General features: G+C 41.7%; 1 protein-coding gene across 1 annotated transcript; it reads right to left on the reverse strand.

The window, feature by feature from the left end:
• On the reverse strand, positions 14133-40417 carry LOC102174010 (putative zinc finger protein 724). Its single transcript, XM_018063220.1, is given in 5 exon segments — positions 14133-14426; positions 14429-15951; positions 21924-22016; positions 22513-22639; positions 40219-40417. Coding segments are annotated over 5 exon segments (2043 nt in total). The 5' UTR covers positions 40234-40417; the 3' UTR covers positions 14133-14141.

Raw genomic sequence — 60528 nt, forward strand, 5'->3', positions numbered from 1 at the left:
TGTCAGAGTTGGACTGTGAAGAAGGCTGAGCGCTGAAGAATTGATGCTTCTGAACTGTGGTGTTAGAGAAGACTCTTGAGAGTCCCTTGGACTGCAAGGAGATCCAACCAGCCCATTCTGAAGGAGATCAGCCCTGGGATTTCTTTGGAAGGAATGATGCTAAAGCTGAAACTCCAGTACTTTGACCATGTCATGCAAAGAGTTGACTCACTGGAAAAGTCTTTGATTATGGGAGGGATTGGGGGCAGGAGGAGAAGGGGACGACAGAGGATGAGATGGCTGGATGGCATCACGGACTCGATGGACATGATCTGAGTGAACTCCAGGAGTTGGTGCTGGACAGGGAGGCCTGGCATGCTGCGATTCATGGGGTCGCAAAGAGTCGCACATGACTGAGCGACTGAACTGAACTGAACTAACTATATGGACCTTTTTTAGTAATGTTTCTGCTTTGTAATACACTGTCTAGGTTTAACAAAGTTTTTCTTCCAAGGAGCTAGTATCTTTTAATTTCATGACTGCAGTCACCACTTTCAGTGATTCTGTAGCTGAAGAAAAGAAACTCTCTCACTGATTCCATTGTTTTGCCATCTATTTTCCATGAAAAGATGGGATCAGAGGCCACGGTCTTACTTTTTTAAATGATGAGTTTTCAGTCAGCTTTTCCACTCTCCTCTTTCACTTTCATTAACAGTCTCTTTAGTTTGTCTTCACTTTCTGCCATAATGGTGGTGTCATCTGCATATCTAAGCTTATTGATATTTCTCCTGGAAATTTTGAATCCAGCTTGTGCTGGCAACAAACATTTTGACAAACAGTAGGTGCCTAATAGTTCTTTAATCCACTTCTCCCCACCACTGTTTTTATTTGAGCATATACTATTTGGCTATTTGAATATAAAAATTATAAATGATACTGACATAAAACTAATCAGACATATAGGATAAAGGCAGGAGAAGCTGATAACAAACAAGATAACTTTAATAATGCAGCAGTACTTAAGAACTGGGTCTTTAAAAATATGGTGAGAACCTAGGGAAGTCTACCAATGCTGTGTAGAGGCCTAACTGCAAGGAAATCTAAAAGAGAGTCAATATATATATATACAAGACTGATTCTCTTTGATGTACAGCAGGACAACACTGTAAAACAGTTATATTCCAATAAGAACTTTTTAAAAAGATATCTTCATATAATATAAAAATCTTAACAGTGAGAAACAACAATTAAAAATATGATGGAGAACATTCTAGGATCTCTGAGAATTTATTTGAAAACTTTTTGAGTTTCTGAGATAAACTCTGAAAGTCACAAGTTTTACTTGGAGGATGTAGTGATATAAAGACTTCAGTGACTACAAATTCAAAACAATTCAAACTCAAAACAAACATGGATATTTCAAATGTAAGTCTCAGCTATATCTAAGAGAGCTAACATAATTTTGAATATAAAAAACAAAAAAGCCTAAATAGAGGGAACCTGCCAAATTACAGATGAAGCTATCACTGTATAGACTAGTTGAAATGTTAAATTAAATGAAGCACAATAGCTACAAGGTAGCCAAAGAAGCCAAAGAAGTCTCACCTAAAGAGAGACTTGGACATTATTTTGAACAATAAAAGAGTAGGATGAAACACAACATAATATTTTGTAATTATGCAACAGGTGAGTTATTCCAAAGCAACATCAAAAATCAGAGGGGAAAAAGTATCACAGGGCATAAAGGAAATATTTAGGCTTCACCGTTGGGTATTAAGGAATTTAGGGACATGCCTGATGGTCCAGTGGGTAGAAATCTGCCTGTCAATGCAGGGGACACAGGTTCCATCCCTGGTCAGGGAAGATCCCACAAGCTTCGGAGCAACTAAGCTAGTGTGCCACAACTACTGAAGCCCACATGTTCCAAGCCTGCCAGTTATTAATACAACTGAACACATGCCTTAGGGACAGAGCTCCACAACAAGATAGTAGCTCCTCCTAATCACAACAGAGAAAGCCCAAGTGCATCAGCAAAATCCCAATATAGCCAAAACTAAATAAATACTAAAATTTAAGGAGAAAAGGAGAATTTAACAGGCTTTGGTCAACAGGTTCTGGAAGTTAGCTTTTAATCTTGGAATTTTTTTCATTCTTGGAATTTCCTTAGTGACTGCAGTGGCTTTATTACTCTCTGTATGCCCTGATAATTTATGCTAATAAGATGACTTATGTTGGTCCCTAGTTTCATAAGGGAATGACTCAGGTTGTGAGGCTGGCCATTTCACAAAGTCCAATGAAGTGACTAGAGGTATGGGGCTTTGAGCCAGGTGGGCTTATTAGCCCAACTTCTAAGGAGTAGAGAATGCTGGAGATGTTATCAACCATGCCTATGTAGCTAAACCCCAATAAAAACTCGGGACTTGAAAGCTTGAGCGAGCTTCTTTGGCTGGCAATACTCTGTTTTCTGTCACACCGATATGCCAGGAGGGCAATGGGTCCCTTCAGATGATGACTATGGGTCAGTTCAAACAAACCCGTTCAGAAGTTAAGGAGCTTATCAAGTCCAAAAAAAGAGCATTTCAGGAAAGAGAGACAGAACAGCAAACAAAAGGACTATGCCTCTTCCCTCGGAAGGAGTCATTTCTGACTCCTTGCTTTCCTCTCTCTGGGCTTCCTTCTCAGGTAAGATTAGGCTTGGGAAGTGTTGAAAATAGGCAGTTAAAAACTTAGAAAAACACACCGAGGTCCCTGACCCACACAGAGGGAGGATCTCAACAGGCACAAAACACAATGCTCTACCGCCACTGACACAGCAGGGATTCTGGAACACAGAATTGAGCAAGGCGTTTTTAGTTTTATTGTTTCTTCAGAACTCGCAGCCCTTCCTGTCAAAACCACACGTTCTAGGCTGACCCTCCCATTTAAAACATAGGGGAGACTCTGACCAAACTCCGCACAGAATAGAGCCTCCTTCACCTCTTCGTGGATCAGGGACCTAGGGGTTGGGCAATGCAGGACTTTAAACAGCGGTCTCTATAAGTTAGAAAGTAGAACTGCCAGAGAAGGACATGGTCTCAAGATCAATATTAACAGGAAGCGGACGTGGGCCCCAGGGACCCCGCACCTAAGCTAAAGGACTTCAGAACTCACAGCGATGCGAGGACACACTGGAGACGCGAAATGGGGACGGTAGTTTGAACGTCCACAGAGACCCCCGAAACCCACGTGTGAAGGACAACAGGCTGTGGGACTACGAAATCCGGGTTTTAAACAAACAAACTGAACAGAACTCTCTGTCGCTCATTTAAACTCAATTCCAGGTCTGCAGGATACTGCGCCCCTGCGGGCGGAAGATCCGGAAGATCCGTTACAAAGGAAGGTGAATGCGGTACACAGCGGCCATCGAGAGGGTTGGACGAGGCCGGAAGGGCAGGTAGGTGGGGGTGGGGCCGTGGGGGCAGAGTCTTGCCTCCCCTTACCCCAGCCCCTGTCAGTTTTGGGTCTGTTTGTCCTTCTGTCCAGCCTGTGCTTCCTTTCTCTGCCTGTTAATGCCTTTAAATCTCGTTGGTTTCCTCTGGAGCAGAGCTGCTTCCTGCCTGTTCTAAGTGTTTCACACAACTTAAGGCAAAAGAGAAGAATTTTGAGAGCTGACTCTATGGGAAGCCGAGATGTTTTCAGCAAGTTGGAAAACAGGGAAAATGGAAAAGCCCTTTGTGTGAGTGTGTGAAGACGGGTGTCTCCACAATGACGAAAAGTAGAATGTAATCAATTAGAAGGAATTCATAGGGCCTGGACTCCATCGTAGACCTGTTCATGCTGATCATGCTCGGCCACCTTTCCAATGGACTCTAAACTCTGTGTTTAGTGCCTATGAAAACAACAACAGAAGGATAAGACCCCCCTCCAAACAGGGGAACCTTGAAGATCATATCTAGGTTACACATGGCCTAAGACAAAACATACACTAATCACCCCTTCCTACAGACAGTCCATCAATTTTTCTGTATCTATCAGAGTGTAACCTAGAGCTTATTGATTATTGACTAACTGTTTGACTGTTTGAGCACATAGCACCTGAATGATGGGGTTATTGTGACTGTATTTTCCTTGGTTTATGTAAGTCTCAAAGAATTTGGGGTGGTGGGTTCGGATACGTGCACATGGGGTATAAAAGATTTTCACAAATGCTGGTCAGGGTCCTTGGCTAAGAGGAGACTCTGCCCTGGGCCCGCTGGTATAATAAACTGCAGTTCACTATCTGCATTGTCCTTCTGAGTGAGTTTGTTTCCCAGAACGTGTGGCTACAACAATCACTTCAGCAGTAGCAGCAACAACAATTAACAGAGGCGTATGGATGTCAGAGTTGGACTATAAAGAAAGCTGAGCACTGAAGAATTGATGCCTTTCAACTGTGGTGTTGGAGAAGACTCTTGAGAGTCCCTTGGACTGCAAGGAGATCCAACCAGTCCATCCTAAAGGAAATCAGTCTTGGGTGTTCTTTGGAAGGACTGATGGTGAAGCTGAAACTCCAATACTTTGGCCACCTGATGCGAAGAGCTGACTCATTGGAAAAGACCCTGAGGCTGGGAAAGATTGAGGGCAGGAGAAGGGGATGACAGAGGATGCGATGGTTGAATGGCATCACCAACTTGATGGACATGGGTTTGGGTGGACTTCGGGAGTTGGTGATGGCCAGGGAGGCCTGGCGTGCTGCTGTTCGTGGGGTCGCAAAAAGTCGGACACAACTCAGCGACTGAACTTAACTGAACTGAATCTGTGTATCAACAGATTCTAGCAGGAGTAACGGTATGCCATTTCTGTGGTTATGTTATAAACAACAGTGTGGGTTCTGGTCTCCCTCTTTCTTCCTGGACTCACTTCCTAAGACAAAAGCCAGCTGCTCTGTTGTAAGCAGGTCTCCAGTTACAATTACTGAGGTTTCCTCCCAACGGATCATCTGAATGATTCAGTTCAGTTCAGTCCAGTCGCTCAGTCGTCTCTGACTCTTTGGTACCCAATGGACTGCAGCATGCCAGGCCTCCCTGTTCATCACCTATTCCTGGAGTTTACTCAAACTCATGTCCATTGAGTCAGTGATGCCATCCAACGAATTCATCCTCTGTTGTCCCCTTCTGCTCCTGTCTTCAACCTTTCCCAGTATCAGAGTCTTTTCCAATGTCACTTCTTTGCATCAGGTGGTCAAAGTATTGGAGTTTCAACTTCGGCATCAGTCCTTACAGTGAACACCCAGGACTGATTTCCTTTAGAATGGATTGGTGGGATCTCCTTACAGTCCAAGGGACTCTCAGAGTCTCCTCCAACACCACAGTTAAAAAGAATCAATTCTTCAGTGTTCAACTTCCTTTATAGTCCAACTCTCACATCCAGACATGACTACTGGACAAACCATACCTTTGACTACATGGACCTTTGTTGGCAAAGTAATCTTTCTGCTTTTTGATATGCTGTGTAGGTTGGTCATAACTTTTCTTTCAGGAATAAGCATCTTTAATTACATGGCTGCAGTCACCATCTGCAGTGAGTTTGGAACACGAAAAAATAAAGTCTGTCACTCTTTCCATTGTTTCCCGTACAAAAAAGATCTTCACGAACCAGATAATCATGATGATGTGATCACTAATCTAGAGCCAGACATCCTGGAATGTGAAGTCAAGTGGGCCTTAGAAAGCATCACTACGAACAAAGCTAGTGGAGGTGATGGAATTCCAGTGGAGCTATTTGAAATCCTGAAAGATGATGCTGTGAAAGTGCTGCACTCAATATGCCAGCAAATTTGGAAAACTCAGCAGTGGCCACAGGACTGGAAAAGGTCAGTTTTCCTTCCAATCCCAAAGAAAGGCAATGCCAAAGAATGCTCGAACTACCACACAATTGCACTCATCTCACATGCTAGTAAAGTCATGCTCAAAATTCTCCAAGCCAGCCTTCAGCAATACGTGAACCGTGAACTTCCTGATGTTCAAGCTGGTATTAGAAAAGGCAGAGGAACCAGAGATCAAATTGCCAACATCCGCTGGATCATGGAAAAAGCAAGAGAGTTCCAGAAAAACATCTATTTCTGCTTTATTGACTATGCCAAAGCCTTTGACTGTGTGGATCACAATCAACTGTGGAGAATTCTGAAAGAGATGGGAATACCAGACCGCCTGACCTGCCTTTTGAGAAATCTGTATGCAGGTCAGGAAGCAACAGTTAGAACTGGACATGGAACAACAGACTGGTTCCAAATAGGAAAAGGAGTAAGTCAAGGCTGTATATTGTCACCCTGCTTATTTAACTGCTATGCAGAGTACATCATGAGAAACGCTGGACTGGAAGAAACACTAGCTGGAATCAAGACTGCTGGGAGAAATATCAATAACCTCAGACATGCAGATGACACCACCCTTATGGCAGAAAGTGAAGAGGAACTAAAAAGCCTCTTGATGAAGGTGAAAGAGGAGAGTGAAAAAGCTGGCTTAAAGCTCAACATTCAGAAAACGAAGATCATGGCATCCGCTGCCATCACTTCATGGGAAATAGACGGGGAAACAGTGGAAACAGTGTCAGACTTTATTTTGGGGGGCTCTAAAATGACTGCAGATGGTGACTGCAGCCATGAAATTAAAAGACGCTTACTCCTTGGAAGAAAAGTTATGACCAACCTAGATAGCATATTCAAAAGCAGGGACATTACTTTGCCGACTAAGGTCCATCTAGTCAAGGCTATGGTTTTTCCTGTGGTCATGTATGGATGTGAGAGTTGGACTGTGAAGAAGGCTGAGGGCCGAAGAATTGATGCTTTTGAACTGTGGTGTTGGAGAAGACTCTTGAGAGTCCCTTGGACTGCAAGGAGATCAACCCTGGGATTTCTTTGGAGGGAATGATGCTGAAGCTGAAACTCCAGTACTTTGGCCACCTCATGCAAAGAGTTGACTCATTGGAAAAGACTGTGATGCTGGGAGGGATTGGGGGCAGTAGGAGTAGGGGACGACTGAGGATGGCATGGCTGGATGGCATCACAGACTCAATGGACGTGAGTCTGAGTGAACTCCAGGAGTTGGTGCTGGACAGGGAGGCCTGGCGTGCTGCGATTCATGGGGTCGCAAAGAGTCGGCCACAACTGAGCGACTGAACTGAACTGATTTGCCATGAAGTTTTGGGACCAGATGCCATGATCTTAGTTTTCTGAATGCTGAGATTTAAGCCAACTTTTTCACTCTCCTCTTTCACTTTCATCAAGAGGCTTTTTAGCTCTTCTTTGCTTTCTGCCCTAAGGGTCGTGACATCTGTATGTCTGAGATTATTGGTATTTCTCACAGCAATCTTGATTCCAGCTTGTGTTTCATACAATCCAGCATTTCTCATGATGTACTCTGCATATGAGTTAAATAAACAGGGTGACCCATGCTTAAGCTGGGGCCAAGAGCAGTGCCAATAATAGGATCACACAAGAGCTTGCTGGAGAATGAAAGTTGACACACAGAGTATACCTCGAGGTGAACATTCTGAGAGGAGCAATACTCAGTGGCTTCTCTCCCAGTGGGTGTGCCCCAATCCCACCAGCCTCCCACCACAGATCAGAAATACAGCTAAGAAACAGATCCGGGGCTCTATTCCACCAACCAGGGAGCAGACATCACCACAGAGAGGGCAGTGAAAACCACAGAGAAATGGGGAAGTTCCCCTCAATATTCAGGGCAGGCACTGGTCATAGTAACACAATCAAAGCCCTGATCAAGGGGATAAGGGCACAAACCTCTGGACCAACCTCACCCACCAAGTTGCAGACACCAGAAGGAAGACTAACTAGATTCCTGTAGCCTTCAAAATAGAGATCACAGACAGAAAACTTGATAAAATGAGATGGCAAAGAAATAGGTTATATATAGAGAAGCAACATCAAACCCTACAAGAACCAGTAAATGAAGAGGAGATAGGCAATCTAACGACGACCTCTTGCTTGTAGTCATCTTAAGTGGAGATACTAGACGTTTTCACAAATCCTAGGCGCCTGATAATTCTTTAATCCACTTCTTTTCACACATTTTTCTGAGAATGTTCTATTAGATGTTTAAATCTTAAAATCATAAATGATAGTGACAGAAAACTAATCAGAAACTGAGGACACATAAGACAGTGTCTGAGGAAGTGAAGATAAACTTAAAGTTAAGTTCTTAAGAAATTAAATAAGAGTGCATTTAAAAAATATGGTTGAAACACAGGGAAATCTACTCATAGCTCTGTGGAGACCAAAGTGGGACGGAATTGAATAGAATGCAGAAGACTGGATATCTCTTCAAGAAAATTGATATACCAAGGAAGGGAACTTTTATACAAAGATGGGCACAATAAAGGACAGAAATGGTGTGGACCTAACAGAAGTGGAAAATATTAAGAAAAATGGGGAAGAATACACAGAAGAGATATACAAAAAAGATCTTAATGACTAACATAACCAGGATAGTGTGATGAGTCACCTAGAGACAGACATCCTGCAGCCTGAAGTCAAGTGGGCCATGGGAAGGAACACTATGAATAAAGCTAGTGGAGGTGATAGAATTCCAGTTGAGCTGTTTCAAGTCCTAAAAGATGATGTTGCTCAAGTGCTGCACTCAATATGTCAGCTAATTTGGAAAACTCAGCTGTAGCCACAGGACTGGGAAAAGTCCGTTTTCATTCCAATCCCAAAGAAAGGTAATGCCAAAGAATGATGAAACTACCGCACAATTGCACTCATTTCACATGCTACCAAAGTAAGGTTCAAAATTCTCCAAGCATGGATTCAACAGTATGTGAACCGAGAACTTCCAGATGTTCAAGCTGGATTTAGAAAAGGCAGAGGAACCAGAGATTAAGTTGCGAACATCCTTTGAATCATAGAAAAAGCAAGAGAGTTCCAGAAAAACATCCATTTATGCTTTATTGACTATGCCACAGCCTTTGATGGTGTGGATCAAAACAAAGTGTGGAAAATTCTTAATGAGATGGAAATACCAGACCACCTTACCCACCACGTTAGAAATCTGAATACCAATCAAGAAGAAACAGTACTGGAGATGGAATAGTGGACTAGTTCCAAATGGGGAAAGGAATATGTCAAGACTGCCTATTGTCACCCTGCTTACTTGACTTATATGCAGAATACAACATGCAGGAGACCTCGGTTCGGTCCCTGGGTTGGGAAGATCCCCTGCAGAAGGGAAGGGCTACCCACACGAGAATACACCAGTATTCTGGCCTAAAGAATTCCATGGATTATATAGTCCATAGGATCACAAAGAGTTGGTCAGAACTGAGTGACTTTCACTTTCACTTTGCATCATGTGAAATTCGGGCTTGAAGAAGCACAAACTGGAATCAAGACTGCAGGGAGAATTATTAATTTCAGCTATACGGATGACATGACCCTACTGGCAGAAAACAAAGAGGAACTGAAGAGTCTTTTGATGAAACTGAAAGAGAGGAGTGAAAATGTTGGCTTCAAACTCAGCATTTATAAAACTAAGATCATGGCATCTGGTCCCATCATTTCATGGCAAATAGATGGGAAAACAATCAAAACAGTGACAGACTTGATTTTCTTAGGCTCCAAAATCACTGCAGATGTTGACGTCAACCATGAAAGTAGAAAACACTTGCTCCTTGGAAGGAAAGCCATGAGCAATGTAGACAGCATAATAAAAAACAGAGACATTCCTTTGCAGACAAATGTCTGTCTAGTCAAAACTATGTTTATTCCAGTAGTCATGTACGGATGTGAGAGTTGAACCATAAAGAAGGCTGAGGGTCGAAGAATTGATGCTTTTGAACTGTGGTGTTGAAGACTCTTGAGAGTTTCTTAGACTGCAAGGAGATCACAGCACTCCATTTCTTTAGAAGAAAATCAATCCTGAATATTCGTTGGAAGGACTGATGCTGAAGTTGAAGCTCCAATACTTTGACCATCTGATGCAAAGAACTGATGCACTGGAAAACATCCTGATGCTGGGTAAGACTGAGGGCAGGAGGAGAAGGGGACGACAGAGGATGAGATGGTTGGATGGCATCACTGATGGACATGAGTTTGAGCAGGGTCTGGGAGTTGGTGATGGACAGGGAAGCCTGGCGTCCTGTAGTCCATGGGGTCCCAGAGTTGGACACGACTGAGTGACTGAACTGAACTGACTGATAGGTATAATTGATTCTCTTTGCGGTACAGTAGTACAAAATTGTAAAACAGCTAAATTCCAAATAGAACTTTTTAAACTGATTTCTTTACATGATCTAGAAATTGTTATAGCTTGAATCAACTATTAACAATATGGTGGAAAATGTGCTAAGCATTTATTCGTTTATTTTAAAATTCTATGAGGTAATCGAATATATTAAATATTTTAGGATTTTAGAATTGGAGCAAATACATTTAAGATATTTAATATGAGATCATATAAGGAAAAGAGAAACTTTGAAGTCAACCTGAAATGTGCATTCTTTCACTTTCAGAACGTTTTGCTTCCTGAAGTGAAAAAAGTATTTGAGTTTGAAATTTATTGAGAAGGTCTTATCTCTAGTTCCCAGTGGATAGGAAGTTATAAATCAGAAAACAAAAACCTCTCCCCAGTATTCCTAGAAATTTAGCAGTTTGTCTGCCACTTCACTCACACATTTTTGGCTAGAGGTACAAAGAAACTTTAAAAGGACTGTCATACAGTTATTCAAAATGGGCAGTTTTCCTAGGACCCCCCAAGAAATGGAAGAGCAACCAATGAATGCAGATTGTCACAACACAAGAGGAGACTTTTATTTCACACTGTGATGAAGGAAAGTAAACACCAGAGGTGAATTTATGAATGATTTAAGAGACAGAATAGGGTAGGTGATACATTTCTATGACAACAGTGGACACAAACCCAGGTTTTCCAAAATCATTTCCACTGAAGATGATCTTCCAAAACCATCTGATGAAGGGTGACTTCCTCACTGCTCCTTGGACCTCTCCTCTGAGTCATCTCCATCCATTCGTACCTACCTGGGTATATGGTTGTTGTTTCCCTTCTCCTTATATTCCTGGGATGTTTCGATTGCTCCAGAAAGGTGATCAGGTCCAGCTTAGAGCCCACAGGACCTGTTCATCAGAAAAAGGAATATTTGTGTTGTCAGAGATTCATCAGTGTCCAATCCAGTATGTATTCAGTTGAGACGAGAATGCAAGGGACAATGTTAAAGAGCCTGGAAAATGATTTCCCCAAATTCTTTATTCAAATCACCTATATAACACTAACAAATACATAACATCAGATCCTGAGATACTGATCAAGTACTATGAAGGCAAAGTAAGTGTGTAACTGTGAAATTAAGAACAGATGTGACTATTTAATAGTGGGGCCGTGAAAGGAGTCATCAGCAAATCCCATTTTTTCTGATGTTTCTTCCCCCAAACGAACATTCAGGAGTCCTGAGATCAAAGCCTCACACTCACCATACTTAAGACCTCACTGTAGGGGAGGATTTAAGGCAGGAATTTCTGAGAGAGGTATAAGCTAGGATCAGGCAGAGAAAACAGGAGTACTTGCAGTTCAGCTTTTATAATTTACCCTGAGTGAAGTGCCTCAGGCTCCCTACGCTGAGTGTGGGTTAATTCATTGAAACCAAGACAAGGATTCTGGTGAGCACTGGGAGGGTATTGAAAGGCTGCTGCTCAACCACAAGAGATGCCTGGATTCTTGGCCTCCTGAGGAAAAGAATTCAATCTGGGGCCAGATATGAGGCTTGATTGTCCAGAGCTTTTGTGTAATAAAGTTGTATTAACGTATAAGAGAGAGAGAAAGCTTCTGACATAGACATCAGAAAGGGACAGAAAGAGTGCCCCCTCGCTAGTGTTAGCAAAGGAGTTATACACATTTAATTAGTTATTCCAGCGAATCAAAAGAATGTCTGGAGGTTGTAAAGGCCTCACTAGACCCACTCCCATAATTTACATTTTAAGACAACAGGACTAGCCAGAAGGTTTTTTCCAAGAGACTGTCCTCAAGCATGATAATTTCTTACATAATCCTAAGGAATGTAGAGGGGAAAAAAAAAAAAAAAGTTTGTTCTTCCTCCTTGAGAATTCCAGACCCCTCTCTCCTTGGGGATCCCCGGACTTATCAACCTGCCTAGAAATAGACTCTCTCAGAGTGACTGAAGGGGGACCTATGAATAGACCCTGGGGTTCAGCGAGACTGCTGGTCTCAGGAAGGTGGTCACCTAGTGCAGGTGCTCACAGGACTGGCTGGTGTGAGCTCAGGGACCCGCAGGCTGCCTGCTCCCAGACAGGTGCTGAGGCAGCAACAGCATGGAGCAGTTCAGGGAAACTGTCTACAATACTCTGTATCATCTTTCTTATTAGAACCATCCCAGTGTCCAAGTAGTTACAAAATGGGAGAGGAGATACAACATAGAAATGATGGGATATATCTGAAGTTATGAGAAATTTAAAGCTAGTGAGTAAACTAATTTCCACATATGCCATCTCTATGGCATATCAAGGATATTTCTATTGAAACCTTACAGCCAGCTTCTGTCTTACTATAAATAGTTCATTGTGATCTCTTCACTATAACCTTAAATAAGGTGGGCGAGGTTACTGTTGGTGGTGGGTTAACATTTCATTCATTACAACCAACCGAAACAATAAAAGCCATTCACTTTTATTAATAACCAGGTATTAATTTTACATATAGTTGAAATAAAACCCCTTTTCAATCCACGGTATGATCCATGATTAAATACAGATCAAAAGTACTGAGAAAGATATTCATTTTTTGATATGACGTGAGATTTGTTTATTTTTACAGCTTATCATACAAAGCCTAGGAAGCACTTAGCAAGAATGGTATACAGTAATTCCAAGCCTTTTCCAGGAAGGGTTTCTAATACATTTCTAGGTTATCACTGTCTTTATTTCAACATTGTTAAGTAATAATCATGACGTGTTCATATTATAAAGACATTAATATTGCAGTGAACTGTCATTGTGTTCTTCTTACAAATCAAGGATATTACTGTTGAAACCATACAACCAACTTCTGTCTTATTTTACAACATGGAAAGATTAAATGATTACTTACACTTAATCTCATGGCAACCTCCAGATATTTCACATCAATGACAAACATTTAGATGGTCATTGTCCATTTTACATCATGGTATCCTTCATCTTCTAATGGAGAATAGACAGAAATGGTTGCAACACAATATAAAAAGGCTAATCTTTAATAAACCATCAAAAATCTATGTCTGGAAACACACTAGAAACAAAGCATAGTATGGATTATTTGAGTGCTGAATTACATTCACTTCAAATAATCTCAAATCACGTCATTATTAACAAGCATACATACATTTTTAAGAATTGTAACTTTCTAATCATCAACCTTCCTCTCACAATTCATGCCAATATATCCATTTTCTATGTGTTTCAACTATGGAGTCATCACTACAGTCATTCTCCTTCAGAGAAACTTCTGAAAACAAAGTTGATGAAATGCCTTCTAGTGAAAGCAGAGATATTATTTTGCCAACAAAGGTCCGTCTAGTCAAGGCTATGGTTTTTCCAGTGGTCATGAATGGATGTGAGAGTTGGACTGTGAAGAAAGCTGAGCGCTGAAGAATTGATGCTTCTGAACTGTGGTGCTGGAGAAGACTCTTGAGAGCCCCTTGGACTGCAAGGAGATCCAAACAGTCCATCCTAAAGGAGATCAGTCCTGGGTGTTCTTTGGAAGGACTGATGGTGAAACTGAAACTCCAGTACTTTGGCCACCTCATGTGAAGAGTCGACTCATTGGAAATGACCCTGATGCTGGGAGGGATTGGGCGCAGGAGGAGAAGGGGACGACAGAGGATGAGATGGTTGGATGGCATCACCAACTCGATGCACATGAGTCTGAGTGAATTCCGGGAGTTGGTGACGGACAGGGAGGCCTGGCGTGCTGTGATTCATGGGGTCGCAAAGAGTCGGACATGACTGAGCAACTGAACTGAACTGATGCAATCTCTGATATTTATTTTGATTTAACTTTTGATTAAATACCTTTCTACATATTTGTTACATTATTTCCATAGGTTTCTTATATAAACTCTTGTGTTTTTTGATGCATGTTTGGGGCAAACCTCTTCCATCACTTGTTCCATTACTAGGGTTAAGTGTGTGTTCTCAGATGTTTAGTGAGATTACTACTGTGACTAAAGGCTTTGCCACATTCTGTACATTTATAAGGTCTCTCTCCAGTATGAATTCGCTGATGCTGAGTGAGATGTGCGCACTGAATAAAGGCCTTGCTACATTCTTTACATTTATAAGGTCTCTCCCCAGAATGAATTCGCTGATGTGTAGTAAGAACTGAGTACTGATGAAAGGCTTTGTTACATTCTTTACATTTATAAGGCTTCTCTCCAGTATGAATTTGCTGATGTCGAGTAAGATTTGAGCACCGAATAAAAAGGCTTTGTCACATTCTTTACATTTATAAGGTCTCTCCCCAGAATGAATTCGCTGATGTCCAGTAAGAAGTGAGAGACGATGAAAGGCTTTGTTACATTCTTTACATTTATAAGGCTTCTCTCCGGTATGAATTCGCTGATGATAGGTTAGCTGTGAGTAACAGATAAAGGCTTTGCTACATTCTGTACGTCTATAAGGTCTCTCTCCAGTATGAATTTGCCGATGATAGGGGAGATGTGAGTAACGCATAAAGGTTTTGCTACATTGTATGCATTTATAAGGTTTCTCTCAAGTATGAATTCGCAGATGTTGAGTAAGATGTGAGTTGTAAGTAAAGGCTTTGCCACATTCTGTACATTTGAAAGGTCTCTCTCCAGTGTGAATTCTCTGATGTTCAGTAAGAAGTGAGTGAAGGTTAAACACTTTGCTACATTCTGTACATTTGAAAGGTTTCCTTCCTGTATGAATTTTGTTATGTCTACTTAGATGGCATGACTTACTAAACACTTTCCCACATATCTTACACTGGTTTTCTTTCTGTGGATTCTGAACAGTGTGCTGTTGAATAAGTTCTGAAGACTGATTAGAAACATGACCATATTCACTACAAATCCTCTCTTCAGGACAAGTAGTCTTATCTAGAGAAAAACCTGACATTTGATCAAAGGTATTTCTACATTTATTACGTTTAGAATCGTCTGAAGATTCGGGTCCCTGATGTTTCATAAGTTTTGCGTTTCCTTCAATGGTGTACCCAGTTTCATTGCCAGAATATCTTCTCACTCCACCATAAATACTCTTGTAATTATTGGAGCTGTAGTTGTTACTAAAGGTCTGACTCATTTTATTACACATAGAAAGTTGTTGTGTATTAACCATATCACAATATGTATTGAACAAGGATGGTTGGATTGTGTCTCTTCCATTATCATCAACATTGTACATCTTGGAATGGTGAGAAAATATCTGTTGGGGGAAGAAAAATGACCCCCTGCTCACGGATCCCTCAAATTGATTAGATTGTGAGTTTTCCCACTCATTGTTAAATTGTAGGTGTTCAGACATGCTTGAATGTATGTTTAGTCGAAGCCTTCGTTCAGAATTGTCTGAATGAGTATTTGCAGTAGAGACTAGATTACCTTCCAGATTTTCCATGTTTCCTTTTAGAGAACATGTATGTTTCAAAAAAGGATGGAAATCAGTTCTTAAACACTTACACTTCTCGGCAGATGTCGACGACTGAAGTTGATGTTTTTCCCAATTTGACTCACATTGCTCATTTCTCTTTCCAGTACTCTTAGCATAATGTGTAACTGTCTCCATTTCTTTATGTTCATATAAACATTCTCTCTGTCTTTCATATACCCTTGTATATTCCCAGTCTTTCATTAAATCTAAATTTCTGTGGTGAAATATTTGATATATTCCTAGGTTTGCTATTGGGAACACATATTCAAATACTTTCTGATTCTTTGGCATGAAATCCTGGGTGTCTTGTGGAGACATAGCTGAAAGATACCAATTAACAAGTAATTTTAACTGCTAGTTTTAGAAAATATCTTTAAACATTTAGAGAAAACTGATGACTATAGCTAGGATCAAGGATCAAGATACCAAGGTTTAGGCAGATTGTGGAGATCATCTCTCTCTCCACAAATGAATGAGAAATGGAACAATTCTCACAAGGCCCAGCTGATACTAGCAGAGGCCCATGGAAATCTGAAAGGACAAGAAAGATTCCTGCTTTGCAGGGTAGGACAAAAGAAAGAAGAAGGAAAAGGAGAGGAGAAAAGTGGGTTGAGGCCTGCGACCCTGCGGGGAGATGAAAATGAGGAGAGGTACCCATATCCTGGGAAGCCCCTCTCTGGGGGAGCTCAGTTTGGACAGAAGGAGAGCCTCATTCTCTGTGGGAAGAGAACACGGCAACCAGCGTGTGGCAGCAGGACAGAGTGAGACCTGCACACAGGGTACTGACCCCAGCCCTGCCCACCCAGCCTTAGAGGCATGTCCACCAATGAAGAAAAGAGCTGCGTGCTGAAATGCGGGGTTTGGAGAGCAGACCGAGGCAGATGACTGCAGTTGGCTGTGAGGAAACATCCTAAAGGGATGGGAGTAAGGGAGGAGCTTGGAAAACGCGATGTTTGTGGTGGAAGCCTGAACCACCAGAGAGCAGAGTGCCATTGGTGAGTGATGCCCAAAGAAGAAGCCCATTGCATGTCTTGTTACTTGTGCCCACTCCTGCTTGCCAAGGACTACGAACTCCACACACGTAGGTCTTTTGAGCCCCAGCCACAGCCTCCCCCATCGACGTCCTCCAAAATCAGCAGACTCCTGTGCTCTGGGGCAGCATCAGGAGCAGACACCTGTGAGCTGGCCACATGCACAGATGGAAACTGAAAGCACAGGTGAATCCCAGCAATAAAGAAGAAAAGCTGAAACCACTCCTTGCAGCAACACAAGCCACGGTCTTACACCCACAACCGGCTTTATAACCTCAGCCCCTACAGAGCATCTGAATCAACGACCAGGGCTCTCCCAGTCATGGCAGGTGGAGCTTTAGCAGCTGTGGACTTTGTGGGCTCCTACAAAAGGTGGCTGCCCCACAGCACCACAGCGGGTCCAGCCCCACGCTCAATGCAATCCCAGGACCTGACTTCACTGAATCTATGCTGGTGACCTTGTGAAAACAACATCTGAGAGACACTAGGGCCATGTGCCATCACACCCACAGTTAAGGTTCGCCAAGAGTAGTGCCAAAACTACATAACATGAGAGCTTGAAACACATGAGAGGGGACACCAGAGCACAACCTAAGGTGAACATTCCTAGAGGAGTAATACTCAGTGACTTTTCTCCCAGTGGGTGTGCTCTAATCCCACCTGCCTAACACCACAGATCAGAATCACAGCTAACATTCAGATCTGGAGGCTCTATTCCAGCACGTAGGGAGCAGGCACCACCAGAGAGAGGGCAATAACAACCACAGAACAATGGGGAAACAGCCCTGAATGTTCCGGGCAGGCTCTGGTCACAGTTAACAGCAATCAAACCACAGATCAAGAGAGGATAAGGGCACAAACCTCTAGTCCAATGTCACCCACCAAGGTGCAGACACCAGAAGGAGGACGAACTAGGTTCCTGCACCCTTCAAAACAGAGAGCACAAACAGAACGCTGGACAAATGAGATAGCGAAGAAATAGGTTATAGGGGAAGAAACAAGGTAAAAATGTCCAGTTCAGTTCAGTTCAATTGCTCAGTCGTGTCCGACTCTTTGCGACCCCATGAACTGAAGCACGCCAGGCCTCACTGTCCATCACCAACTCCAGGAGTTCACTCAGACACATCCATCGAGTTGGTGATGCAATCCAGCCATCTCATCCTCTGTCGTCCCCTTCTCCTTCTGCCCCCAATCCCTCCCAGCATCAGAGTTTTTTCCAACTCTTCACATGAGGTGGCCAAAGTACTGAAATTTCAGCTTTAGCATCATTCCTTCCAAAGAATGCCCAGGACTGATCTCCTTTAGGATGGACTGGTTGGATCTCCTTGCAGTCCAAGGGACTTGTCAAGAGTCTTTTCCAACACCACAGTTCAAAAGCATAATTCTTTGGTGCTCAGCTTTCTTCACAGTCCAACTCTCACATCCATATGACCACTGGAAAAACCATAGCCTTGACTAGACGGACCTTTGTTGGCAAAGTAATGTCTCTGCTTTTGAATATGTCATCTAGGTTGGTCATAACCTTCCTTCCAAGGAGTAAGCGTCTTTTAATTTCATGGCTAATAGTTCTTAAATCCACTTCTTGCCACACATGTTTCTGAGAATGGTCTACTAGATGTTTCAATCTAAACATCATAGATGATAATGACAGAGAACTCAGCAGAAACTGAGAACACATAAGACAATGCCTGAGGAAGCTGAATGCAAATAAGATAAACTGAATAAAGTACTAATTTTAAGAAATTAAATAAAAAGAGAGAGTTTAAAACTATGATTGAAAGAGGGAACTCTAATCATTACTCTGTGGAGACATAAATGGGAAGGAAATCAATAGAACGGTAAAGATTGGAGATCACTTTCAGAAAATTAGAGGTACCAGGAAAATGTCATACAAAGATGGGAACAAAAAAGGACAGAAACAAGATGGACCTAAAAGAAGCAGAAGTTATTAAGAGAAGTTGGCAAGAATACATGAAAGAACTATACAAAAAAGATCTTAATGACTGAGATAACCACGATGGTGTGATCACTTACCTAGTAACAGACATTCTGGCATCCAAAGTCAAGTTGGCCTTAGAAGGCATGACTACCAACAAAGCTAGTCCAGATGTTAGAACTCCAGCTTAGCTATTTCAAGTCCTAAAAGATGATAATGCTAAAGTTCTGCACTCAGTAAGCCAGCAAATTTGGAAAACTCAGCAGTGGCCTCAGAATGGGAAAAGGTCAGTTTTCATTCTAATCACAAAGAAAAGCAATGCCAAAGAATGCTCAAACTACTACACAATTTTCCTCATTTCAAACAACAACAAAGGCTCAAAATTCTCCAAGCGAGGCTTTAACAGTACATGAACCAAGAGCTTCCAGATGTTAAAGCTGGATTTAGAAATGGCAGAGGAACCAGAAAGCAAATTGCCAACATCCCTTGGATCATATGAAAAGCAAGAGAGTTCTGGAAAAACAACTACATCTGCTTTATTGACACCACCACAGCCTTTGATTGTGTGGAACACAAGAATCTGTGGAAAATTCTTAAAGAGATGGGAATACCAGACTACCTTATCTGCCTCCTGAGAAATCTGTATGCATGTCAAGAAGCAACAGTGAGTACTGGACATGTGACAATGGACTGATTCCAACTTGGGAAAGGAGTACATCAAGGCTGTATATTGTCACCCTGCTTATTTAACTTATATGCAGAGTACATCATGAGAAATGCTGGGCTGGAAGAAGCACAAGCTGGAATCAAGATTGCTGGGAGAAATATCAATAACCTCAGATATGCGGATGACACCACCCTTATGGCAGAAAGTGAAGAGGAACTAAAAAGCCTCTTGATTAAAGTGAAAGAGGAGAGTGAAAAAGTTGGCTTAAAGCTCAACATTCAGAAAACGAATATCATGGCATCCAGTCCCATCACTTCATGGGAAATAGATGGGGAAACAGTGGAAACAGTGTCAGACTTTATTTTTTGGGGCTCCAAAATCACTGCAGATGGTGACTGCAGCCATGAAATTAAAAGACGCTTACTCCTGGAAGGGAAGTTATGACCAACCTAGATGGCATATTCAAAAACAGACACATTACTTTGCCAACAAAGGTCTGTCTAGTCAAGGCTATGGTTTTTCCTGTGGTCATGTATGGATGTGAGAGTTGGACTGTTGAAAAAGCTGAGCACTAAAGAATTGATGCTTTTGAACTGTGGTGTTAGAGAAGACTCTTGACAAGAGTCCCTTGGACTGCAAGGAGATACAGCCAGTCTATTCTAAAGGAGACCAGTCCTCCGTGTTCTTTGGAAGGAATGATGCTAACGCTGAAACTCCAGTACTTGGCCACCTCATGCAAAGAGGTGACTCATTGGAAAAGACTCTGATGCTGGGAAGGATTGGGGGCAGGAGGAGAAGGGGACGACAGAGGAAGAGATGGCTAGATTGCATCACCGACTCGATGGACGTGAGTTTGAGTGAACTCCTGGAGTTGGTGATGGACAGGGAGGCCTGGTGTGCTGCAATTCATGGAGGTGAACTAAGATAAAGGATTATCCAGAAGGTTTAATCCAGAGACTGTCCTCTGGCAGGATACATAATCCTAAGGTTTGTAGAGGGAAAACAATTTTGTCTGTTTTTTCCTCCTTGAAAATTCCAGACCCCTCTCTCCTTGAGGACCCCTAGACTTTTAATCAACCTGCCTAGGAAATGACTCTCTCACGAAGAGGAACTGAGGACTCTCTTGATGAAACTGAAAGAAGAGGTGAAAAATCTGGCTTCAAACTCAACCTTCAAAAACCACGATCATGGCACCGGTCAGATCGTTTCATGACAAAGAGTGGGAGAAACAGTGGAAACAGTGATAGACTTTAGTTTTTTAGTTCCAAAATCACTGCAGATGGTGACTACAGCCAGGAAAGTAAAAGACGCTTGCTCCTTGGAAGAAAAGCTATGACCAACCTAGGCAGCATATTAAAAACCAGAAACATTACTTTGCTGACAAAGGTCCATGTAGTCAAAGCTACAATTTTCCCAGTAGTCCTGTATGGATGTGAGAGTTGGACCATGAAGACAGCTGAGTGCCAAAGAATTGATGTTTTTGAACTGTGGTGTTGAAGAAGTCTCTTGAGAGTCCCTTGGATGGCAAGAAGATCACACCGCTCCATCCTAAAGGAAATCAGTCCTGAATATTGATTGGAAGTACATGGTGAAGCTGAAGCTCCGATACTTTGGCCACCTGATGCAAAGAAAAGACTCACTGAGAAAGACCCTACTGCTGGGAAAGATTGAGGATGAGAGGAGAAGGGGACGACAGAGGTTCAGATGGTAGGATGCCATCACTGACTCTATGGACATGAGTTTTAGCAGGCTCTGGGAGTTGGTGATGGACAGGGAAGCTGCAGACCATAGATCACAGAGTTAGACTCGACTGAGCAACTGAACTGAACTAATATGTATAATTGATTCTCTTTGCTGTATAGGAGTACAAAATTGTAAAACAGCTATATTCCAATTAGAAATTTTAATAAAGATTTCTTTAGATAATCTAAAAATGGTCATAGTTTAAATCAACCATTAATAATATAGTGGAAAATATACTAAGACTTTATGTCAACTTATTTTAAAACTCTATGAATAGAATATAATAAAGTATTTTAGCATGTTAGAATTGGGGCAAATACACTAAAGATATTTAATATGAGATCATATAAGGAAAAGAGAAACTTTGGAGTCAACCTGAGATGCGCCTTGTTTCATTTTCACCAGGTTTTGCTTTCTGCAGTGAACAATTACTTGAATTTGAAATTTATTTGGAAGGTCCTATGTGGCACTCCCAGTGGATAGGAAATTATAAATCAGAGAACAAAGACCCGTCCCCAGTATTCCTAGAAGTTTGGCAGTTTGTCTACCACTCCACTCACACATTTCTGTCTAGAGGTAGAAGAAAACTTTAAAAGGACTGTCATACAGTTACTCAGAAATGGGCAGAGTTTTCCTAGGGTCCCCAAGTAATCAAAGAGCAACGAATGAATGGAGTTTGTCACAAGCCAAGAGGAGACTTTTAGTTCACACTGTGATGGAGAAAAGTAATCACTGGAGATAAATTCATGAATGATTTCATGAGAGAATGGGGCAGGTGATACATTTCTATGACACAAACCCAGGTTGTCAAAAACCTTTTCCACTGAAGCAAATCTTCCAAAACTATGCGACGAAGGATGAGTTCTCTCCTTGGACCTCTCATCTGAGTCATCATCTCCATCCATTCATACCTACCTGGGTAAATGGCTATGGTCCCCATTCTCCTTATATTCCTGGGATCCTTCAATTGCTCCAGAAAGGCGACCAGGTCCAGCTTAGAGACAAGACCTATTGAGCAGAGAAAGGAATACTTGTGTTGTTAAGAGATTCATCAGTATCGAATCCAACATGTGTTCAGGTGAGATGAAAAAACATTTTGTTCTAGAAAACGATTTCCCAAAATACTTTATTCAAAGCTGCTATACAATACTAACAAACACCTAACAATCAGTCCTGAGATTCTGGTCAAGTAGTACTAAGGCAAAAGTAAAGTAGTGTCAAAGTGAAATTAAGAGAGGGTGCCACTATTTAATATCACAGAATTTACACAATTACCACTAACCTAGAAGGAAGGAGGCAGAGTACATCAAGGAAGAAAAACATCACCAGCATAACGAATTGTCATTAAGCCTTTCTTTCTAAACTCACAAATACCCATTTTCCCCCTAGAAAACAGAGATCTGAAACTACTGTGAGAAGCAGAAAATTTCAGAAGACATTCTTGACATGACGGAACTAAAACCCAGTGGGTAGATAAGGGATTCTGGAAGGCAGTTATCCTCACCCAAGGAGGCCAGGTTCCTGTAGTTCTGTAACATCACATCCCTGTACAATTCCCGCTGACTGAGGTCCAGGCATTCCCACTCCTCTTGAGTGAAGTCTATGGCCACATCCTGGAACGTCAGCTGTCCCTGAAATACACAGTACAGATGCCATGTAGCCATGGGAAGACTTCCTAATGCGACCGAAGATGAAAACAGTAAGTTCAGAAACCTGGTCATGATTTAGTGGCTTGGCTGTTATTACAAAATATATTTTTTACACACTAATCTGATCCACAAGCCATTAGAGAAACTATTCTTATATGAAAGAGCAATTATAAAATAATCAGGGCAACATTAGCATATTTATTCTTCAGTGTCCTACTCATGTGATATAGGATAAATTATCAAAGAAACAGAAATTTTTTTTTTTTTCTCTTTTTAAAGAGTATTCTGAGCCAAGAGTTCTGAAGTGGACCCAAGTGCCACATTTTTAGCAAGGTTATTTGAGTTAGTAATGTTGAAAATTCTGCTTGATGAATGACAATTTTGAAGACCAATGAAATAGAATAGTAAGGTAAGAATTCATACTTAAGTGGAACTTTAATTGTTTTACAGATTTTAACAGGTGTAATAGGATAGTAACCTTTCTTGTGGTCTGGGCTCGTGTTGGAAAAGAATTTCCAGACATGAGAGAAAATGAGAGGAAAATAAAGTTTATTAGAATGGAGGACGCTGTTAGAACAGTGGGCCAGCTCAGATGAGAATGGCTGTTGAACAGGGGTCCTCAGTCCACGTTCATAGCCCGGGTACAAGGAGTGGGATAGGGGTCTAGTGGATCATTGGTGAATGGATGAGGCACATATACTGGGCGGGGGAAGAGTAAGAAAAACACTTTCTCCTTATGGGGTAGGAGGGGAGATCATTTAAACTGCTCAGGAGGACCTGAAATCCATCAATACTTACAACATGGGGGAGGGAAAGATGGTAAGGGGTCTTGTTCTTCCATTCCTGTGTTTCCTTTCCATTCTAAGACCCTCCTTGGTTTTATCTATTCTTTTGTCCCTGGGTCACCACATACCTTCCTCTCTATTTTTAGGGCCAGTTCTTTGGCCCTTGTTGATACCCTGCTCATGTCTAACTATCTACCCATTTCCCTTCTCACACATTTGGGAATCCAGTGTCAAGGAAAAAGAGGTGATGACCGCTCTGGCTTCTTCAGGCTGAGCAGGAGCACATGGGGCTCTGGGTTCCTTTTGCCTACTCTCTTAGGGAGCATTTATGGAGGGAGATGAGAGTCCATGGAATGATAAGGTGACTTGTTTCAGCATTGTCTAGGTGTTAGTCAGGCAATATTCTTGCACGACCACTTGGAAATTTGTGGTATTTTAGAAGAAGCAAAGTTAACAAGAAAGTTAAAGGTACATGGTCGATAGATTAAGAGAAGTAGAAAAACTGCTCAGGGGCTAGCCAGGAGAACCAGGACTGGACATTGGTTCGTGACGTTAGCGTTTCTCTAGGTACGAGAAGAAGCAAGAATCTGGGCTCATAAAATATTTACCTAAAAACATCTCACTCTCAGAAGGCTAGTTCTGGGTTTTTCCCAGGGCACAGAGTCCCTTATTTCTGATCTCTACTCTGAACTGCTTTCGGCGGGGATGGGGGTTGGGGGATGAGGGAGTGGGGTTGAAAGTCAGGAGCTTGCTGTGGGTCATGATGTCATCTTTGTAGAGACAGCTGGCAGAGTCCAGTCAGCAGGGTCCCTTCATAGCCAGATATTTGATCATGCTTTGGGGGCATTTCTTGGCCAAAGTGTCCCATGGCACTGGGTAGTCTCATTCCCAGGTCTAGGGAAGGTTCCAATGATAGGCCGTTCAATGTGCTGTTTCTAGAGCAGGCCTTGTGAGTAGCAAAAGTCTCTGGACCATACCTGTCGTATTAGCCTCTTGATCCCGGAAAATATTCCCTATTGTTGCTTCTCCCTATATTTAGATTTACATTATTACAATCATTGATAGTATATGGAGCTGCATATCAACATTTTATCACAGGCTCAGTCACACATTTAGTAACCCAAGAAACAATCTTCTGAAACAAGTGACATAGAAAATAATATGGTTATAGCTAGCAGTTATTTGGAGAAGGCAATGGCACCCCACTCTAGTACTCTTGCCTGGAAAATCCCATGGATGGAGGAGCCTGTTGGGCTGCAGTCCATGGGGTCGTTAAGAGTTAGACACGACTGGGCGACTTCACTTTCACTTTTCACTTTCATGCATTGGAGAAGGAAATGGCAATCCACTCCAGTGTTCTTGCCTGGAGAATCCCAGGGATGGGGGAGCCTGGTGGGCTGCCGTCTATGAGGCCGCACAGAGTCAGACACGACTGAAGCGACTTAGCAGCAGTAGCAGCAGCAGCAGTTATTAGTCGGGATGTAAGAATGAAAAGGCAAGAACTTTCATTAGGTAGAGCCCAGTATATCCCAGGTCATCTGACTTCACTTCTTAAATGACTATAGCCAGGTGGTAATCTCCTGGTTGTATATCATGGAGTATCTAATCTTTAGCTGAAGATTGTTTACTGAGATTAGTTTTAGAAACAAACTTAGAGTGTCCTCTTTATAACTTAATTAAATCTTTAAAAAATATAACATAAGAAGGAACTATCTCAGAAGTGAGTCTTAGTTAACACTAGACTTTAATTAACAAAACTAGAAACTTAGTTTAACAATGAAAAAAAGTTAATATTTAGTAAAACATAATATTTTCATTATGAATGCATTAACCCTGTAGCCAGGGAAGGCTTTAACCCATCAAGTATAAATGAGGTTTCTCAGGGAGCTGGGAAAAGCCAGGCAGCCATGTTAGATTTCCCATACTCCTGACTCTTTGATTTACAGCTGTTCTTCACCCATTTTTAATTCCCTGATTGAGAAGCAGACCATGGCCATGTTTTAAGGACATCAGGATGGCAAAAGTCTAACCATGAGGGGTATTTTTGTAAAAGAGAAGGAGCTTTGTTCACATGTACCATAACCTTGCTATTGCTATTGCTAAGTCACTTCAGGCAAAGAAACTCATAATCTCTTATTGAAAACTGCATTCTAAGAAAACTTTGTTCTATTAACATAGAGATTAGACTAAATTCCAGTCTGGTACCAGCTTACCAGATAGCAAACAAAACTTGTTTATCAGTTAACCTTAGAAAATCTTTTCCATAAATCATGAAGTAGCAGTATTCTTACAAAGGGATCAGAGTGAAACCATAGAAGGCATGTTTTAATCTGATTAAACTGCAATTGACAGTGTAGCCTGGTCACTGCTGTGACTTGTAACACTTTAACAGGATAAGTAGAATTATAGTTGACCACATTTTATTAGGGCACATCAGATCTATATGAACTCCACATAATTTTAGGATATCTGTATTGGTAACACCCACCACACAGCATAATCTGAGAAGATCTATCACCCCTTCAAGAGTACTTCCCATGTCACTTTCCATGTCCAGTGAACCCAGGTCGTTTAATAGCTCCCTGGGATGTCTCAGGGGCCCTCTGAAGCAATCCAAAGTCAGCTAGAAGTCAAGTTACTTAGGAAGTTTTGTGGACAAATATCAAAAGGGATATAACACTCAGTCAGATAAAATCATATAGATCACTGGGAAATAATATATTCACTTAGCCAAACTAACAAAGAAGATTTCATATGTAAACCTAGAACAGATCACATCAGAGGTAAAGAAACTTAAAATCCATTATCAAAGGCAGCACAGCATATCAATAGAACTTGTATTTATGCACAAAATTCTTCCCTTGGGGTCCACTTTCCATAAAACCTTATCACTCTCTATACCCATTACTTTGTTTTCCCATCCTGAAACAGCCACCTGTAAGTCAGACCTACTTCCTTTTCCCTTCACAAAATGTAATGTCATTCCTCATACCTTCTTTACTGAAAATAAATATGCTGCTTTTCTTAAGCAACCAAGAACTTAAGCATTCTGTAGATTGGGGAACATAAATACCAGTGATAATTTCTAAAAAAAAAACCAAAAAACAAAAAATAAATCTAGAGAACATCTCAGGATGACATCAAGCATTATTCATAAATAGTTCAAAATCTCTAGTTTCTCTGTAAGAGGAAGTTAGTCCTCAGTAGTGAATGTTTCAGAATCTTATTTTATTTGGAAATGACCTAGCTATTCAATAAACTTCTGTCACTTAGTTTAGCACAGCCCTAGAAATTCAGGTTACCAAAATCTGGAGAATGTTTTAGACAGACATTTCTAAACTATAATTATTCTTAAAAGAATTTCTCTGAAAGCTCATGTCTCTTTTACATTTTCTTTGAAGTTTTTTTCCCCCCTTTCCTAGAGGTACTTTGCTGGTTGACAAACTTGTAACAGATATAAAAATATAACAATATTTAACTTATAATAAACCTAGGCACAATGAAAATACTGTGCTAGTGACTCTTAGACATATCTACATTAGATGAGCAAACAAACATTAATACTAGATATTTAATATTTATATTTCCCAGTTCACACGAATCTGAAATTCATTTAGGTTAATTTCTCTTGTAGTTAGAATTGTCTGATTTGTAAGTGATTACTTTCTTTTAGGCCAATTAAACTAGAACTCACTTATAACTTCAACAATACTATTAAAAAAAAACAAAACAAAACAGAGCGCACACTGAGACCTATATAAATCCAGGCATACAGAGATCTCATAGTTTCCTGCCTGAGATTTAAAACATCTCTTTGACCCTTTGTTTGCTTGTTTGGCTTGAAGTTCTGATTTGCCCAAGGCTGAGTCAGGTCTCAGGCAAAGTGGGCAGTGTATTTCAAGGACATAGAAAGGGTTAATTTCAAGCTTTTCTAGACAGGCCTTTTAACAAGCTGCCGCTGCTAAGTCAATTCAGTCGTGTCTGACTCTGTGCGACCCCATAGAAGGCAACCCATCAGGCTTCCCCATCCCTGGGATTCTCCAGGCAAAAGTACTGGAGTGGGTAGTTGTTTTTAAATGTATATGCAAAGAGAATTGGTTTTGAAGTTTCCAAGAGAAAGAAAATTTCATTTTAAGCAGTTTTCTCCAGTCTAAAGGATATCAGGGCCATCCTGTGCCAAAAAGTCACGTTTCCTTTCTGTAGTCTTAGTTTTATAGCTAAAATATAGACCAAATAGTGCTCAAATTGACTCTGATATCAGGGGCATTTCAGCTCATAAAAATTTTGGACTGTCCCTCTGATGGGAAGTGAGGTCTTTGTCCCATGAGAAGAATCTGAAACATTAAGGGAATTTGCAGGAATGAGGGAAGCTTGGTACTTCCCAGGCCTGAGAAAGAGGAGTAGTCAGAAAGGAATACTTTAGGATGTTCAGGAGTGGGGGAAGCTTGGTTTCCTCTCCACCTGAGAGATAAGCTTCCTTAAAGGGGATTCTTTAGAATGTTAGGACAGTTTTTGATCCTTCAGGCTTCTGAATATAGAAGAAAGACCTGGACCAAAGGGAACCTCAGAATCCTTTCCTAGAGATCATGTGGATATGAAAGGCCAAATAGGGGTCATCTAGGAAATCTGACGGAGACAGACAGAGAGGGACAGGAGACAGAGAGGCAACAGAATGCAAGGAAATTCTGAGTCCTTTCCCTTCTTTTGGCAAAACCTAGTGTTCCATTCAGAGGCCATTTTTGGGGGGGTCCCCCATTTGTATTGGAGCCAGGCCTTTTGGAGGGTCAAAATCTTCCAGTTTCTGACAATGTAGCGAAAGTCTGAGTATGAGAGAGCCTCCTGGGATGTAACAGAACCCACTCTTAGCCTACCTACTATAGAATGGGAGTACTGAGAGTCACTGGCTGACAGAAAGGAGTAGCTTTTCTCCCAGCGATCTCTCGGTGTAACTAATGCACAAAATGGCCAAGTGTCCCAACAATCGCATCCGACAGAGAGAGAAGACCTCTGAGAACCCTGCAGCTAAGCCACCAGGTGACACAGGCAGAAAAAGACAGAGACTCCCGGGTGCAACCAGGTGACTCACCATTTGGTGATTCCCTGAAATGTGGAAGGCACTCTTGGGATGGCTCAGAGGCAACACCCAGGCTCCTGTAAATCAATCCAGACCAAAAGGGAAAGAAGTGAAAGTGACAGGGAAGAAGGCTGAGGAATCTGCCTTACAATATATATGGGAGGTGGTGGCCAAGGGACAATGGTCTCTGTTTTGTTTCAACCTCTTATGCTTGACACGGTGGACAGAAGTTGCCTTGCAGGGGAGTGGCGGGGGGGGGGGGGGGGCGGTGGTGGCGGGGGAGATGTCCTTGTGGCGTGATCCATGCTGTGTGCCCCCTATCCTCACATGGGAGTCTTCCTGTGGCGGCCGCCCTAATGTCTTTTACGTGTCTGACCTGTGCCCACATAATATTGGTTGGCACAGTCCACACTTGCAAAAAAGAAAAAGGAGAGACCCTCACCCATTCAAACAGCAGCTACTTTGGGTGCAGTGAGCAGTGGGGCCTTTGGAATGCACCAGAGGATAACCCTGGCCAGAGTTCCTCAGTTGCTGCCACAGCAATTGCCTATTGGCAGAGGGTCCCTATGAGAAAGGAGAAGTGAGGAGGTGTAGAAGAGACTCCAAGTCCCCGAACAAGCCTCCAAAAATGTCATGGTCTGGGTGTGCATTGGAAAACAATTCCCAGACATGAGACAATATGGGTCTGTTTTTACAGTTTCTGTATTCTAAGACCCTCCTTGGCTTTATTTCCTCTTCACATTTTGGGTAACCACAACCTTGGCAAAAATAATCATTTTAACTGTTTAGTATATACTCTATATCTTTGTGCTTGTTTTTATCACACTCTTGAAAGTGCAAGAGAAATAACTAATAATCAGCAATGTTGCTCTTGTTCCTTTTGGCACATATTTTAACAAACAACCATTAAAGGCAGAGCTGAAACTTTACTTCAGTTTATGTACTTTCAGTTCAGTTCAGTCACTCAGCCGTGTCCGACTCTGTGTGACCCCATGAATCGCAGCACGCCAGGCCTCCCTATCCATCACCAACTCCCGGAGTTCACTCAGACTCACTCCATTGAGTCAGTGATGCAATCCAGCCATCTCATCCTCTGTCGTCCCCTTCTCCTCCTGCCACCCATCCCTCCCAGCAACACAGTCTTTGCCAATGAGTCAACTTTTCGCATGAGGTGGCCAAAGTACTAAAGTTTCAGCTTTAGCATCATTCCTTCCAAAGAAATCCCAGGGTCGATCTCCTTTAGAATGACTGGTTAGATCTCCTTGCAGTCCAAGGGACTCTCAAGAGTCTCCTCCAACACCACAGTTCAAAAGCATCAATTCTTCGGCGCTCAGCCTTCTTCACAGTCCAAAACTCACATCGATACATGACTACTGGAAAAACCATACCCTTGACTAGATGGACCTTAGTCGGCAAAGTAATGTCTCTGCTTTTGAATATGCTAACTAGGTTGGTCATAACTTTCCTTCCAAGGAGTAAGCGTCTTTAATTTCATGGCTGCAGTCACCATCTGCAGTGATTTTGGACCCCCCAAAAAATAAAGTCTGACACTGTTTCTATTGTTTCTCCAACTATTTCCCATGAAGTGATGGGACTAGATGCCATGATCTTCGTTTTCTGAATGTTGAGCTTTAAGCCAACTGTTTCACTCTCCTCTTTCACTTTCATCAAGAGGCTTTTTAGTTCCTCTTCACTTTCTGCCATAAGGGTCGTGTCATCTGCATATCTGAGGTTATTGATATTTCTCCCGGCAGTCTTGATTCCAGCTTGTGTTTCTTCCAGTCCAGCATTTCTCATGATGTACTCTGCATAGAAGTTAAATAAGCAGGGTGACAATATACAGCCTTGATATACTCCTTTTCCCATTTGGAACCAGTCTGTGGTTTCATGTCCAGTTCTAACTGTTGCTTCCTGACCTGCATTCAGATTTCTCAAGAGGCAGGTCAGGCGGTCTGGTATTCCCATCTCTCTCAGAATTTTCCACAGTTTATTGTGACGCACACAGTCAAAGGCTTTGGCATAGTCAATAAAGTAGAAATAGATGTTTTTCTGGAACTCTCATCCTGTTCCCCTGATCCAGCAGATGTTGGCAATTTGATCTCTGGTTCCTCTGCCTTTTCTAATACCAGCTTGAACATCAGGAAGTTCTCGGTTCACGTATTGCTGAAGCCTGGCTTGGACAATTTTGAGCATGACTTTACTAGCATATGAGATGAGTGCAATTGTGCGGTAGTTTGAGCATTCTTTGGCATTGCCTTTCTTTGGGATTGGAAGGAAAACTGACCTTTTCCAGGTCTGTGGCCACTGCTGAGTTTTCCAAATTTGTTGGCATATTGAGTGCAGCACTTTCACAGCATCCTCTTTCAGGATTTGAAATAGCTCCACTGGAATTCCATCATCTCCACTAGCTTTGTTCGTAGTGATGCTTTCTAAGGCCCGCTTGACTTCACATTCCAGGATGTCTGGCTCCAGGTGAGTGATCACACCTTCGTGATTATCTAGGTCGTGAAGATCCTTTTTGTACAGTTCTTCTGTGTATTCTTGCCACCTCTTCTTAATATCTTCTGCTTCCATTAGGTCCATACCATTTCTGTCCTTTATCGAGCCCATCTTTGCATGAGATGTTCCCTTGGTATCTCTAATTTTCTTGAAGAGATCTCTAGTCTTTCCCATTCTGTTGTTTTCCTCGATTTCTTTGCATTGATCGCTGAAGAAGGCTTTCTTATCTCTTCTTGCTATTCTTTGGAACTCTGCATTCAGATACTTATATCTTTCCTTTTCTCCCTTGCTTTTGGCCTCTCTTCTTTTCACAGCTATTTGTAAGACCTCCCCAGACAGCCACTTTGCTTTTTTGCATTTCTTTTCCATGGGGATGGTCTTGATCCCTGTCTCCTGTACAATGTCATGAACCTCAGTCCATAGTTCATCAGGCACTCTATCTATCAGATCTAGTCCCTTAAATCTATTTCTCAATTCCACTGTATAATCAAGGGATTTGATTTAGGTCATACCTGAATGGTCTAGTGGTTTTCCCTACTTTCTTCAATTTGCGTCTGAAGTTGGTAATAAGGAGTTCATGATCTGAGCCACAGTCAGCTCCTGGTCTTGTTTTTGTTGACTGTATAGAGCTTCTCCATCTTTAGCTGCAAAGAATATAATCAATCTGATTTTGGTGATGACCATCTGGTGATGTCCATGTGTAGAGTCTTCTCTTGTGTTGTTGGAAGAGGGTGTTTGCTATGACCAGTGCTTTCTCTTCGCAAAACTCGATTAGTCTTTGCCCTGCTTCATTCTGCATTCCAAGGCCAAATTTTCCTGTTACTCCAGGTGTTTCTTGACTTCCTCCTTTTGCATTCCAGTCCCCTATAATGAAAAGGACATCTTTTGGGGGTGTTAGTTCTAAAAGGTCTTGTAGGTCTTCATAGAACCGTTCAACTTCAGCTTCTTCAGCATTACTGGTTGGGGCATAGACTTGGATAACTGTGATATCGAGTGGTTTGCCTTGGAGACGAACCGAGATCATCCTGTCATTTTTGAGATTGCATCCAACTACTGCATTTTGGACTCTTTTGACCATGATGGCTACTCCATTTCTTCTGAGGGATTCCTGCCACAGTAGGAGATATAATGGTCATCTGAGTTCAACTTACCCATTCCAGTCCATTTTAGTTCTCTGATTCCTAGAATGTCTACATTCACTGTTGCCATCTCGTTTGACCACTTCCAACTTGCCTTGATTCATGGACCTGACATTCCTGGTTCCTATGCAATATTGCTCTTTACAGCATAGTAGCTTGCTTCTATCACCAGTCACATCAACAGCTGGGTATTGTTTTTGCTTTGGCTCCATCCCTTCTTTCTTTCTGGAGTTATTTCTCCACTGATCTCCAGTAACATATTGGGCACCTACTGAGCTGTGGAGTTCCTCTTTCAGTATACCATCATTTTGCCTTTTCATACTGTATTTAAGACTTTAAGTAATAAAACACACACAGATTCACAGAGACAAATCTAAGAAAGTTGACAGAAGTTTATGTTTATTTCAGTTCAGTTCAGTAGCTTAGTCATGTCTGAATCATTGCAACCCCTTGAATCGCAGCACACCAGGCCTCGCTGTCCATCACCAACTCCTGGAGTTCACTCAAATTCACGTCATCGAGTTGGTGATGCCATCTAGCCATCTCATCCTCTGTCGTCGCGATCGCCTACTGACCCCAATCCCTCCCAGCATCAGAGTCTTTGCCAATGAGTCAACAATTCGCATGACGTGGCCAAGGTACTGGGATTTCAGCCTCAGTATCAGTCCTTCCAATGAACACCCAGGACTGGTCTCCTTCAGGATGGACTGTTTGGATTTCCTTGCACTCTAAGGTACTCTGAAGAGTCTTCTCTGACACCACAATTGAAAAGCATGAATTCTTCAGCGCTCAGCTTTTTTTCATAGTCCAACTCTCACATCCACACATGACTAAAGGAAAAACCAAAGCTTTGACTAGATGGACTTTTGTTAGCAAAGTAATATCTCTCCTTTTCAATATGCTACCTAGGTTGGTCTTAACTGTCCTTCCAAGGCGTAAGCATCTTTTCATTTCATGGCTGCAATCACCATCTGCAGTGATTCTGGAGCCCCCTCAAATAAAGTTTGACACTGTTTTTACTGTTTCCCCATCTATTTCCCATGAAGTGATGGGACCAGATGCCATGATCTTAGTTTTCTGAATGTTCTGCTTTAAGCCAACTTTTTCACTAAATCTTTCACTTTCATCAAGAGGCTTTTTAATTCCTCCTCACTTTCTGCCATAAGGGTGGTGTCATGCACATATCTGAGGTTACTGATATTTCTCCCGGCAATTTTGATTCCAGCTTATGCTTCTTCCAGCCCAGTGTTTCTCATGATATAGTCTGCATAGAAGTTAAATAAGGCGGGTGACAATATACAGCCTTGACATACTCCTTTTCCTATTTGGAACCAGTGAGTTGTCCCATGTCCAGTTCTAACTGTTGCTTCCTGACCTGCATATAGGTTTCTCAAGAGGCAGGTCAGGCGGTCTGGTATTCCCATCTCTTTCAGAGTTTTCCACAGTTTATTGTGATCCACACAGTCAAAGGCTTTGGCATACTCAATAAAGCAAAAATGGATGGTTTTGTGGAAGTCTCTTGCTTTTCCGATGATCCAGTGAGTCTTGGCAACTTGATCTTGGTTCCTCTGCCTTTCTTAAAACCAGCTCGAACATCTGGAAGTTCATGATTCATGCACTGTGGAATCCTGACTTGGAGAACTTTGGAGTACTTTACTACTGCATGAGATGAGTGCAATTGTGTGGTAGTTTGAGAATTCTTTGGCATTGCCTTTCTTTGGCACTGGAATGAAAACTGACCTTTTCCAGTCCTGTGGCCACTGCTGAGTTTTCCAAATTTGCTGGCATATTGAGTGCAGCAGTTTCACAAGCTTCTGTAACTGTAAAGAATACTAAAAACAAGAAAAGTTTTAGTCATTCAGTCATGTCCCATTCTTTGTGACTCCATGGACTCTAATTTGCCAGATTCCTCTGTACAAGAAATTCCCAAGCACGAATACTGGAATTGGTAGTCATTCCCTTCTCTAGAAGTTCTTCCAAAACACAAAGCAAAAAAAAAAAAAAAAAGAAGAAGAAAAAATTGATCAAGTCATGTTAATATTTTCATACATACAGTTCAGTTCAGTTGCTCAGTAGTGTCCAACTCTTCGTGATTCCATGGCCTGCAGCATGCCAGGCCTCCCTGTCCACCACCAATTCCTGGAGCCTACTCAAACTCAACTCCACTGAGTACAGACATACACTCAAACGGGGCTATATGCTCATTAGAAAGAAGAGAGAAAATTTTTCATGTCACTAAACTCAGGTAATTTTGAATAGATTAAAATGTACATGTTAGAGGATGATATTCTTTATTTTCACTGAGCTATATTTTAAATTTTAATACAGTTGAGCATAAATTAGGACTAATAAGATTCTTAACAAGGGCCTCCTGCATTGCAGGTGGATTCTTTACCAACTGAGCTATCAGGGAAGCCACAACTAGAATTAAGGTTACATAAAAATTGAGTTTTGATGGGGAAACAGTGGAAACAGTGTCAGACTTTATTTCTGGGCGCTCCAAAAGCACTGCAGATGGTGACTGCAGCCATGAAATTAAAAGATGCTTACTCCTTGGAAGAAAAGTTATGACCAACCTAGACAGCATGTTGAAAACCAGAGACATTACTTGGCCAACAAAGATCCATCTAGTCAAGGCTATGGTTTTTCCAGTGGTCATATATGGATATGAGAGTTGGACTGTGAAGAAAGCTGAGTGGTGAAGAATTGATGCTTTTGAACTGTGGTGTTGGAGGACTCTTGAGAGTCCCTTGGACTGCAAGGAGATCCAACCAGTCCATTCTGAAGGAGATCAACCCTGGGATTTCTTTGGAAGGAATGATGCTAAAGCTGAAACTCCAGTACTTTGGCCACCTCATGAGAAGAGTTGACTCACTGGAAAAGACTCTGATGCTGGGAGGGATTGGGGGCAGGAGGAGAAGGGGACAACAGAGGATGAGATGGCTGGATGGCATCACTGAGTCGATGGACATGAGTTTGAGTGAACTTGGGGAGTTGGTGATGGACAGGGAGGCCTGGCATGCTGCGATTCATGGGATCACAAAGAGTCGGAAACGACTGAGTGACTGAAGTGAACTGAACTGAACTGAAACATTTGGAAAATACAAAACTGTGATGAGACTCTGTGATGTGAGCCTGGACTATACTGGAAAAGATCAGACCTGGGTTTGTGTTGAAATTCCCACTCTCAAAACCCTACATCTCCGCTAAACACGCATGAGTGTTCATTTTCCAAAGCAGAAAGAAAGTAAGAAGACATGAAGTTACCCTGTTAATTGGGATAGTTTAGGCACATGCCTCACTTTTTCTTTCCAAGACACTTGTTCAAGTCAAGTGGAAAAAAATTCATAGCACGGGAATCTCACAGAAACACCTAAACCAGTAAACATGAGTCATGGAGTAAGAAGTTCATGGAGGAAAGCATTATCACTACATGTGTATTTTGGTATTATTATGGAAACTATGATCTGAATCTATCATTAAAAAATGTTATTTTGGGGACTTCAGTGAATAAGTGCTCCCAGTGCACAGAGCTCTGGTTCTTTCCCTGATCAGGAAACTAGCTCCCTCATGCTGTAGCTAAGAGTTTACATGTCACAAGCAAAGAACTTGAAAATTACAAGGATGACTGAAGATCCTATTTGCCACAAGAAGACCCAGTGCAGCCAAATAAATATTTTAAAAATGTGTTGTAAGCAAATTTCACTTCATATATACCTTCCCTGATCTGTAGCCTAATGTTGCAGACCTTTAATGGACCGGAATCTGGTGGTCAGGAATCGAGGATAAGAAAGTAAAGGAGAGAAAGGTGCTGATATTCCCTGGTTTATGCAGAGAACCAGTAAAGCCCTTGACACAGGGCTTGTACCACTCACGAAGGCAGAGGGCATTCTCTTGAGGAGGTCTTGAAAGCCCGAGCGAGAAAGTGAGCTCGGCAGGATTCCACGCTCCAGAGAATTAGCCTGAGGGAGAGAGAGAAAGAAAGAAAGATAGATAAGCAGATACATACGGGGATCCAAGCTCTGATGGAATAAGGGTACTTTAATGATATTTATGTGAGCATATATAGGCTGTTAAGGAATTTATTTGACAATGATAAAGATCAGAAAACCAAACGTATAGTAACCGTTACCAAGGAAACAAGGAAGTAACAATGGTCATAAGGTCAGAAGACAACCCATATCTCAAGAGGGAGGGTCATGACTAGGTAGAGTAACTGAAGGGAAAGAGTTTACTGAAGTAAATTCATGCATACAATTCATCTCATTATCTCAGTCCTGGGAGCAGGACTGAACTGATGGTGTACTATAATATGACTTTTACATAGCAATATTTTCTACTGTAATCCAAACCCCAAAAAAGATGAGAAATGACCCACACACCATTTCAGAAACTATTTTGATCTGGAAAAGAAATGATAAGATAATCAGAAACACATGGGCATATTTATTTTTGAGTGTTGTATTTCTATGACACAGGATGAACTGTCTATAAAGGAAACAGGTAATATTTTTAAAAAGCATACTCTGACCCAAGAGTTCTTGACTGGGAGAAATGTGCCATTTATTTTAACAAGCTTAATTTTTTTCGGAGTATTGTTAACAAGCTTCTTTTTAACTAGTGATGTTCAAAAGCTGCTCCACGAATGACCGTTTTGAATAGTAATGAAATACAATAGTAAGGTAAGCATTCATACTTACTTTTGAACGTCAAGTGTTTTATAAATTTTACAGTTCAAATATGATAGCATCCTCAGTAGCAACAATCATTTTAACTATTTAGGATATACTGTATATATTTCTGAGAGTTTTTACAGAGTCTCGGATGTGCAACAAAAATAATTTAAAATCAATTTAAATTTACTTTACTTTATGTACTCTAAACTTTAACTATAATATACAGACAAATACATAGGGACAACTCTAAAGAAAGTTCATAGACATTTCTCTAACTGTGAAGAATAAAAAATACAAGAAAAATAACTGATCAAATCATATGAACATTTTCATGCAACAAACTGATTGAACCATATGAACATTTTCATGCATACATATATTAAAATGGAACTATATATTCATTTCACTAAAATGAAACAATCTAAGGCCATGGATGAAAGTGATGAAAGTGAAAGAGGAGAGCGAAAAAGTTGGCTTAAAGCTCAACATTCAGAAAACTAAGATCATGGCATCCAGTCCCATCACTTCATGGGAAATAGATGGGGAAACAGTGGAAACAGTGTCCGACTTTATTTTTTGGGGCTCCAAAATCACTGCAGATGGTGACTGCAGCCATGAAATTAGAAGATGCTTACTCATTGGAAGAAAAGTTATGACCAACCTAGATAGTATATTCAAAAGCAGAGACATTACTTTGCCGACTAAGGTCCGTCTAGTCAAGGCTATGGTTTTTCCTGTGGTCATGTATGGATATGAGAATTGGACTGTGAGGAAGGCTGAGCACCAAAGAATTGATGCTTTTGAACTGTGGTGTTGGAGAAGACTCTTGAGAGTCCCTTGGACTGCAAGGAGATCCAACCAGTCCATTCTGAAGGAGATCAACCCTGGGATTTCTTTGGAAGGAATGATGCTAAAGCTGAAACTCCAGTACTTTGGACACCTCATGAGAAGAGATGACTCAGTGGAAAAGACTCTAATGCTGGGAGGGATTGGGGGCAGGAGGAGAAGGGGATGACAGAGGATGAGATGGCTGGATGGCATCATGGACTTGATGGACATGAGTCTGAGTGAACTCCGGGAGATGGTGATGGACAGGGAGGCCTGGTGTGCTGCGATTCATGGGGTTGCAGAGTCAGACATGACTGAGCGACTAAACTGAACTGAACTGAAGGCCATGGAAAATATGTAAGAAGCATTTTCAAAGGTTAGAATAAATAAAAATATTCACAAAATGATGATGGCTTTTATATAAACCCTAGGTTTCTGAACACACAGATGCACACATAAACACACTTAAGGTAAAAGCAACCATCCATAAGTAACATATTTTGGAAGAAACAGTTTTAATCCACCTTTTTTTTTTTTTTAACTCATGTATTTTAGCATCTATGGTAAAACAAACATTTACAAATTGTGCATGAATGCGTGCTAAGTCACATCAATCATGTCTAACACTTTGTGGCCCAAGGATTGTAGCCATCCAGACTCCTCCATCCATGGGATTTCCCAGGCAAGAATACTGGAGGGCGTTGCCATTTCCTTCTCCAGGGGACCTTCCCAACCTGGGGATCAAACTCAGTTCTCCTGCTTTGGCAGGCGTATCCTTTACCACTGAGCCACCTGGGTTCACTGAAAATAACCTTTTCTCTTTAGTAAGAATGATCAAAAACACAATATGAGAAATAGTCTACATTTTATTAGCAAATATAGCATGACACCCATTTAGAACACATTTCCAGACCTATGTGAAGAAACTGTAAACATTTACTGAAGCACATAAAGACTGAAAATCACAAGTTTTACTTGGAAGATATGGTGACATAAAGACTTCAGTGACTGCAATTTCAGAACAATTCAAACTCAAAACAAACATGGAAGTCTCAGCTGTATCTAGGAGAGCCAACATAATTTTGAATTTAAAAATGAAAAAAAACCTAAATAGAGGGAAATTACAGATTTCTGTAATTACAACCTATAAATCTGTAATTCTGCCAAATTAGAGATGAAGTTGGAGAAGGCAATGGCACTCCACTCCAGTACTCTTGCCTGGAAAATCCCATGGACAGAGGAGCCTGGTGGGCTGAAGTCCATGGGGTCGCTATGAGTCGGACACGACTGAGCGACTTCACTTTCACTTGTCACTTTCATGCATTGGAGAAGGAAATGGTAACCCACTCCAGTGTTCTTGCCTGGAAAATCCCAGGGACGGGGGAGCCTTGTGGGCTACTGTCTATGGGGTCGCACAGAGTTGGACACGACTGAAGCGACTTAGCAGCAGAGATGAAGTTATCACTGTATAGACTAATTGAAATTTTAAACTAAATGAAGCAAAATAGCTAAAAGGTAGCCAAAAAAGCTCATCTAAAGAACTCATCGTAGACATTATTTTGAACAATACAACAGAACGTAAACACAACAAAATGTTTTTTCATAATGCAACAGGTGAGGTGTTCCAAGGTAATAAAAATCAGAGGAGGGGAAAAAAAGTCAAAGGGCAGAAAGGAAAGATTTAGGTTTCAGTGCTGTGTAATAAAGAATTTAGGGACTTGCCTGATAGTCCAGTGGTGAGCAATCTGCCTGTCAATACAGACGACATGGGTTCCATCCCTGGTCAGGGAAGATCCCACATGCCTTGAAGCAACTAAGCTAGTGTGCCACAACTACTGAAGCCCACCAGCTCCACAGCCTGCCAGTTATTAATACAATGACTGAACCAGTGCCTTAGAGCCAGAGTTCCACAACAAGATAGTAGCTCCTCCTAATCACAACAGAGAAAGCCCAAGTGCATCATCAAAATCCCAGTATAGCCAAAACTAAGCAAATACTAAAATTAAAAGAAAAAAAAATAAAAAGAATTTGGCAGGCTTTGGTCCCCAGGTTGTGGAAGTTTCTTAACTACTCTTCGAATTTAAGGTTTTTCCCTCTTGGAATTTCCTTAGTGAGTGAAGTGGCTTTATTACTCTCCGTGGGCCCTGATTATTTATGCTAACAATATGACCTACAGTGGGCCTTTAGTTTAATAATGGGATGACTCAGGTTGTGAGGCAGGCCATTTCACAAAGACGAAGAAAGTGACTAGAGCTTTGGGGCTTCGAGCCAGGTGAGCTTATTACCTCAACCTCTAAGGAGGGGAGAATGCTGGAGATGTTATCAATCCTGCCTATGTAGCTAAACCCCAATAAAAACTCGGGACTTAAAAGCTTGAGTGAGCTTCTTTGGCTGACAATACTCTGTTTTCTGTCACACTAATGTGCCAGGAGGGTAATGGGTCCCTTCGGATGATGAATATGCGTCAGTTCAAACAAACCCATTCAGAAGTTAAGAAGCTTATCAAGTCCAAAGAAACAGCATTTCAGGAAACAGAACAAACACGGACTATACCTCTTACCTCGGAACGAGTCATTTCTGACTCCTTGCTTTCCTTTTTCTCTGGGCTTCCTTCTCAGGTAAGATCAGTCTTGGGAAGTGACCCCTGAGTGTTGAAAATAGGCTGTTCAATACTTAGAAAAATACACCGAGGTCCCTGTAACACAGCCCCACACAGACGGAGGATCTCAACAGGTACAAAACACGATCCTCTACGTCCACGGACATAGCAGAGATTCTGGAACACAGAAACAAACGAGGTGTTTTCAGTTTTATTCTTTTCAGAACTCGGGGCCGTTCCTGTCAAAACCACACGTTCTAGGCTGACCCTCCCCTTCAAACCTTAGGCAAGACCCTGACTAAACTCCATACAGAATAGAGCCTCCTTCACCTGTTCGTGGGTCAGGGACCTAGCGGTTGGGCAATGCAGGACTTTAAGCAGCGGTCTCTACAAGTTAGAAGGCAGAGCTGCTAGAGAAGGACATGGACTCTAGAACGATATTAACAGGAAGCGGACGTGGGCCCCAGGAACCTGCAGCTAAGATAAAGGACTTCAGAAATTCTCACGGCGATGCGAGGACACACTGGAGACGGGAAAATGAGGATGGTAGTTTCAAAGTCCACAGAGACCCCCGAAATCCACATGTGAAGGACAACAGGCTGTGGGACTACGAAATCCGGATTAAAAAAAAAAAAAACTCACCGGAACTCTCTATCGGTCATTTAAACTCAATTCCGGGTTTGCAGGATACTGCGCACGCGGCGGCGGAAGATGCGGGACGAGGAAGGTGAGTGCGCTACTCCGCTGCCAAGGAGAGGTGACCTAATGGGAGAGGGTGTGACGAGGCCGGAAGCGCTGTTACGTAGGCGCGGCGCCAGTGGGGGCGGAGCTCTGCCTCCCTTCACCCCGCCCCTGTCAGTTTTGGGTCTGTTGGTCCTTCTGTCCGGCTGTGCTTCCTTTCTCTGCCTGTTGATACCTTTAAATCTCTTTGGTTTCCTCTGGAGCAGAGCTGCTTCCTGCCTGTTCTAAGTTAGTGTTTCACACAACTTAAGGCAAAAGAGAATTTTGAGAGCTGCTTGTAAGGGAAGCTGAGATGTTTTCAGCAAGTTGAAAAACGGGGAAAATTCAAAAGCCCGTTGTGTGAGTGTGTGGAGATGGGTGTCTCCTCAGTGACGAAAAGTAGAATGTAATCACTCAGATGATCCGTTGGGAGTGTCACGTGAGTGTAGGCTCCTCAATTCTGACTCGTCACAACAAAGATTTGGAGTGACGGACATTAAAGCCCCCCTCGACGTGCCACAGCTCTCGGGTCTTGGACAGACCGTGTTATAGCGCTCAGGTCTCGAATGGACCATGTTATAGCTCTTTGACAAATCAGTGTTACCTCTCTATTTTATTTAGATAATAGGAAAATCCATCTTCGAGGCGTGAGGTCGTCTCGACCCAAAAACACGAATAGAGTAGCGCTCCACAGTGCGGGAGAGAGAGGGGGGGAGAGAGAAAGAGCCAGCCCCTTGGCTCCTCCTTTTAAATGTTCTTTTCACTTCCCCTTGGTCCTGCCCTATGCAAATTGGGCTTAGCCAGGAGTGCTGTTCTACCTGAAGTCCTCAGTCCAGTCCTCAAACCTTCCTTTGTTCTATTTTAGCGGGCTTTTGCCTTCCCTGTCTTTTAGCCACCGCCATTTTGCGCTCCTGTTTTGTATTCTAACTACCTAACAGGAGGAAGCCTCAGTATTTGTAAACAGAGATCTGCTTACACCAAGGCAGATGGCTTTTCTCTTAGGAAGTGATTGCGGAAAGAAAGAGGGAGACTGGAATCCACATTGTCATTTATAACGCAACCACAGAAATGACGTACCATTACTCCTGCCAGTCTGTTAATACATAGATTGCCTCTGTTAATTGTTGCTGTTGCTGCTGCTGCTGCTGAAGCAACCAATTGCCCTGCTTCTCCCAGGACTGAACAAGTTTCCAAGAAGCAGGACTGTTTGTGCTAACACTGGGCATGAAACTAGGCAAATGGACGCGTGGATCATACCAACTGCTCTGCACTTAGCTTCCCAAACACCCTCCCCCACTGTTGGCTTTCTTTCCTACCCTCCTCCTCTTCACCCAGTCCTTGAAACGATAATTGGGAGAAGAGCAAACAGAAGACAGGAAAAACAGTGAGAGGCCCACAGACAATTGTATCCCAGGAGAGCACACCTTACTCTTTAAATGTGAGATATGCAATTTCCTTGGTAGTCCAGTGGTTAAGACACTGTGCTTCCACTGCAGGTTAGTGGGTTCAATCCCTGGTGGGGGAGCTAAGATCTCAGAGTTGAAGTTTTAATCATTTCTTACACAGAAAGCATTAATCACTACAATATAAAGGAAAATGTATGTCAAGTTAATAAATTACTTATTAAAGAAAAAGTGTTTAGGAGCTTCCCTGGCAGTCCAATGATTAAGACCTCACCTTCTGATGAAGAACTTTCTCTAGCAGGGGAACTAAGGTCCCACACGCTTTGGGGTGTGAACAAAAATGAAAAGAAATATTTTTTTCTTAGGTATCTGTGCTGCTGCTGCTGCTAAGTCACTTCAGTCGTGTCCGACTCTGTGCAACCCCATAGACGGCAGCCCACCAGGCTCCCCCGTCCCTGGGATTCTCCAGGCAAGAATACTGGAGTAGGTTGCCATTTCCTTCTCCTATTAACGAAAGTGAAAATTGAAAGTGAAGTCATTCAGTCATGTTGGACTCTTAGCAACTCCATGGACTGAAGCCTGCCAGGCTCCTCCGTCCATGGGATTTTCCAGGCAAAAGAGTACTGGAATGTGGTGCCACCGCTTCCTCTGAAGTATCTGTGAGTGGGGACAAATCCTAAGTAGAGGACATTGATACTGATTTTCATGATAAAAGTATCAGTAGGTCAAATATCACAGTTCTCTGCTGGACCTTCTTGTTCTGAATATGACTTTGGTCCCTAAGAAGTATCTACTATTGCAGACTACAGTGGAAATTATGCAGAAATTTCTATCTATCAGACATTGAACCCTAACTGTATAAACAGGGGATATTTGCCTCAAGATACTTTTTGAGAAGTTCTAACACTGAAATCACATTGATTATATTCTTTGCAGCCAAAGGTGGAGAAGCTCTACACAGTCAGCAAAAACAAGACTGGGAGCTGACTGTGGCTCAGACCATGAACTCCTTATTGCCAATTCAGACTGAAATTGAAGAAAGTAGGGAAAACCACTAGACCATTCAGGTATGACCTAAATCAAATCCCTTATGATTATACCGTGGAAGTGAGAAATAGATTTAAGGGACTAGATCTGATAGAGTGCCTGATGAACTATGGAATGAGGTTTGTGACATTGTACATGAGACAGGGATCAAGACCATCCCCATGGGGAAAAAAAATGCAAAAAAGTAAAATGGCTGTCTGGGGAGGCCTTACAAATAGCTGTGAAAAGAAGAGAAGTGAAAAGCAAAGGAGAAAAGGAAAGATATAAGCATCTGAATGCAGAGTTCCAAAGAATAGAAAGGAGAGATAAGAAAGCCTTCCTCAGCGATCAATGCAAAGAAATAGAGGAAAACAACAGAATGGGAAAGACTAGAGAAAATTAGAGATACCAAGGGAATGTTTCATTCAAAGATAGGCTCGAAAAGGACAGAAATGGTATGGACCCAACAGAAGCAGAAGATATTAAGAAGAGGTGGCACGAATACACAGAAAGACTGTGGAAAAAAGATCTTCACGACCAAGATAATCATGATGGTGTGATCGCTCACCTAGAGCCAGACATCTTGGAATGTGAAGTCAAGTGGGCCTTAGAAAGCATCACTACGAACAAAGCTAGTGGAGATGACGGAATTCCAGTTGAGCTATTTCAAGTCCTGAAAGATGATGCTGTGAAAGTGGTGCACTCAATATGCGAGCACATTTGGAAAACTCAGCAGTGGCCAGAGGACTGGAAAAGGTCAGTTTTCATTCCAATCCCAAAGAAAGGCAATGCCAAAGAATGCTCAAACTACCGCACAATTGCACTCATCTCACACGCTAGTAAAGAAATGCTCAAAATTCTTCAAGCCAGTCTTCAGCAACACGTGAAACGTGAACTTCCAGATTTTCAAGCTGGTTTTAGAAAAGGTAGAGGAATCAGAAATCTGATTGCCAACATCCACTGGATCATCAAAAAAACAAGAGTTCCAGAAAAACATCAATTTCTGCTTTATTGACTATGCCAGCCTTTGACTGTGTGGATCATAATAAACTGTGAAAAAGTCTTCAAGAGATGTGAATACCAGACAACCTGACCTGCCTCTTGAGAAACCTATATGCAGGTCAGGAAGTAACAGTTAGAACGACATGGAACAACAGACTAATTCCAAGTAGGAAAAGGAGTACGTCAAGGCTGTATATTGTCACCCTGCCTATTTAACTTCTATGCAGAGTACATCATGAGAAAAGCTGGTCTGGAAGAAGCACAAGCTGGAATCAAGATTGCTGGGAGAAATATCACTAACCTAAGATATGCAGATGACACCACCCTTATGGCAGAAAGTGAAGAGGAACTAAAAAGCCTCTTGATGAAAGTGAAAGAGGAGAGTGAAAAAGTTGGCTTAAAGCTCAACATTCAGAAAACAAAGATCATGGCATCTGGTCCCCTCACTTCATGGGAAATAGATGGGGAAAGAGTGGAAACAGTGTCAGACTTTATTTTTTTGGGCTCCAAAATCACTGCAGATGGTGATTGCAGCCATGAAATTAAAAGACCCTTACTCCTTGGAAGAAAAGTTATGACCAACCTAGATAGCATATTCAAAACAGAGAAATTAATTTGCCAACAAAGGTCGTCTAGTCAAGGCTATGGTTTTTCCAGTAGTCACGTATGGATGTGAGAGTTGGACTGCAAAGAAAGCTGAGCTCCCAAGAATTGATGCTTTTGAACTGTGGTGTTGGAGAAGACTCTTGAGAGTCCCTTGGACTATGAGGAGATCCAACCAGTCCATTCTAAAGGAAATCAGTCCTGGGTGTTCTTTGGAAGGAATGATTCTAAAGCTGAAACTCCTGTACTTTGGCCATCTCATGCGAAGAGTTGACTCATTGGAAAAGACTCTGATGCTGGGAGGGATTGAGGGCTGGAGGAGAAGGGGACAACAGAGGATGAGATGGCTGGATGGCATCACCGACTCGATGGATGTGAATTTGAGTGAAAACCCTGAGTTGGTTATGGACAAGGAGGCTTGGCGTGCTGCAGTTCATGAGGTCGCAGAGAGTCAGACACGACTGAGCAACTGAACTGAACTGAACTGATGACATTTCAGACAATGAACTATGGAAATTTCACCTTTGTAAAATTACGGAGAAATTATTTTAAATCCCTCTTAGGTGTTTTGGCTCCATTTCTCTACTCATAATCTAAATGGAGGCACCATTCAGCAGTCTCAAGGATAGGAAATAACTCGTTTTTGGTAGAAACACTTCTCATGGATACAAGCTATACAAGCAGACACATAATATTCCTTTCCTTTGTAAGACTTCAGCATTTACTACTGCTTCCATGTGAGTCCCTGTCTGTCTCCAGGGACAAAGGGAATAGAACCTTCCTCAAGCGTTTCAAGAGTCCCTTTGGAGATGATCGCTACAAACTTTTAATTCATTAGCAACTGAGCAATAAAAGTTTTCACAAACAATCTCAGTTCCCCAAGCCTGTCTCACATCGCAGCTACAGGTGTAAAGATAATTGCAGTTCCGAGGGGACGTGAGGTACAGAATCACAAACCCATATCTAGGGGTCTGGCTGCCTCCCTCCCTGTCACAGGAGCAGTTTGATGTGACCAGCACCCTGAACCCAGAATCCAGGCAATGCGAGGACATTAGTTCAGTCGCTCAGTCATGGCCGACTCTCTGAGTCTGGGTTGGTGACCATACAGGAGAAAGGAAGTCTTCTCGGTCAAAGTAATCCAGTGCCAAAGCAACACTGGAAGGAAGACTAATTCAAAAATTAAATGGAGCTATTAAAGGGAGATTAGGTGCTACCAGATGTCAGCTGCCTATGCCTCCTAATGTATCTTAGTGTAATTCTTTTCAAAAAATATTTATTTGGCTGTACTGGATCTTACTTGTGGCATATGGGATCTAGTTCCAGGGATCAAACCTAGACACCTCCCCCCAATCCCGACACCCACCCCCGACACCCCTACTCTTGCTGTCACTGCAGCCAGCATTGAGAGCGAGGTGTCTTAGTCACTGGACCACCAAGGAAATCACAGTGTAATTTTTGTGACAGTGATTGTTATTGTAGAATCCAAGCGATATGAAATCTGATGTTTAATGTAACTAATGACTGGAGTTGCAGAGATATATGTGAAATCATGGAGTACTTTCCAGAAATCAAACATTTTTAGGATTACTACATGTGTGCCAACAGCACCTCCATGACTAATAAAAATAAATCTATAGGAATAATCTTTTATAGAAACAGTGTATACAGTTGACAATTGTGTGCTTAATCCATCAGTTGTGTCTGATTCTTTGCAAAGCCATGGACTGTAGCCAGCCAGGCTCATCTATCCATGGAAGTCTCCAGGGAAGAATAGTGGAGTAGGTAGCCATTTCCTTCTCCAGGGGATCTTTCCCACCAAGGGATCAAACCCTGGTCTCCTGCCTCATAGGCAGGTTCTCTACCATCTGAGCTACCAGAAAGTGGAAGAAATACCTTTTCTAACTCGGCAATTTATGAAGTGCTTAACAAAGACATTGTTTCCTACTGAAAACATCCATAATTGGCTGATTTGGGTCAGATCATTTTCCAAAAGTAACTTCAGAAGTGGGTTTCAGATGGCAGCTATCAGGCATAAATTATAGTGTGTCCTATTCTCTGATTTGAAAATATTCTCAAAATTTATATTTGGATAACTTCAATTTACAAGATAAAAATCACTTTTTAAATATTCATTTTCTTTAAATGTGATATACTAATGTTTCAGAAATCTTGACTTCCACTTAATACTTTTAATGTCACATTAATTAACAGATCAGTTAATGATTTGGAATTAGTCATGTTTATTTTGTAAGTCACACCAGTTTACCACACATTGTTGTTTCAAAGTATCATAGTTTAGGTTATAGTCTTCCATGACTGGTAGATGTTTATTCAATTCCTGTCAAAAAACCAACTGGTATTTCTGTCTCCAAGCAAGTAAAGAGCTTATAGTGCATTTGAAAAACAAAATTTGTCAAAAATTTTTTAAATATTTAAAAATTTTATTTTTTAATTGAAGGATAATTGATTTACAGAATTTTATCCTCTGTCAAACCTCAACATGAATCAGCGATAGGCATACATATATCCCCTCCCTCTTGAACATTCCTCCCATCTCCCTCCCCCATTGCACCCCTATAAGTTGAAAAAGAGCCCCATTTGAGTTTCTTGAAACATTCAGCAAATTCCCACTGGCTGCATATTTTGCATATGGTAATGTAAGTTTCCATGTTACTTTCTCCATACATCTTACCCTCTCCTCCACTCTCCCCATGTCCATAAGTCTATTCTCTATGTCTGTTTCTCCATTGCGGCCCTGCAAACACATTCTTTCATACCATCTTGCTAGATTCCATATAAATGCGTTCAGTTCAGTCGCTGTCGTGTCTGACTCTTTGCAACCCCATGAATGGCAGCACGCCAGGCCTCCCTGTCCATCACCAACTCTCGGAGTCCACTCAGACTCACGTCCATTGAGTCTGTGATGCCATCCAGCCATCTCATCCTCGGTCGTCCCCTTCTCCTCCTGCCCCCAATCCCTCCCAGCATCAGAGTCTTTTCCAATGAATCAACTCTTCACATGAGGTGGCCAAGTATTGGAGCTTCAGCTTTAGCATCATTCCCTCCAAAGAAATCCCAGGGTTGATCTCCTTCAGAATGGACTGGTTGGATCTCCTTGCAGTCCAAGGGACTCTCAAGAGTCTCCTCCAACACCACAGTTCAAAAGCATCAATTCTTCGGCGCTCAGCCTTCTTCACAGTCCAACTCTCGGATCCATACATGACCACAGGAAAAACCATAGCCTTGACTAGACGGATCTTAGTCGGCAAAGTAATGTCTCTGCTTTTGAATATGCTATCTAGGTTGGTCATAACTTTTCTTCCAAGGAGTAAGCGTCTTTTAATTTCATGGCTGCAGTCACCATCTGCAGTGATTTTGGAGCCCCCAAAAATAAAGTCTGACACGGTTTCCACTGTTTCCCCATCTATTTCCCATGAAGTGATGGGACCGAATGCCATGATCTTTGTTTTCTGAATGTTGAGCTTTAAGCCAACTTTTTCACTTTCTTCTTTCACTTTCATCAAGAGGCTTTTTAGTTCCTCTTCACTTTCTGCCATAAGGGTGGTGTCATCTGCATATCTGAGGTTACTGATATTTCTCCCGGCAATCTTGATTCCAGCTTGTGCTTCTTCCAGTCTAGCGTTTCTCATGATGTACTCTGAATAGAAGTTAAATAAGCAGGGTGACAATATACAGCCTTGACGCACTCCTTTTCCTATTTGGAACCAGTCTGTTGTTCCCTGTCCAGTTCTAACTGTTGCTTCCTGACCTGCATATAGGTTTCTCAAGAGGCAGGTCAGGTGGTCTGGTATTCCCATCTCTTTCAGAATTTTCCACAGTTTATTGTGATCCACACAGTCAAAGGCTTTGGCATAGTCAATAAAGTAGAAATAGATGTTTTTCTGGAACTCTCTTACTTTTTTGATGATCCAGCAGATGTTGGCAATTTGATCTCTGGTTCCTCTGCCTTATCTAAAACCAGTTTGAACATCAGGGAGTTCACGGTTCACGTATTGCTGAAGCCTGGTTTGGAGAATTTTGAGCATGACTTTACTAGCATGTGAGATGAGTGCAATTGTGCGGTAGTTCGAGCATTCTTTGGCATTGCCTTTCTTTGGGATTGGAATGAAAACTGACCTTTTCCAGTCCTGTGGCCACTGCTGAGTTTTCCAAAGTTGCTGGCATATTGAGTGCAGCACTTTCACAGCATCATCTTTCAGGATTTGAAATAGCTCAACTGGAATTCCATCACCTCCACTAGCTTTTTTTGTATATATACTTATACATATATAATTTATATGTTTATATAATTATATAGCTTTTAATAAAAAATTAAATTTGTCATCAAAATGTGAAAGTGACTCAGTCATCTCTGACACTTTGCAAGCCCATGGACGATAAAGTCCATAGAATTCTCCAGGCCAGAATACAGAAGGGGTAGCCTTTCCCTTCTCCAAGGGATCTTCCCAAGCCAGGAATCCACCCGGGGTCTCCTGCATTGCAGGCGGATTCTTTATCATCTGAGCTATCACGGAAGCCCTACCATAGAGCAGGCCTCTAAATTAGACTACATTCGGCGCATCCTTGGTGGTTCAGACCATAAAGAATCTACCTGAGATGCAGGAGACCCATATTCAGTCCCTGGGTCAGGAAGATCCCCTGGAGTAGAAATGGCAACCCACTCCAGTATTCTTGCGTGGAGAATTCCATGGACAGAGGAATATGGTGGGCTACAGTCCATGGGGTCACAAAGAGTTAGACATGACTGGACATGACTGAAGATGACTGAATGGCTAATACTTTCTCCTTCTTTCAGTATATCTACATTTTATTAGATGCATAAAATTTACCCGTACTCCCTATTGACTTAATAGTAACTATTTGAAGATAAACAGAAACTTGTTACCCAAATAATATATTTAGAAATGCTATCAAACTTAAAATTAAATGACAAGGCATGGCAACATATACGTATACACGTATCTTTTATTTTAAAACATAACCACTTTTGTAAAATACATTAATATCATTGTAATTAAATACAATTATTTTATAGATCAAGTAAAGTTCACAAAAAAGGACAGAAACGGTATGGACCTAAGAGAAGCAGAAGATATTAAGAGGTGGCAAGCATACACAGAAGAACTATACAAAAAAGATCTTAATGACTCAAATATCCACAATGGTGTGATCAGTCACCTAGATCCAGACATCCTGGAGTGCAACGTCAAGTGAGCCTTAGGAAGCATCACTTACAAAGCTAGAGGTTTTGGAATCCTAGCTGAGCTATTTCAAATCCTAAAATATGATGCTACACTCAATGTGCCAGCAAATTTGGAAAACTCAGCCCCGGCCACAGGACTGGAAAAGGTCTGTTTTCATTCCAATCTCAAAGAAAAGCAATGCCAAAGAATTGTCAAACTGAAGCACAGTTGTTGCACTCATCTCACATGCTAGCAAAGTAGTGCTCAGAATTCTCCAAGCCAGGTTTCAGTAGTATGTGAACCAAGAACTTCCATATGTTCAAGCTCGATTTAGAAAAGGCAAAGGAACCAAAAGATCACTTTGCCAATATCCCTTGGATCATAGAAAAAGAAAGAGAGTTCCAGAAAAACATCTACTTCTGCTTCATTGACTATGTTAAAGCATTTGTGTGGATCAAAAGAAACTGGAAAATTATTAAAGAGATGGGAAAGACAGAACACCTTAGCAGTCTCCTGAAAAATCAGTATGCAGGTCAAGAAGCAACAGTTAGAGCTGGAGATGGAGCAACAGACTGGTTCCACATTTCAAAAGGAGTACATCAAGGCTGTATGTTCACATATTGCTTATTTAACTTAAATACAGAGTGAAAGTGAAGTCGCTCAGTCGTGCCTGACTCTTTGCGACCCCATAGATAGTAGACTGCACCAAGCTCCTCCGTCCATGGGATTTTCAAGGCAAGAGTACTGGAGTGGGTTGCCATTTCTTTCTCCAGGGAATCTTCCCAACCCAGGGATCGAACTCAGGTCTCTCACATTGTTGACAGACGCTTTACTGTCTGAGCCACAGGAGACCAGGGACATCCTGCGAAATGCGTGGCTGGATGAGGCACAAACTGGAATCAAAATTTCTGGGAAAAATAACAATAACCTCTGATATGCAGATGACACCACCCTTAGGGCAGAAAGTGAAGAGGAATTAAAGAGTCTCTTGATGAAAGTGAAAGACGAGAGTGAAAAAGCTGGCTTCAAACTCAACATTCAATAAAGATCAAACCATTCATCAAAGATTCAATGAAGATCATGAAACCCGGTCCCATCATTTCATGGTAAATAGATAGAGAAACAATGGAAACAATGACAGACTTTATTTTCTTGGGCTCCAAAATCACTATAGATATTGACTGCAGTCATGAAATTAAAAGATGTTTGTTCCTTGGAAGAAAAGCAATAACCAACCTAGAGAGCATATTAAAAATCAGAGTCATTACTTTACTAACATAGGTCTGTATCGTCAGAGCTATGGTTTTTCCAGGAGTCATGTATAGATGTGAGAGTTAGACCATAAAGAAAACTGAGCACTGAAGAATTGATGCTTTTCAACTGTGGTGTTGGAGAAGATTCTCAAAAGTCCCTTGGACAGCAAGGAGATCATAACAGTCAATCCTAAAGGAAATCAGTCCTGAATATTCATTGGAAAGACTGATAATGAAGCTGAAGCTCAAGCTCCAATACTTTTGGACACCTGATGCAAAGGACTGACTTATTGGAAAAGACCCTGATGCTGGGTAAGATTGAAGGGAGGAAGAGAAGGGGATGACAGAGGATGAAATGGTTGGATGGCATCACTGACTCAATGGACTCCAGTTTAAGCAAACACTGGGAGTTGGTGATGGACAGGGAAGCATGGTGTGCTGTAATCCATGGGGTTGCAAAGAGAAAGTCACAACTGAGCAACTGAACTGAACTGAACTAAGGTGGAGAAGGAAATCGCACCCACTGCAGTGTTCTTACCTGGAGAATCCCAGGAACGGGGGAGCCTGGTGGGCTGCCGTCTATGCGGTCGCAGAGTCAGACACCACTGAAGCAACTTAGCAGCAGCAGCAGAACTAAGTTCTAATTTCCACATTTTTTATAAAAAGGCTTTAATTTTTACAAATCTGTAACCTATATTAGCCTCACTTCTACTTAGGATTCAATGAAAATACTCATCCTGGCAAAAATTTTGAGGTATATAAAGGTATATTATATACATGGCTTTTATTTATTTTTATAATTTCATGTTATATATGTTTTACCAAGATTTTTAAAAAATTTGATTTACTTGGTATGTATAAAGGTGGGAAGATAGTCACCATTATTCTAGTTCATTTGTTGAAAAAAAAATCATCTTTTCACTACTGATTTGTAATGCAGTATTTATCCTCCTTCCCACCATTATACTGAAATTATCAATTCACATCCACCTATTTCTACTTGATTATCAAACTTTCATTTATTGTAACTAAATGATATGCTTTAATAATTTTTTTACTCTTATCTTTACCCTGTGTGAACTTAAAAATCATCTTGTGTAGTTTAAAATATAATCATGGTATATTTATTGATATTACACTTATTTGTTCCTTACCCAGGGATCGAACAGTGGTCTCCTGCTTGGCAGTGGACTCTTTACCATTGAAACAACAGGGCATGACTTTTAAATCCTCATTGATATTAAGTTTTTTCACTGTTACACATTCAAATATCGGACACTTGTTTTACAGGAAGAAATATAAATAATTCCTTTTCAGTGGGATCTAAGGTAAATGAAGAATACTTAAGAGTATCAATTCCAGTTGATACGGTACAGAGTTCTGCCTCGTCTTCTCATGCAGGATTCTCTGGCTCAGAAGATTATCAGTTCCTGAGATTAACAGAATGGCCCCCAAGAATTCGGCAATAGGAGTGATCTCTTTATTGCAGACTATGGCAGGGATTATAGGGAGTTTCTGTCTTGTTTACCATTTTCTCTCCCTTTATTTCACAGGAGGCAAATGTCGGTCTACAGGTTGGATTCTCAAGCACGTGACTCTAGTCAAACTCTTAGTTGTTCATTTGAAAGGAATTCCTGAAACACTGGCAGCTTTGGGGTTGAAACAGTTCATCAAGGAGATTTGGATGCACACTTGCTTTTTATGTTCAGAGTCAGCAGAGATGTGTCCATTGGCACCATCTTCCTCTTGAGTGTCTTTCAGGTGATCATCATTCCCGGTGACTCCAGGTGGGCAGAGCTTAAGAGAAAAGCTCCCAAATATGTGGGCACCTTCAGTATCCCCTGCTGGATCTTCAGCATCATTCTCAGTATTTTGGTTTCATTTTATATGACTGCCAAGTGGAACAACACAATCAACACAAACAATATAGATCATGGCTACTGTTACTTGTGGTGTGCTGCCCCAAGGCCACAGATGTGAAGCCTTGTACCAAGAACACAGAAGTGGAGCTCAGAATCAAGGACACTTTCAAAGGTGACTAAGCCCCTTTGTAACCTTTTTAAAAGTCCACTGATAGTCATTACCAAGCTTCCCGACTCCCAGTGGGGCACAGATGCCCACTCCATTAAGCACCCTATAGTGCCCCAACCAATCACCTAACGTCAACCATCCAGCAGCAATTTTGCTTTGAGGCTGTAAAAATTGGCTATTAGTCCCTGGAAACTGTCAGCATCCCCTGGTCTGTCCAGATGTGTGCCCACTGCACTCGCAGTGCCTGCTTTATCTCTGCTCTTTGTTTTCCATAAACTCACTCCTTTCTGAAATGCCCTGTGTCTGGAAATTCTTTTCTAACCTGCACTCAGACTGCCTCAACACTTATGGCTGATTGACAGTGTTGTACAGCAGAAACGAAAACAGCGCAGTAACAATCTAGAAGGCTGGGATGGGGAGGGACATGGGAGGGAGGCTCAGAAGGGAGGGGACACGGGTGTACCTATGGCTGATTCTTGTCCATGTTTGACAGAAAACAACAGAATTCTGTAAAGCAATTACCCTTCAATTGAAAAATTTTAAAGACAAAAAAACTCAAAAACAAAAAATATATACATCTCAAAAGGAAAAAAAAAAAATCCCTGTTTTTACAAAAAACTGTGAAACAACTGCCCGGTGGATACAAATCTGCCAGCAAGTGCAGGGGACATGAGTTTGAACCCTGGCCCAGGAATATTCCACATGCTGCAGGACACCTTAGCCTGTGCGCCACAACTACTGAGCCCGTGTGCTGCAACTACTGACATCTAGAGCCGTGCTTCACAAAAAAAGGCCACTGCAATGAGAAGCCCATGCGCCACAACTAGAGGAAGCCTGCACGCAGCCACAGACCAAAGTTTAAAATTAAAAAAATCAGAGACAAAAATAACTCAATCAAAAATTGGGCCAAGACCTCCTATCTCCAAAGAAGACATTTAGATGGGCAAGAGGCAAATGAAAGACACTCAGCATCCCTAATTATTAAGAAATGGAAAACAAAACTACCATGAGGTATCACCTCATTCCAGTCAGAATAACCATTATCAAAATGCCCGCTAATGATATAATAAAGGCTGAAGAGGCTATGGAGATCAGGGAACCTCCTACATGGCTGAAGGGAATGGAAGCTGGTGCAGCCACTAGGGAGGACAGTGTGGAAGTTCCTTAACAAATGTAACCTCCTGACAGTTAAGAAAATAAATTCCATGAAGAGTCGACAAAAGAGACTAGTTGACAACTCTGTAAGTTCTTCGTAAATCATCTGCAATGCTGAGATTCTCACTTTTGAGCTATCATTACCAAATTCTTTAAATAAATATGCACTAAAACACCTACACTCACACATTCTCTATTACTTTTCTCACTGCTAATGTGTGTGCCTTCAGATCTTTATGTATTGCAATCAATGTATGTCAAAGGCATGAGAAAACAGTTCCTTTAAGCCCAGATGAGAGACGTGCTGAGAATTTCACATGGTGTAAAATTTTATGAATCTTAGTTCAGAATTTTACAATCATGCTTCTAAATTATTCTTCCTGTGACTTTGTTAAATTTACATTTGCTAAAATGATCCCATGGAAAGTCTTAGTTCAACAGAAGAAGAAAGGAAAATTGATGCCAGTGAGTTTATGAGAGAACTCACAGCAAGCATTGAGGGATGCTGTGGGAGGTTAAGGCTAGAGTCAGGCCCAGACAGTGCCAGTACGTGGGGCTCAGGCTTATAAATGACCCTGGGTGAAATGCTCTGGGCTCCGCAGACTGAAGGTGGATTGGTCCCAGACCAAGACGAGCAGGATTCTGGTGAGCTCTGTGAGGGCGTCATTGAAGGGGGCCTGTGAAGTAGACCCTGGGCTTGAGTAAGACCGCTGATCACAGTCTTAACACTTCATTCATTACAATCAATTGAAACACTAGAAGCCATTCACTTTTATTAATAACCATGTATTAATGTCACACAAGGTTGAAATCAAGCATTTTACAATCCACAGTATGCTGCTGCTGCTGCTGCTGCTGCTGCTAAGTTGCTTCAGTCATGTCCGACTGTGTTCATGGTCTACATATTGCTGAAGCCTGGCTTGGAGAATTTTGAGTATTACTGTACTAGTGTGTGAGATGAGTGCAATTGTGTGGTAGTTTGAGCTTTCTTTGGTATTGCCTTCCTTTGGGATTGGAATGAAAACTGACCTTTTCCAGTCCTCTGGCCACTGCTGAGTTTTCCAAATGTGCTCGCATATTGAGTGCACCACTTTCACAGCATCATCTTTCAGGACTTGAAATAGCTCAACTGGAATTCCATCACCTCCACTAGCTTTGTTCGTAGTGATGCTTTCTAAGGCCCCCTGACTTCACATTCCAGGATGTCTGGCTCTAGGTGAGTGACCACACCATCGTGATTATATGGGTCGTGAAGGCTTTTTTTGCACAGTTCTTCTGTGTATTCTTGCCACCTCTTCTTAATATCTTCTGCTTCTGTTAGGTCCATACCATTTCTGTCCTTTATTGAGCCCTTCTTTGCATGAAATATTCCCTTTGTATCTCTAATTTTCTTGATGAGATCTCTAGTCTTTCCATTTTGTTGTTTTCCTCTATTTCTTTGCATTGATCGCTGAGGAAGGCTTTCTTATCTCTCCTTGCTCTTCTTTGGAACTCTGCATTCAGATGCTTGTATCTTTCCTTTTCTCCTTTGCTTTTCACTTCTCTTCTTTTCACAGCTATTTGTAAGGCCTCCCCAGACAGCCATTTTGCCTTTTTACATTTTTTTCCCCATGGGGATGGTCTTGATCCCTGTCTCCTGTACAATGTCACGAATCTCCGTCCATAGTTCATCAGGCACTCTATCAATCTAGTTCCTTAAATCTATTTCTCACTTCCACGGTATAATCATAAGGGATTTGATTTAGGTCATACCTGAGTGGTCTAGTGGTTTGCCCTACTTTCTTCAATTTAAGTCTGAATTTGGCAATAAGGAGTTCATAATCAGCAACAGTCAGTTCCCAGTCTTGTTTTTGCTGACTGTATAGAGCTTCTCCATCTTGGCTGCAGAGAATAAAATCATCTGATTTTGGTGTTGACCATCTGGTGATGTCCATGTGTAGAGTCTTCTCTTGTGTTGTTGGAAGAGGGTGTTTGCTATGACCAGTGTGTTCTCTTGGCAAAATTCTATTAGTCTTTCCTGATTCATTCTGTACTCCAAAGCTAAATTTCCCTGTTACTTCAGCTGTTTCTTGACTTCCTACTTTTTCATTCTAGTCCCCTATAATGAAAAGGACATCTTTTTTGGGTGTTAGTTTTAAAAGGTCTCAAAGGTCTTCATAGAACCATTCAACTTTAGCTTCTTCAGCATTACTGGTTGGGGCATAGACTTGGATTACCGTGATATTGAATGGTTTGCCTTGGAAACGAACAGAGATCATTCTGTCGTTTTTGAGATTGCATCCAATTACTGAATTTTGGACTCTTTTGTTGACCATGATGGCTACTCCATTTCTTATAAGGGATTCCTGCCCACAGTAGTAGATATAATGGTCATCTGAGTCAAATTCACTCATTCTAGTCCATTTTAGTTTGCTGATCCCTAGAATGTCGACGTTCACTTTTGCCATCTCCTGTTTGACCACATCCAATTTACCTTGATTCATGGACCTAACATTCCAGGTTCCTATGCAATATTGATCTTTCCAGGATCGGACCTTGCTTCTATCACCAGTCACATCCACAACTGGGTATTATTATTATTTTTTTTTTGCTTTGCTCCATCCCTTCATTCTTTCTTCAGTTATTTCTCTACTGATCTCCAGTAGCATTTTGGGCACCTACCGACCTGGGGAGTTACTCTTTCAGTAGCCTATGAATTCTTCAGTGCTCAGCTTTCTATATAATCCAACTCTCACATCCCTACATGACTACTGGACAAACCATACCTTTGACTATACGGACCTTTGTAGGCAAAGTAATATCTCTGCTTTTTAATATGCTTTCTACGTTGGTCATAAATTTTCTTCCAAGGAATAAACGTCCTTAAATTACATGGCTGCAGTCACTATCTGCAGTGATTTTGGAACCCGAAAAAATAAAGTCTGTCACTGTTTCCATTGTTTCCCATCTATTTGCCAAGAAGTGATGGGACCAGATGCCATGATCTTAGTTTCCTGAATGTTGAGTTTTAAGCCAACTTTTTCACTCTCCTCTTTCAGTTTCATCAAGAGGCTCTTTAGCTCTTCTTCACTTTCTGCCCTAAGGATCGTGTTATCTGCATATCTGAGATTGCTGGTATTTCTCCCACCAATCTTGATTCCAGCTTGTGCTTCATCCTGTCCAGCATTTCTCATGATGTACTCTGCATATGAGTTAAATAAGCAGGGTGACCCATGCTTAAGCTGGGGCCAAGAGCAGTGCCAATAAAAGGATCACACAAGAGCTTGCTGGAGCATGAAAGGTGACACACAGAGCACACGCCAAGGTGAAAATTCTGAAAGGAGCAATACTCAGTGGCTTCTCTCCCAGTGGGTGTGTGCCAATCCCACCAGCCTCACATCACAGATGAGAAACACAGATAAGAAACAGATCTGGGGCTCTGTTCCACTGACCAGGGAGCAGGTATCACCACAGAGAGGGCAGTGAAAACCACAGAGCAATGGGGAAGTTCCCCTCCATATCCAGGGCAAGCTCGACAATCTAATGATTACTTCTTGCTTTTAGTCATCTTAAGTGGAGACAACAGACATTTTCACAAATCCTAGGATCCTGATAATCCTTTAATCCACTTCTTTTCAAACATGTTTCTGAGAATGTTCTATTAGATGCTTCATCTAAAAATCATAGATGATAGTGACAGAAAACTAATCAAAAACTGAAGACACATAAGACAGTGTCTGAGGAAGTGGATTACAAATAAGGTAAACTTAATAAACTGCTCTTTCTTAAGAAATTAAATAAGAAGAAAGCCTTTTTATAATATGGTAGAAACACAAGGACGTGTACTCATAGCTATGTGGAGACCAAAGTGGGATGGAATTCAATAGAATGGGGAACTCTGGTGATCTCTTCAAGAAAATTGATATACCAAGGCAACTTTTCATACAAAGATGGGCACAATAAAGGACATATATAGTATGGACCTAACAGAAGTGGAAAACATTAAGAAAAAGGGAGAAGAATACACAGAAGAGATATAAAAAAAACATCTTAATGACCAATATAACCAGGATGGTGTGATGACTCAGCTAGAGACAGACATCCTACAGTCTGAAGTCAAGTGGGCCATGGGAAGGATCACTATGAATGGAAGTGATAAAATTCCAATTGAGCTGTTTCAAGTCCTAAAAGATGATGTTGCTAAAGTGCTGCACTCAATATGCCATCTAATTTGGAAAACTCAGCTGTGCCCACAGGACTGGAAAAGGTCAGTTTTCATTCCAATCCCAAAGAAAGGCAATGCCAAAGAATGATCAAACTACTACACAACTGCACTCATTTCACATGCTACCAAAGTAAGGTTCAAAATTTCCCAAGCATGGCATCAACAGTATGTGAACTGAGAACTTCCAGATGTTCAAGCCGGATTTAGAAAAGGCAGAGGAACCAGAGATTAAATTGCCAACATCCTTTGAATCATAGAAAAAGCAAGAGAGTTCCAGATAAACATCTATTTATGCTTTATTGACGACACCACAGCTTTTGATGGTGTGGATCAAAACAAAGAGTGGAAAATTCTTAATAAGTTGGGAATATCAGACCACCTTACCTGCCTCCTGACAAATCTGAATACAAGTCAAGAAAAAACAGTACTGGACATATTATAACGGACTAGTTCCAAATTGGGAAAGGAATCTGTAAAGACTACCCATTGTCACCCTGCTTATTTAACTTATATGCAGAGTACCTCATGCAGGAGACCTCAGTTCGGTCCCTGGGTTGGGAAGATCCCCTGCAGAAGGGAAGGGCTACCCACACCAGTATTCTGGCCTAAAGAATTCCATGGATTGTATAGTCCATAGGATCACGAAGAGTTGGTCAGAACTGAGTAACTTTCATTTTCACTTTATATCATGTGAAATGTCAGGCTTGAAGAAGCACAAACTGGAATCAAGACTGCAGGGAGAATTATCATTAACCACACGTATACAGATGACACCACCCTATTGGCAGAAAGCAAAGAGGAACTGAAGAGTTTCTTGATGAAACTGAAAGAAAGGAGTGAGAAAGTTGGCATCAAACTCAGCATTCAAAAAGCAAGATCATGGCATCCAGTCCCATCACTTCATGACAAATAGATGGGAAAACAATCAAAACAGTGACAGACTTGATTTTCTTGGGCTCCAAAATCACTGCAGATGTTGACTTCAACCGTGAAAGTAGAAAACGCTTGCTCCTTGGAAGGAAAGCTATGAGCAGTGTGAAAGTGAAAGTGAAGTCGCTCAGTCTTGTCCGACTCTTTGGGACCCGTGGACTGTAGCCCACCAAGCTCCTCCATCCATGGGATTCTCCAGGCAAGAATACTGGAGTGGGTTGCCATTTCCTTCTCCCGGGGATCTTCCCGACCCAGGGATCGAACCCAGGTCTCCCAAATTGCAGGCAGACGCTTTAACCTCTGCACCACCAGGGAAGCCCATGAGCAATGTAGACAGCACAATAAAAAATATAGACATTACTTTCCAGACAAACGTCTGTCTAGTCAAAGCTATGGTTTTTCCAGTAGTCATGTATGGATATGAGAGTTCAACTATAAAGAAGGCTGAGCATCGAGGAATTGATGCTTTTGAACTGTGCTATTGGAGAAGACTCTTGAGAGTCTCTTAGACTGCAAGGAGATCTCCACTTCAATCTAAAGGAAATCATCCTGAATATTCATTGAAAGGACTGATGCTGAAGTTGAAGCTCCAATACTTTGACAATCTGATGCGAAGAACTGATGCACTGGGAAAACATCCTGATGCTGGGTAAGACTGAGGGCAGGAGGAGAAGCAGACAACAGAGGATGAGATCTTTGGATGGCATCACTGATGGACATGAGCTTGAGCAGGGTCTGGG

Source organism: Capra hircus, chromosome 18, assembly GCF_001704415.2.
Source record: "Capra hircus breed San Clemente chromosome 18, ASM170441v1, whole genome shotgun sequence".
Classification (NCBI taxonomy): Eukaryota; Metazoa; Chordata; class Mammalia; order Artiodactyla; family Bovidae; genus Capra; species Capra hircus.